General features: G+C 40.9%; 2 protein-coding genes and 1 long non-coding RNA gene across 5 annotated transcripts; 1 reads left to right on the forward strand and 2 right to left on the reverse strand.

Annotated features, from left to right (window-relative positions):
• Positions 1-6661: 6661 nt before the first annotated feature.
• Positions 6662-9149, forward strand: LOC124273902. Its single transcript, XR_006897771.1, has 3 exons — positions 6662-8169; positions 8225-8880; positions 9091-9149. It is a non-coding gene; the product is annotated as an uncharacterized LOC124273902 (long non-coding RNA).
• A 4627-nt stretch (positions 9150-13776) lies between these two features.
• LOC124273903 (platelet endothelial aggregation receptor 1-like) lies at positions 13777-39747 on the reverse strand. 3 transcript variants are annotated; one of them, XM_046709243.1, is made up of 8 exons: positions 39513-39747; positions 38981-39047; positions 28982-29284; positions 28575-28710; positions 23836-23879; positions 23236-23274; positions 14373-14423; positions 13777-13859 (listed from the first exon to the last, which is right to left on the reverse strand). In XM_046709243.1, the coding sequence occupies exons 2-8, from the start codon at positions 39012-39014 to the stop codon at positions 13783-13785; spliced, it is 684 nt and encodes a 227-aa protein (XP_046565199.1). In that variant the 5' UTR covers positions 39015-39047; positions 39513-39747; the 3' UTR covers positions 13777-13782. The 3 variants fall into 3 exon arrangements, with proteins under 3 accessions (XP_046565199.1, XP_046565201.1, XP_046565202.1); XM_046709245.1 differs by lacking the exons at positions 13777-13859; positions 14373-14423 and having other exon boundaries at positions 23264-23345; positions 39513-39743; XM_046709246.1 differs by lacking the exons at positions 13777-13859; positions 14373-14423; positions 23236-23274; positions 23836-23879 and adding an exon at positions 25496-25586 and having other exon boundaries at positions 39513-39743.
• Positions 39748-59454: 19707 nt separating this feature from the next.
• Positions 59455-60549, reverse strand: LOC124273901. The gene is made up of 2 exons (XM_046709242.1): positions 60287-60549; positions 59455-60004 (listed from the first exon to the last, which is right to left on the reverse strand). The coding sequence occupies exons 1-2, from the start codon at positions 60514-60516 to the stop codon at positions 59455-59457; spliced, it is 780 nt and encodes a 259-aa protein (XP_046565198.1). The 5' UTR covers positions 60517-60549.
• Between the last annotated feature and the right edge of the window lie 4426 nt (positions 60550-64975).

A 64975-nucleotide genomic window follows, 5' to 3' on the forward strand; every position in this document is an offset into this window, starting at 1 on the left:
GCTTGTGGAAATTGAACCCAGGGACATCGAATCTCTGGTCAAAAACTTACTCAAAGATGAACTGAACTTATGGGGATGCTTCAGATTTCAGGTCATATTGGAAGTGGCATGGATTAAGGAGGGTGTTAAGTATACTCGCCCCTTCACATGTGGGCGGGACATCACGACTCAATACCAGATAGATTGTTTTACAAGTATACAGGAATACATGTACAACTTCAAAGAATACTATATCCAACAGTGTAAGTACTGGATTGAAACGGCCCATCTAGTGATTTTATGAGCGCCTCACTATTTTTTACCTTTATGGCAGCCCAATTAGAGATTGATATTCTTAGGTGTGTGCAACTATGACTACTATTCGAGAGCTTAAGCAGATCGCGAGACAGAGAGGTGTAATTGGTTATTCTCGAATGAGGAAGCCAGCCTTGTTGAGATTACTTAACATACAAGCCCCTCCTACGGTAAAACAATTAAAAGCTCAAGCAAAACAGCTTGGATTCACGGGTTATTCAAACCTGGGGAGAGCCAGGTTAGTCGCATTGTTATCACATGCCCCGTAGCAAAACCTCCCACTGTAAAACAATTAAAAGCCGAGGTACGCAATTTGGGTTTAGGTGGGTTTTCCCGTATGAGGAAACCACAGCTTGTAGAACTATTACGGCAGAATAGAGCTATTGACCTACAGTTCATGCGCACTGAGTGCGCTGTAGGTAACTATTTAAGAGGCTGGCGCATGCATGTTGATAGGAACACAGACATCACAGATATCAAGCCTCTGATAGCTGATAAAATAAACCAGGAACTAAACAGTCTGGGAAGTATCAAATTTCAAATCACAGTGAAAATGTCACTCGATAAGCAAGTGGGAGCTGGGGTCACTGAGTACGTTCAGCCTTACTTCCGAGGTAAACAAGAAATCATGACCCATATAGAGACCATAGACGCATCAATCGATACCTGTTTTCAGCAGATACGAGAATACCTAGAACGCTACACACACTTGGGGTCCGGGTGGGTTAGATCGATAACTAACATAGCTAACTACGTGCCGTTCAGAAGCGGGTCATACGTAGACTTGCCCCCCTACTATAGGAAAAAACATACCATGGTCAACGTCAAGAATAGAGGAGACGATTGCCTGAGGTTAGCTATCAGGTCAGCCTTGTTTCCAGCTGACACTCATTCGAACAGGCCTTCTAGTTATCCCCAAGACGATGGGCTCAACTGGGATGGTATAGATGAACCAACCCCCATATCCCAGATAACTAAAACAGAAAAACAGAATAATCTAGCTATAAATGTCTTTGGGCACGAAGGTAACACAACAATAGTGCACAGAGTAAGAACAGTGTTGGGGGGAACCCCCCCTCACGTTATCAATATATTCATGATCCAGCGAGGTGACAAGTACCACTACGCGTGGATAAAACACTTTAGAAGGCTGTTGTATGACCAATCGGCACACAGAGAAAAGACCCACTTCTGCGAACGGTGCCTACACGGCTTCACACGAGCTGATTTATTAGAATCCCACCGGGAGGATTGCCAAGGTGTGGGGCAGACGGCTATACGAGTCGACATGCCTAAGGAAGGTGACAATATCCTAAAATTCGGTAACCACAAGAACCAAATGTCTGTGCCTTATATCATATACGCCGACTTTGAAGCCTTGGTCAAACCTGTTGAGGTTGCTGGGGGTATCCCCACAGGTGAGAGCTTCACACAGAAAACACAGGAGCATGAAGCCTGTGGGTTTCGATACGTTGTCGTCCGTTGTGATGGGGAAACGAAAGCTCCGGTAGTGTACAGGGGTCTCGACGCGGTTGAAACGTTTCTAAAGTGTTTGCAGGAGGAAGAAAAAATTATTAGGAATGCCCTGTATACAGTCGCCCCCATGAGTATGACCCAAGCCGACCAGCTAGCTCACGCCTGTAGCACTAATTGTCACGTGTGCGACTCACCACTTAACGGTGATTCGGTGAGAGATCACTGTCACGTCACCGGTAAGTATAGAGGCGCCGCTCACAGCACATGTAACCTCAAGCTTAGAATCATCCCCAAGACAATAAACATCCCCGTGGTCTTCAACAACTTGAGAGGGTACGACTCTCACTTGATCATGCAGGCCATCGCTAAAATCGACGGCAACCTGACGTGCATCACCAACAACATGGAGAGATACATTTCCTTCAGCTTAAACGGCCTGAGGTTCATCGACTCGGTTCAGTTCCTACTGTCGTCACTCGACAGTCTGGTCAAGGCCAACGATACCTTCCCTATCACCGATCGATACACAGACGCCGAGACTAGACCCCTGCTGATGAGGAAGGGTGTGTACCCCTATGAGTACATGGATGGTTGGGCCAAGTTCGCCGAGACCAGACTACCCCCCATCAGAGAATTTTACAGCAATCTGACAGACTCGGCAATATCCCAAGACGATTACTCACACGCTATTAATGTATGGAATAAACTGGGTTGTAAGAATCTGGGTGACTATCACGACCTGTACTTGAGGACAGATGTACTGCTGTTAGCCGACGTGTTTGAGACGCTTAGGCGGACATGTTTCAAGCAGTATAAACTCGACCCCGCATGGTATTACACCAGCCCAGGTCTGTCGTGGGATGCCTTGCTTAAAAAGACCGGAGTTAAGTTGGAATTGCTCACAGATTACGACATGCACCTATTCATTGAGAAAGGCTTGCGAGGTGGGATCTCCATGGCAACCAAACGACACACGAAAGCAAATAATCAATACATGAAGGGCTACGACCCGAGCAAGCCAACCAATCATATTCTCTACCTCGACGCCATCAACCTGTACGGTTGGGCCATGAGCCAGTATCTACCCACAGGGGGATTCGAATGGGCGTCACATGAGGTCGATGTTATGAGCATCGCACCAGATTCAAACAAAGGTTATATCCTCGAGGTTGACTTAAAGTACCCCAAGGCATTACACACATCACACAACAGCTATCCCCTGGCCCCCGAACGTATGAGGGTTAACCCAGACTGGATGTCTGAGTACCAACATAACTTGTTAGGTGGGCGGGTGGCAGACGTTGAAAAACTCGTGCCCAACTTAATGAATAAGACCAAGTACATCGTTCACTATCGCAACCTACAGCTGTACATGTCGTTGGGTATGAGGCTGACTAAAATACACAGGGTGCTCGTGTTCAACCAGAGCCCCTGGATGGAACCTTTACATCAGAATGAACACAGACCTCCGAAAGCTTGCCACCAGTGACTTTGCGAAAAATCTCTACAAGCTCATGAACAACTCGGTGTTTGGTAAGACTATGGAGAACCTGAGGAAACGCGTGACCGTGAAGCTGGTTCGGTCGAATGAGGAAGACAAGCTCAGGAGACTGATAGCCAGTCCGGCATTCAACCGTAGTAAGATATTCACCGATGACCTAGTTGCCCTACACATGAAGAAAAGCCACATAAAATTCAACCGGCCTGTTTACGTGGGGATGAGCATCCTCGATTTATCCAAACACCTGATGTACGACTTTTACTACAACGAGCTTAAGAAACAGTACGACGACAGGTGTGAAGTGCTGTACACTGACACGGATTCCCTGCTGATGGAGATTCGAACCGAGGACGTGTACGAGGACATGAAAAAACACCTCGATTTGTATGACACCAGCGACTACCCCAAGGACCATGCCATACACAGCACGGTAAATAAAAAGGTCCTAGGTAAGATGAAGGACGAATGTGCTGGCACGCCCATAGCCGAGTACATAGGTTTGAGGCCTAAGATGTACTCCATCCTGAAGGCCGACAATGGTGAGATCCGGAAGGCGAAAGGTGTTAAGAAGTATGTGGTTAAACAACACATCAAACACGCCAGATTCAAGGAAGCCCTGTTCAAGACCCGTACCTTAAGACATAAAATGAACACACTTAGAAGTGATGGGCATAGGATATACGGACTGACTATAAACAAGACGTCCCTGTTTAGATATATATAAACAGGATACCCTGTTTAGGTGACATGTCACGGAACCAGAGAAAGTTTGAGGCTATTTACTATAGCCCGCGTGGGTACTGGAAAGGAGCTAGCGCTGTAGATAAGCTGGCTAAAATGGCGCGAGTACCCCCGGAGGAGGCCAAAGCGTGGCTTGAAAAAACAAGCCCTGTGGCAGATCTATTTACCGGCACCACGCTACGTGCCTAGAAGGAAGTTGCCACTCAAACAAGTTAGAAGGGAAGTTTGTTATTAACATACCCAATAGTGTTCACCAGGCAGACCTACTGTTCCTACCCCACGACAAGAGGTACAAGTATGCCTTAACCGTCGTGGATGTGGCCAGTCGCTACAAGGAAGCCGAACCCTTGACCGCGAAAGACTCTGCCCAGGTAGCCAGAGGATTCGAACGCATATACAAACGCAGTCCGCTGACGTGGCCAACAGAGCTGCAAGTTGACCCCGGGCGGGAGTTCATGGGTGTCGTGTCACACCTGTTAGACAAACACGATACAAAGGTCAGGCGTGGCACGACAAGCCCATCGCAGCCAAGCCATTGTTGAGAGATTCAATAGGACTTTGGCTGAGCGCTTATTCGGACATCAGTATGCGAAAGAGATGACCACCCCGGGGAAGCGATTGACTGAATGGGTCGCGAGGTTACCTAAGGTGGTGTCGGCAATCAACCATGAAGCCACCCGTCTCACCGGCAAGAAACCGGCAGACGCTATCAAACTAAAATCAATAGTGGCAGAGTCGGCTGCTCCATTGCGTGGGAAGGAGAAACAGATACCAGATAGGGCCCTAATGAGGTCTCTATACCAGCTGGGGGAACACGAGGGTGATAGCCGTAAGCGAGCCACTGACCCAATATGGTCAGTCAAAACTTACAACATAGAAAAAGTGGACATGAAAGCCGATGAGCCTAACTTGTACTACTTGAGAGATGGGCCAGGGAGAGGGTTTGTTAGACAGGAATTATTGATCGTACCGTACGGCACAGTGTTACCCCCCAAGCAAAATATTTAACACTTACCAAGTGAGCCCAATATAGTATCCTGTCAACACGTCATGTCACATGATCAGTTCGCTATCCCAGGATAGACCCGTTAAACCGACATACTTGAACCATGTCCCCGGTAGCTCAGTCAGTTAAGTGGTGTGGCTGTGAGGTATAACATTGGGCGTTCGTATCTCGCTAACGTCTCAAACTTTTTATAAGGCTTTTGAGTGCCGGGGGGACTCAAAAGCAGTAGGGGTAATGATAGCTGGATCAAGGGTCCGACCAAAGCCTTATTTCCCTCTTGGTATTGTCTTTAGTTCCGCCTGGTGTGATGGCGAACTCATTGTTCTTATGTTTGCACCTAGTTTGATGCTGTCCGGAAGGATGAATAAAACCTGTAGCCTTGGTATTGTCTATATTTCCATGTGGAGAGAAAACGGGAACTCGTTTGTGATATTTAATTCTTATTTACAACATTGTCTTCAATCGAGCCTTGATTGGTGTCACGTTTGCAGAGTGACTTGTTTGGGTGGGGCACACAAGCTTTGCTCTGATGTTTTGATTGTAATGGCTAATCCGAGAGTTTCTGAGTGAGACATGGAAGCCAACCAAGTGGCGGGAATTACGACTGAAAGCGCCAATCGTTGATTGGTTGTTTAATGCACAGATCGGACCCTTTGTGGTATCAAATCTGAGCTGTTTTGGCTCCCGTCACACGCATGGGGCTTAGCTTCGGGTGGCTTTAAGGGTGGGAAAACGTGACGACACCCGCACGTGTCGCACATGACCTGAAAGCCAAGACACAGGGCTTACAATCCATAGTAACAAAAAAAACCTGTGGTCGATGTACGAAACATAACAAGCACCTGCAACGTGAAATACTGCAGTAAATCGGGCTTAAAAGCGCCCCGGCGTCGAACCCGTTAACGACAGGTCACTTCTGATGACACCACCAGTTAGCCCTGGGAATCAGCTTCACGTCGTTGTGCAACATGTCAATGGGTTGTGTGGGTCGTCCACACGACGTTTAAACAACGGCACCCACCGTTTCTGGCCCCTGATATAGACTCTTAGCCCCATGGTTCCTGAAGTTGAAATTGAAGGTAATCGGACCTGCCCAAAAAAATTGGCAGTCGTTGGACACGTTGTTTCGTAGATAATTGCTTTGGAAATTGAAATTTTGAATTAATTTGAATTATCTGCCCTTTGCTAATGGGCCTAGAGCTTTGAGATTTTTGCAGAAACAACTTCAGCACTGTCGGCACCTTGGTGATTTTTTCAAGCGATTATGCCTTGCGGCAAGGAGCCTTAAAAGTCGTATCACAGTGCTTTTATCGGTGCACGAGAAAGGGCGGAGACATTTACTGCTTTTTAACGCATAACAAAATTTCGGAAAACATATAGCAGTGTCCATTTGTCAAACCGCCGAGGTAGTGGCACTTATATTTTTACCAACGGATAGGAAATTTAACAGTCTATATTTATGTGTAATTTTATACCCGTACGGAGATCCAGGACCATGCGAGCACAATACTCGCACAACGCTCACTTTTTAAACCTTACGAAAATGTGCGCCCGAAAAACATTCGGCATCCAAGGGGTTAACAAGGCGACCTATGGGATTGTGCATTGTGGAACTATACGTAAGTTGATAAATGTGATGTCATTAGTTAAATAGTGGTCGGAAAATTGAACTGAAATTATGTGCGCATAGCAGAGATGATTTCAAATTTGCCTGTCATATTTTACCAAGATCTATCCTAAACTCACTTCATGAAAAGTATTTATTCTACACTGAAATGACATGTAAGTCAATGTAATTACGTCAAGTGTCCGAATATATAGAGTCTGTATGTTATGTAAGCCGTTCACCCTCTATACTACAACACCCCTCCCCCCATTCAGCCACGCCTCCCTATTTTATGCATTGGAGTGGAATCTACTCGACTTACAGACGCAGTCAGCGTTAACATGGATGTTTATTTTGAGTTGTTGGCCTGTTTTGTTTTTTTTGTTCGATTTTGTTTGGATTTGGCATTGTTGTTTTGGTGTGTGCGTTTTTTCAATTTATCTCTGTGGTATGTGTGTGTGTGTGTGTGAGAGAGAGAGAGTGTTTTGTTTGTTAATTTTCGACTTTTAGAAAACAACCGTACGTTTGAATAAAAATAATAAAGCATTATGTGGTGTGCATTTTATTGCCTTTTGAGGTCTACTTGTTAGGTCGGGATGAAACCAATATGTCAGAAACGCAATATGAAGAGACCCCTGGGGCTTACTGGATCTTCCGGCAAGGACGTGAAATACTGAATGGAAGCAACGCCTGGAGCTTACTGCATCTTCCGGCAAGGACGTGAAATACTTAATGAAAGCAACGCCTGGAGCTTACTGCATCTTCCGGTAAGGACGTGAAATACTGAATGGAAACAACGCCTGGAGCTAACTGCATCTTCCGGCAAGGATGTGAAATACTTAATGGAAGCAACGCCTGGAGCTTACTGCATCTTCCGGTAAGGACGTGAAATACTTAATGGAAACAACGCCTGGAGCTTACTGGATCTTCCGGCAAGGACGTGAAATACTTAATGGAAACAAAGCCTGGAGCTTACTGGATCTTCCGGCAAGGACGTGAAATACTTAATGGAAACAAAGCCTGGAGCTTACTGCATCTTCCGGCAAGGACGTGAAATACTTAATGGAAACAACGCCTGGGGCTTACTGCATCTTCCGGTATGGACGTGAAATACTTAATGGAAGCAACGCCTGGAGCTTACTGCATCTTCCGGCAAGGACGTGAAATACTTAATGGAAACAAAGCCGGGAGCTTACTGCATCTTCCGGCAAGGACGTGAAATACTTAATGGAAACAACGCCTGGGGCTTACTGCATCTTCCGGCAAGGACGTGAAATACTTAATGAAAGCAACGCCTGGGGCTTACTGCATCTTCCGGTATGGACGTGAAATACTTAATGGAAGCAACGCCTGGAGCTTACTGCATCTTCCGGCAAGGACGTGAAATACTTAATGAAAGCAACGCCTGGGGCTTACTGCATCTTCCGGTATGGACGTGAAATACTTAATGGAAGCAACGCCTGGAGCTTACTGCATCTTCCGGCAAGGACGTGAAATACTGAATGGAAACAACGCCTGGAGCTTACTGCATCTGTCGGCAAGGACGTGAAATACTTAATGGAAACAACGCCCGGAGCTAACTGCATCTGCAGGCAAGGAGGTGAAATACTTAATGGAAACAACGCCTGGAGCTCACTGCATCTGTCGGCAAGGACGTGAAATACTGAATGGAAACAACGCCTGGAGCTCACTGCATCTGTCGGCAAGGACGTGAAATAATGTACGTATTACTGAAATAATTACACCTATAATTATAATGTATGATATGTATTATAGCAGGTTTTCCAAATAGTTATGTAAGTAACTCCTACCATTTATTCATAGTGTTGTGATGCAGTGTTTTACGGTGTGCGACAGTGTATCATCCTCTTATACACTGTTCCTGCATATTCAGTAAGGGGCATTGGGGTGCTATGTTCAGACTTTACTCGATTTAGACAGAATGATTTGCAAAGTGCTACAATGATCCTATCCCCGAATCGTCTGCCAAAGAGTGGTATAAAAAGGGAGTTAACTCTTGCCTCTCATCTTATATTACATCTCAATGCAAGAGGAGACCAGCATTGTCTGTGATGTTGAAACCCTGGACACTCTCTGCTTAGCCCTTTCTTCAAAGTTAGATTACTGATGCCAAGGTGAATATTACCACCATTGGCTTTATTGCTCTCATCACTGCTCTTGTATTATGGTACCCGTGTATTCATACTGCCACACAGTTCTGTACTGCCACAGTGCGATCCCAGAGTTGATGCCGAGGTGAATATTACCACCATTGGCTTTATTGCTCTCATCACTGCTCTTGTATTATGGTATGTATTCATACTGCCACACAGTTCTGTACTGCCACAGTGCGATCCCAGAGTTGATCGAGGTGAATATTACCTGCTCATCACTGCTCTTGTATTATGGTACCCGTGTATTCATACTGCAATTCAGCCACAGTGCGATCCCAGAGTTGATGCCGAGGTGAATATTACCACCATTGGCTTTATTGCTCTCATCACTGCTCTTGTATTATGGTACCCGTGTATTCAAACTGCCACACAGTTCTGTACTGCCACAGTGCGATCCCAGAGTTGATGCCGAGGTGAATATTACCACCATTGGCTTTATTGCTCTCATCACTGCTCTTGTATTATGGTACCCGTGTATTCATACTGCCACACAGTTCTGTACTGCCACAGTGCGATCCCAGTGTTGATGCCGAGGTGAATATTACCATCATTGGCTTTATTGCTCTCATCACTGCTCTTGTATTATGGTACCCGTGTATTCGTACTGCCACACAGTTCTGTACTGCCACAGTGCGATCCCAGTGTTGATTTATGTTGATTTGAGAACATGTTAAATGTCAGAATGCTGATGTTAATTGATGCATGTTTCTTTGTGTGTTGGTTTAGCGCCTTGTTTCTTTACGGGCTCATTCCCGGCTAACATTTTAGTTTTAACTGGGATCCAGTAGCAGCTACATCTTTTCGCTACAATCTACAACTTGCGAGTACACCCGAGCACAACGGCAAGAGTCAGTTTCTTGCACTTATTATCTCTAAGTAAACCCTACTCCACCCAGGAGTCAATATAAGTTGAGGTTTGGTTAAATATATTAAGTATATAAATCGTGCTTCACGAGCTGAGGTGATATCACATTGGCTACATTTTTCCTTTTCTTTTCTTTTTTTCTTACTTTCATTTTTTTTGTGGGGTGGGGGTGGTGGGGATGAGAGAGGGGGCGACTGAATGGTAACTTACCTGACTGGATCTGACATGGATTCAGCCTTGATTATTTAAAGAACGCCCTTTTTAGCTGGACTTCAGCCCAGTACTTTATGTATTTCATATTTGTATGCCCTCCACAAGTGGATATATATCTACAGTTGCCTACTTGCGTACGTTAATATATACTGTCAATGCGGGAGAATAACCGGTTTCACTTCCATAGGTAACAGGTAAAACGTATGTAAAAGGTGAACTACAGGAATAGATCGCCAAGATCTGGCGAAAGGCGCAGGTGTGTTCTACCCGAACTGTAGATCCCGCCACACACACAATTTGAATACCAAAGTCAGTGTTTGCTGCCTGACGTCACACAACAGTAAACACCTGTATGCACAGACAATCAGGTGATCGAAGCACCAGAAAAAAGTGACACAACAATGTTGCTGAAATAAAAGCGATGTGTTGATTTGGAATAATGTTGAATTACCTACAGTACTTCTACCACACGACGGCGAACTGTACACAACTGCGTCCTGACAACACATTCTAGTGACAGCGTGTTAAGTGGTATATAAACACATTATGATTTGTCAATTTCAAATTAAGTCTGCTACAGTGTACATATGTAGAGATTTTGCTGCTAATGAAAAATGCTCTACCGTCAGTGCTTACTACTCACTCAGTATGCCGCAACATACACTTGACAGGACACACATGAAATGATTAGATATTTTTAAAAACTTTATTAATGTTACATGACAACCAGTGTTCGATATGCTATAATGTCAGTATTACCTTCGGTATCCAAAAACTTTGATGGTCTATCTGAACAGATGAAAAGTGACGATTCAGGACCTGTCTAGTGTTTTCGGAGTGTTCATGGTTTCCATTTGTCATTTCATTACAATTCTGTTCAGTGTTCTTGGGAGAGAGTGTGGTCGGAACGTGAAACTAGACATTCACACTAGTTATATTTGCTTGTAAACGCACTTGGAGTACACGAGCTCAAATAGGGAGAACAATTGTACAACGAATCACAGAAAAGATAATATTACAGTTAGAGTCACTCAGATTCGCCACTGAACGTGATCTCCCTCAAACTCCCAAATGCTATCTGTGCTTAGGGAAATATACACATTGTCGCTCAATTATCTACAACCATATTGTGTATGAACGTATATTGAATAAAGTTCTGGTCACTGACTGATTCTGTCATTAGCTCGCCTGTACCCTCATAGCGTTATTGTGTAATGCCCTTGCATTGACGTAAGTCGCCTGTACCCTCATAGCGCTATCGTGTAATACCCTTGTATTGATGTAAGTCGCCTGTACCCTCATAGCGTTATCGTGTAATACCCTTGTATTGATGTAAGTCGCCTGTACCCTCATAGCGTTATCATGTAATACCCTTGCACTGATGTAAGTCGCCTGTACCCTCATAGCGTTATCGTGTAATACCTTTGTATTGATGTAAGTCGCCTGTACCCTCATAGCGTTATCGTGTAATACCCTTGTATTGATGTAAGTCGCCTGTACCCTCATAGCGTTATCGTGTAATACCCTTGTATTGATATAAGTCGCCTGTACCCTCATAGCGTTATCGTGTAATACCCTTGTATTGATGTAAGTCGCCTGTACCCTCATAGCGTTATCGTGTAATACCCTTGTATCGATGTAAGTCGCCTGTACCCTCATAGCGTTATCGTGTAATACCCTTGTATCGATGTAAGTCGCCTGTACCCTCATAGCGTTATCGTGTAATACCCTTGTATTGATGTAAGTCGCCTGTACCCTCACAGCGCTATCGTGTAATACCCTTGTATTAATGTAAGTCGCCTGTACCCTCATAGCGTTATCGTGTAATACCCCTGTATTGATGTAAGTCGCCAGTACCCTCATAGCGTTATCGTGTAATACCCTTGTACTGATGTAAGTCGCCTGTACCCTCACAGTGTTATCGTGTAATACCCTGGTATTGATGTAAGTCGCCTGTACACTCATAGTGTTATCGTGTTATACCCTTGCATTAATGTAAGTCGCCTGTACCCTCATAGCGTTATCGTGTAATACCCTTGCATTGATGTAAGTCGTCTGTACCCTCATAGCGTTATCGTGTAATGCCGTTCCATTGATGTAAGTCGCCTGTACCCTCATGGCGTTATCGTGTAATACCCTTGCACTCAAGTAAGTCGCCTGTACCCTCATAGCTTTATCGTGTAATACCCTTTTATTGATTAAAGTCGTCTGTACCCTCATAGCGTTATCGTGTAATACCCTTGTATTGATGTAAGTCGCCTGTACCCTCATAGCGTTATCGTGTAATACCCTTGTCTCGATGTAAGTCGCCTGAACCCTCATAGCGTTATCGTGTAATACCCTTGTATTGATGTAAGTCGTCTGTACCCTCATAGCGTTATCGTGTAATACCCTGGCATTGATGTAAGTCGCACTGTACCCTCATAGCGTTATCTTGTAATACCCTTGCATTGATGTAAGTCGCCTGTACCCTCATAGCGCTGTCGTGTAATACCCTTGTATTGATGTAAGTCGCCTGTACCCTCATAGCGTTATCATGTAATACCCTTGCATTGATGTAAGTCGCCTGTACCCTCATAGCGTTATCGTGTAATACCCTTGCATTGATGTAAGTCGTCTGTACCCTCATAGCGTTATCGTGTAATACCCTGGCATTGATGTAAGTCGCCTGTACCCTCATAGCGTTATCTTGTAATGTCCTTGCATTGATGTAAGTCGCCTGTACCCTCATAGCGTTATCGTGTAATAGCCTGGCATTGATGTAAGTCGCACTGTACCCTCATAGCGTTATCGTGTAATACCCTTGCATTGATGTAAGTCGTCTGTACCCTCATAGCGTTATCGTGTAATACCCTGGCATTGATGTAAGTCGCCTGTACCCTCATAGCGTTATCGTGTAATACCCTTGCATTGATGTAAGTCGCCTGTACCCTCATAGCGTTATCGTGTAATACCCTGGCATTGATGTAAGTCGTCTGTACCCTCATAGCGTTATCGTGTAATACCCTGGCATTGATGTAAGTCGCCTGTACCCTCATAGCGTTATCTTGTAATGTCCTTGCATTGATGTAAGTCGCCTGTACCCTCATAGCGTTATCGTGTAATAGCCTGGCATTGATGTAAGTCGCACTGTACCCTCATAGCGTTATCGTGTAATACCCTGGCATTGATGTAAGTCGTCTGTACCCTCATAGCGTTATCGTGTAATACCCTGGCATTGATGTAAGTCGCCTGTACCCTCATAGCGTTATCGTGTAATGTCCTTGCATTGATGTAAGTCGTATCTTATTTCAAGCATCCCTCCTTAATTAGGAACTGACTTAAAACAACGCAGAAAAATCGGGATTGGAAGTGTCATAAGCGAGGTCAAGGTACTGTTAATATTTAACAATGAAAATCTCAGTAATTGCAAACATTTAAATGACACTATCACAGTTGGTACCACTTGATGTCAGGATTTAGATTTGTATTTCACATTACCATCAATATATTTCTGTAACATAAATGTATGAGTCGGTAGTATTTCTCAAATAACCACCAGTTAAATCTTTAACCAACCCATGGTTACATTACTTTGCCTTCCCCTATTTTGTATCTGAGATTATTAGGTGCTGGACGGCTGACCCACTGCATCAATGTATACTTGAGCTAATTTCATGTCATTAATATATATCTGCCGGACACTCGTCACAGCATGTACTGGCTACAGAGTGCACTACCTTGTGTCTGTGAGGTATACACATTGTTGTGAGCATCGCATACACATTTATATAAATATCCATGGCTAAATCAAATTCATAACTAAGAATACGGATGCGTATTATGATGAGAAGCTCCATTAACCAGTTGCAATGCTCTGTCTGAATAAAATATGACACACAAATATTATTGAACAATTGTTCCTCATCACAGCTTGTACTCACAGAATACACTGCAGTTCGAGGGTTGAGGAGCACCAGGCCTCCGCATTGACATCATCATCTCTGAAGCAAACCGAGGAACGTGGGAGAATCAATGCTCCTATATACTTTATTGAAACCTCAATGCCTACTTCTGGCAAACTACATTCAGCTTAATGGCCCAGTGGTTTATAGATTCCATCATCAGTTTCATCACGTTTCTTTGTTAACTATTACAAATTGTAGCTATATATTTTTTTCAAATGAGGTCCAGTCGGATGGCCTTTTATGGAGGCCGCTGATCACAGTGCAAGTGTTTGTGTTTTGGACCAAGTTAATAGCTTTCAACACATTTGATTCTTATTTGGACGTGTAACAAAATTTGCGGACATTTTGCAGGAGAACAGTTGACTTGCACTTTCATGTGTTTGTGAAGGGTGGGACTATACGCTGATCTTTTTGCAAACACCTGGTATCACTTTGTGATTCATAAACACGTGATATGTGAATAAATAGACTTTACTTTTGGCAGCTATTTCTCATGGACATGGATAAGGCTTTCTCGCTTTTATTCAACCTTCCAAAAATACGACGAAACTTTTATCTCTTGTATTTCTTTCATCAAATACTGACCATCTTGAGGAGAACCTAAAACGAAAAGATTAAATGATATATGCATACAATATATATACTATTGTGCACGGAAATATCAGCAGTAGAATTTGTCACGATTCACTAAATCTGTTTATCATCAAAGCAACAGCTATGGCTATGTAATAATGTATTATGTTAATATTATTCCATCATCACAGTGGATACAAACCGGAGGATCCCTACCTTTTAGTAGATAGTCATGAGTATAACTTGTATGACTAATGCGGAATTGTCACATAACGATCTCTTCAAATGACTGACAACCCAAGTAGTTATAGATGGTTTGTATAATGTAATTTTTTTTTACCAACTTGGCTGGGTATCAGAGGGCAATGTCGTAGTGGGGGTGTTTGTAATGATATTATTATACGGAGATTGCCTCAGCTGTGAAAATGGAGCTGTTATCTTGTAATCTAGAATATTGTTCTGGATCTAATGACGGGGCACAAGCAACAGCGTCACCGTTCTTGGATTCATTTGTTAATAAATAAATATATTATATTTATGTCTTATTTGATAAAATTATTGTTTATACTCTATTTTTTTAAGGTAAGCAGTGTTAGTGTTGGTCTGACCATTTGCTGAGAATACCAGTGAAGATCCGGGGTAGAATGGTCTTCAGCAACCCAGGCTGGCCACAAAAGGCGACTATGCTTGTCGTAAAAGGCGACTAACGGGATCGGGTGGTCAGACTCGCTGACTTGGTTCACACATGTCATCGGTTCCCAACTGCGCAGATCGATGCTCATGCTGTTGATCACTGGATTGTCTAGTCCAGACTCGATTATTTACAGACCGCCGCCATATAGCTGGAATATTGCTGAGTGCGGCGCAAAACTCAACTCACTCACTCACTAAGGATAAGAAAGCAGGCAATAAGGAGATATGGTTTCTAGCTCAATGTTAGCATCAGAAAGGAAAGGATTAATTCGTATTCCAAGAGGCAGAACAAGTGAAGCGTATTAATAACAGTTGTACGCATGTTTGGACTCATTAGATGATAGTTTTTTGACACAGTACGATGAGAACTTACACGGCGTTGGTTAATAGAGGGTTCGTCTGCTTCAACGTAAAGACTATCAATTGGAGAAGACAAAGACTAAGACTTTAGAGGTGGATAGAATCAGTTATTTTGAAACCAGTCAGAATGAGCGTGAAAACTGAGGTACTTTGATAAACATAATTATGCTCTCGAATGTTTAAGTGAGTGAGTGAGTGAGTGAGTTAATACTTAACGTCACATCGGCAATATCTCAGCCATATCGTGACGCAAACAATTCATACAATATAAAGTGAAAACATTTTGAAGATTAAAACCTGTCGACGATGGACAGTAAAAATACTAGAGAATCACAGATATTAAGATAAAACTAGCGGGCAAAGCTAAAACATTACAATTAAAGAAGTCAATACATTATAACTACGGGCTATAGATCGCCAACAACTGAAGGTAGATCACCATACTTGGATCCATGGGGACTTACATTACTTTTGCTACCTCCATGTTTAAATCGTTATGGCATTATATGTCAGTTTAAGAAATCATGAAACGTATGTATCGTCATGTTGAATCTACAAAGAACTTAACTAACATTCTGTTTTTTCGCTTAATTTGAATTTCTTTAATACGGATAGAGCCATCAACGGTGATTCCGGCAAGAATGCAATATCTCAGTGGGTTATTGTTTTCCTAAGTAAGTGGAGTGCTTTCTACAACATTGGAGATAATGGTATCGTTGTCTTCCTGATATTCCCCCGAAAGGAAGGTCTACCCATTTATGGTCCAATGTGTAAGTTACAGATTTGTAGGGAATAGTCTTAAGACTTTTCTACTTTGACCAGGATTCTTCGACTGACTGACTGACTGACTGAGTTTAGTTTTACGCCGCTTTTAGCAATATTCCAGCAATATCACGGCGGGGGACACCAGAAATGGGCTTAACACATTTTGCCCATGTGGGGAATCGAACCCGGGCCTTCGGCGTGACGAGCCAACGCTTTAACCACTAGGCTACCCCACCGCCCAGGATTCTTCGAACTTGCAACAGTCGTTTGAGAAGATCAAGAGAGAAAGGGGTAGTGTGCAATGTATCTGGCGGACGTATATGGAGAAAGTTCGAAGAATGTTTCTGTATAAATACAATAATTGAAGTACCGGTTATGTTTGAAACGCACCTTCAATCTGATAGCCAGAGGGATTATTGTGAAAGATCGCAGTATGTATTATCATAAACGGGCCAAGATAAAAGTAGATGTCATTCATCTCCACATTATATCCCCTATAGACACGGGACATGGTTGTTACAGGTAGGGCAAACACTTTCTTCTATAGATATCTTCCTGTTTCACGCTACATACATGTATTCAGATTACTGAGAAAAGTAGCGACGCAGGTTCTCCTCCATCACACATATAATTGTATAGATATCCAGTCATTAGGGATAGCGCTGCAGCAACTTATTGAAATTTACGACATACACTATCATCTGCAGTAGTACTGCTATACCCAGCATCGTATTTATTGCTCTCTTACATAAGGTGAAATGTCACAGGGTTGTCATGGTAACGATAATTTGGCATACTATTTATTGTCTTATTCTTTTATCTGCGATTAGAATTTAAGTCAGTTTTGGCGTGAGCATCTTTAGAGAAAAGAAGCTGTAAAACGAATATTAATGTGATCGAACCTATAGGCCTTTGTCAAAGCGCGTTTCAAGCCACCTACATAAAAAACCTTCATGATAAATATCTGCTAATCCATGGCACGATTCCAACCATATCATGAGCATGTGTTTGTGAATCATAATCAAATAGTGATGTTACGAGGCGTCCATGCCGCGTCAACAACACATGGAAACGCACGAGAATTGCAATACGGGCCCCTAAACCACTGATGCTCCGTGACCTGGAGACACAATTCTTGTGATTGAGCGTATGTAGGCAAAAGACAAAATGGATACTCGTGCTGTTATGCTTTTGAATTATTAAGTATTCGTTCTTGTCACGGGATACAAGTATACTTTCCAGTTTCAACCAAATGTACATTCGAAGGATATCGAAATCTAGGTTAAGCTATTGGAATCATATTTACAATTAAAAGACTCAAACAATGGTCTGTTGTCCAAATATTTTGTTTTCCATGTCTTGTCCCAATCTGTATCCAGAGACCATACAATAGTCTATTATATAGTCTCTGTTTTATCATAGACAGAGAACGATATTATTTCCCCTTCCGCCCAGCCCTTACTGTAATGCTTACGCCCTAAATGAAGCATATCTAGATATTCCCAGGTTCAGCGTCTGTTAAAACACACTGCAGGGTTCGGGTTACTGAGTAAACAATACCAAACACCGGCGGCTGGCGGGGACCAACATCTTCAGTAACATTTACATCTGCCAACGCTTAATTCGCAAGTGGTGAGGCAATACGCTAATGAGGCTAAGGGTCCTGTACCATGCTTGTGAAATATCTATGATGCCTTATATTTAGTCTATAATCTAAGCAAGTCTAGCTATGTATGGCGTTAAGTCACTGCTTGAAGAAAAGCTCCTTTAGAATTTGATTTGGTAAATATTAGTATTTCACTGACTCAATCACATTCGAAAACGCATAGCAGCCTATAATTCATTGTGACTATGATAAAGCCATCACTGTAAAACAAGGGTTATTTCCTTTGAGTTAACTGACAGGCTTTCGGTATCAAATATTTAGAACTCCAGCCAAAGGTGGAAATATGGCGTTTTTGTAATGCTTTTGTTGCACTTAGTGATAAGTGATTGTTAAATGTACATATGATGTTTTTGAAGGACAATCTCAGCTGACTCAGAGACTTTGCACGTGTTTTCCCCAACTCTTTCCACACCCATCCTTCAGTTGTTATGTTTGTGACATGATCTGCACACTGATAATTTAAAGCAAGTATATAAATAACAACCGTTTGCAATCTTTACCCAATGTAGTTTTCCATTTATTTAGCAATTTTCAGTTTCTATTCATTTCTGGAAAGTTTGTACGGAGGTACATTTAATTAACAGTTTCACCCAATAACAGTAAAGCATAGTTATGAAACGTTTCGGTACTTTGATAGATTAATATGTTCACATTATATTCCATGATATTGGGATGCCAAAATGATTAACATTATTATATAATGTATAACAAATCAGACAGCAAAAAGCAAAAATTAAAAACGCATAAGCAACATAAATGATGTCAGGTAGTAAGCTTTCAATAATTACAGAAGCTGCTTAGTTATCTAACTTTATGAACTAATTGCAATCACTACAGTTTTCTATAATCTACCCAAGAGATGGAATCAAAATAGGTGTACCGTATATTCCGTCGGGTAACTGAAATTTGAGAAAACGTCCGTATGGGACAACATCTGTATTCCGAATCAAAAGAGGCCATCTGACGTAGTGGTGTAACGATTCATCGATAGTATCGATGTTTGCATAGTCAACTATGCGATACGAATGCATCAATACAAAACACATTTAGGCAATACATCAGGATATTAATATCGCAAGGGCTGTGATACATCGATGTATCGCCACAAGAGACGATATATCCCGATACTACTTAAGTACTACTGAAGGTTGTAAGGAGTATTGCATTAGGAAAAGGAAGGGAGTCTCTTTGAAATTCTTCTGAAGTGAACCTTGTACTGTGAGACGAACTTAAGAATAATGCCGACCTGTTATTTGAACCCGTGCATCTGAATAGCGGTGCAGTCCATTTTACCATTAAGGTGCCGAGGGTATGTAAAGTGATAAACTGTCAGTGTTGGCATTGTCTTGGTTACTGTGTAACAGTGTTGAATGTATTGTCTTGGTTACTGTGTAACAGTGTTGAATGTACTGGCGAATTGCGCATTTATCAAAATCATCAAATTCAACTTTCCGCACTTTCCCTGGGATTGTGAACTTACTGGTACCCATCGCGGAAACGCATTTACCAGGCGCGTAGCAAGCCAATTTTTGTCGTGTAAGCCCGATAGGCTGCAAAGCTGTATATTTATTTAGTGTTGAGGCCTTGCCCAACTTTCATTTTCAAAATCATGTCTAAGCGCGGGGCTTTTTTCATGGTGATAATTTCAAAAACCCAAATCACTTTATTAGGCATTGGGCTAAAAATGGAATTTTAACAATTAAGGACCTTTGTAATGAAAATATTTTAAGTCTTTTGAAGATCTGAAACTCAAATTTGATATTGGAGGAACATATATGTTTTTGTAATGTTGATAGTGAAACTTTATGTCATGTATATTGGGAATGTGTTGTAACTCAAACCTTCTAGAAAGAACTTGAAAACTGGATAATCCAAAACAAACAAATTTGAAATAAGAAAGACTTTGGTTTGGTTTGGTTTTGGTAATAAGCCATTGCTAAATCATATAATCTTTTATGCTAAAAGTCACATATATATACTTGCACTTTAAAGAATAGAATTCCAAAAGTTAATAATGTCTTAAAAAAATTTAAAGACACTTACACGGTTGAAAAATTCATATTCACAAGAAACAATAATTTTGATAATTTTCAGAGAAATGGTTTCCTTTATCCTTAGTTTTCAATCTCTGACTTAATCTGTAATCAAACTTGAATAACTTTATTGCATTATAATTTCTTCATGCTACCAGTTGATGAACTTTGATCATGCATATGTACACTTTTTGCTTTACCTATATGCTTGTATTCAATTATGGGAACAAATGAAAAAAAAATCGCAACGAGTTTAAGGTAGCTGGTCACGTGATCATTATCGTATTATAGTTTCAGACCATCACACCGATTACAAATGAGATATTCTTCAAGATCATTAAGGTTAACAGCTGTTTTTGTTCAAACATGCCAAAAAAAGTCAAATGAGTGTATGAGTGTTTTTTTTCCAACACGTGGGCGGACATACATACATATCATTGCAACCGCTTCACAATATATTATATGCACAAATATTCTACATACACAATGAATTTTAGCAGAGTGGGTCGTTTATGTTTCCGTAGTTCCACCAGAAGACATTTTGGATAATAAATATCACACTTTTGATATAATTATACACAATTAAGTGTTTTGCCATATATTCTTACAAACTTAGCTGCAAATACTTGCAACACTGCTGACTCACCTTTAAGCAATATTTACGTATTCACTCACTAAGTCTTTTGTCACTCCAGATGTTTTGTATGCATGCGTTGGTTATGTACAGCAAAGTATACCATGTATACAGCTTAGTATTTTTAAGTAACCCACCTTCGTCACACTTTGGTGTGAAAGGTGTCTGTGGAGTTTACACAGGACCCTTTGTGTGCCCTGTTGATACTATTTACACTCATATGGTCCTGCTTGCAGGTGCAATATAGCCATTATGTCACTGCATTCACCATACATTACGGATTTCCGTATTGCATAAATACCTACACTGAGCACTTATCATCTTAACTTGACAACGACTGGTAAACATCTTTTGTCTTCAATGAATAACCTGTAAACACCATTCGACAGCTTAACTACTGCACCTGTGATAAACAAATGTACTATGTGAACACCGAGAGGAGAGAGCAAGGTTCACATTCGTCATGTGGAGGCACCTTTAGGACAATTGTGCATGTAGCAATGAGAAGAAGTACCGCAACCTTGAATATGACTTAGTTCTTTGTCCAGAAAATGTATACCAGTTCAGATATAATGAGGGGTAGTGTCTTACAACAGCACGTAGCTCTCTTGATTCCAGCAGCGAGATTCTGACTTGGTTTCTGTTAAACCCGACAAAGCCATAACATACCATTACATTGATTAACAGTTCACAGAGGTGTCATAGCTCAGCACAGTTATCATTGAGGTACACAGACCAAAATAATGTTCAACACGACCCCTATCAAACTACGTCAGTGTTAAGTACCATGTGCACACATCACACGTTGACAATGTTTTTCTCAAACTAATACATCGAAGTGTTCAAACTAATACATCGAAGTGTTCAAACTAATACATTGAAGTGTTCAAACTAATACATCGAAGTGTACAAACTAATACATCCAAGTGTTCAAACTAATACATCGAAGAGTAAAGAAAGGAAAGAAAAAGAAAGAGCGAAAGAATTTTAATTTTTTTTTCGTGTAAGCCCGGTAGGTTGCAAAGCTTTATATTTAGTTAGTGTTGAAAGCTTGCCCAACTTTTCAAAATCATGTGTGAGCCCGGGCCTTTTTTCATAATGGTAGCTACGCCCCTGTTTACCTATGTCCTTTATTTTGCGCAAGGTACTGACAGATATACCAGTAGCATCGCTGGCTTTTTGAGTGCACTGTGTGTGCTGTCGGAAATAGTACACATGTACTGAATGACATTGTAGGCAACCTCACGTGTTTGTGAATGAATGACTTGACCCCGTTTACCCAATTTAGAGTGCGACATGATAAGTTTCAAATACCTGCAGTGTTTGATACTCTTTTAACGGTCCACTTTACAAGATACTAGTATACACATGCTCGAGCAGAAACACGACATTTCCGAATCATTGCGCAGAAAGTGATCACTGCAAGGATCACAAAAATCACGTGCCCGAAGTTTTCACACCTGTTCCCCCTTCGAGTGGGTAGTGGATCAGTTCACGACACGCCCCCCCTCTCCTTTAACAAACGCGTCTTTCGCGCACCTCATTCTAATGTTGGTTGGACAGTAGGGATACTTGTTTGTATCTGTTACATGAACAAAGTAGTTGGTGTAGAAGTGATAGAGTGTGAACATTTTTCAAACTCTGTGAACTGTACAATACTTGTCTTCAAGCAATTGAAATATGTTTTAGTTGTTTGACAAATAACACCATTCATTCACAACTAGGAATGATGTCTTAGTTTTGTTAAGAAAGAGAACAAAGATAAGATACCTAGACTTCAGAGTTTTTTCAGTGATTATGGCGTGGTCGGACGTGCTAACGAACCCTATGTGATAGTTACATTACAGAACCATTGAAATACATGTTAAAGTAGTGTTAATCTTGTAACACTATATTTACCCATTACCAACCATTTACGCGTGTACTAACTATATGACAAACCTAACCCTGGTCATACGAGATTTCAAAGGTATTGAAATGCATGTCCTACAATCACAGCATTTACATACGTTACACATGCTAGAAAACACATGAAAGTAATGGCCAGATTAACACACCTGTGAAATACAAGTAAATACAGACTTGAGTGTTCATTTATTTTAACACCCCTTTAAAAGTGTGTAAATCTAACAGCCAGATGATACGTAGATTTCAAACGTTGTTCGCAGATATTGGTCACAAACCATCCTAACATGTAGTTCGCAGATATTGGTCACAAACCATCCTTACATGCAGTTCGCAGATATTGGTCACAAACCATCCTTACATGCAGTTCGCAGATATTGGTCACATACCATCCTTACATGTAGTTCGCAGATATTGGTCACAAACCATCCTTACATGCAGTTCGCAGATATTGGTCACAAACCATCCTTACATGTAGTTCGCAGATGTTTAATCGGTCCGTTAAGGAAAGGTCACAAACCATCACTACTTCATGGACAAAGAAAGCTAATTATTACATATATATGTAACTTCTAGCAGAGAGAACTGGGACTGTCCACGTTAAATGGTCAAGTATTTCCGGCTTTGGTGATGCTGATGGTGGTGTTTATTGTGCAATGCCGGATGCTGCTGCTAGACTGCATTCGATGGCGGAAGGCTCTACCCAAGAACAATGATGGATGTTGTAACCTGGGTGGAGTAGCTTTGAAAAGAGATAATTATATTTTTCAATGTTTGACATACCTGGGAGAAATCCCACCTTAACGTCGGGGTCACGTTGACCTGAAGACCAGATAGGAAGTGAGATGTATTAATTCAGGTAATCTGTTCTATGTTCATGTGCCATGACTGCTCTGAAGTATATACCAAAACAATGCAACAACAAAAGTAGGGCAATCCATATTTTTTGTCAAGGACAGGATTTCCCGCTGTGAAGTTTTGGGTCATGTACGCATCTGTTAAGGCAAATGTGTAGGTTTTTGTATAACATGTTAAGTTATATGATCACGGCAACACGTAACACACAACAGGTCGGGGATATCAGAACATACCAAACATACATAAACATACCAAACACACATAAACATACCAAACACACATAAACATACCAAGGAAGGCAACTCAGAAAGTCGCCGACCCTGATCAAATGATAATTTTTTGTGGCATCTTACGGCAATAATATGTCACCAAAATTATAATAGAAAAATCCGACAGATCTTAACTGGGCGACTTAAAGACACAATGCGATGATAGATTAACAGAGCTGTACTCTATACACTTGAACTACTTATTGGAATTAGTATTGGTATCTCTATGAAATGAGTACAGAATAGATTTACTTACTTTCCTTCTTCTTCTTCTTCTTCTTCTTCTTCTTTTTTCTGCGCCTAAAATAAAGAAATGAACAGTTACTCATACAATCAATATTATCACATGTAAACTCTTTCGGGACACTTTTCTTTGCCAACAGTATTCTAAGCCTCCTGAAGCCATTGAGCCTCCAGATAACTGAGATGAGGTTTTGTAAACCAGTTCAACAATGAACGAGAGTAACTGGGAATACTACATCATCTTCGACTGTATTATTTGTAACAAGCAGCTTGCCACCCAATTTACAGGCATGCCACTATGAATCATGTTTGGTGATTAAGACTGAATCACATAATTATTCAAATAACATATAAGTGTATCAAATAAAATACAGGTTGTGTAACTCTTTGTTCTTGTACGGTATAATTATTACAAGTAGAAACGTGTCGGACTGTCCGAGCAGCCATGTTGGTCTATTCCGAACCAACTGTGTGTCATAACAATTAGCAGTGGATGAAGTGTCATTACTTGGACGAATTGTCAGTTGTTTTCTACGTGAACAGGAAGTTAATAAACTCTCTAATCGTTCCTATTAAAACAATATGCATATTAGAGTCACATGATCGATTGTCCAGTATTTGTTGTATATGCTAACTATTCCAGGCAATATTGGGAATGAACGAATGGACTTCAATATATTGAAATTATATCACGGATGTAAACGAACACAAAGTATGGCACCAAATGTTAAATAGGGCAAGAAGGTAACATTTGTTATTTGATTGGTTGCTTACAGGCTGCTCAGGATAACCCTGTTTAATCGGGTACTGTTCAAAGCCTGTCAAAAGCTACAAACGTGATTTTACATCGTCAGTAGTTTGTGAAAAAAAAACAATATGTGTATACAAATATATATTGTTAAACATACCTTTCTTGCTAGAATATATGATAAATACTTTTCACCATTTACTTTATTACATTACGGACGATCGATCGAGGTTTTTGCAGACAATATTTGTCAAATTTTCAAAAGGTACAAACGTACTTTGGTGAACAATTACTAAATTGAAACAATTTACAAATACTTTACTGTCTCCTGCATAACCTGTTGATCTGCAGAACTTGTTACGGGATCGATCATATAACTGATGAGTAAGTGGGTTACTGAAGATCAGTTCTAACCCGGATCTTCACGGGTTATAACTGATGAAGCGTGGATGGGGATGTATTTTCTTTCATGATGCGAGGGAGTAATAACGCATGGAATTACTTATTTCAACATGAACAGTGCTGATTATAACTGCGGTCGTGCAAAATATATTATTTTCTCTGTATAATATGACCAAAAAACCACTATTATTGATGACAAACAAATGTATGGCCTTTTGTGGCCATTGGGTATTTGCTAAGATTGACTTACGTAACTGAAATTTCATAAATATTTGTTTTAATGCCTGAAACATTCAGAAGAATGCACACGGGAAGCGAATACACTCTCATCTAAGTATCAAAACCGTGGGATTAATGGTCACGGTCAAAAGTGTCAAAAGCTTATTGCGTGCCCCAACCAGCTTGTCATAGAAGTTTGCGGAACAACTTATATTTGGAGTTGTTGTCTCCACTTTGTTCCTAATTAGCTTAGGTGTACGACATAGCTGGGACCATGTGAGGTGATCCATGATGACAGTGCTTTACAGTAGGACTCGTTTCAGCGTTGACAATTCTTGCTAGGTTGTTCATTTGATACATTTTTTTCCAACCGGACATGTGCTGCATTTTCTTGGCTTAAACCTTAAGCAGACTAAGTGTATAAATCGGATGTGCAAGTAGGGCTTTGTTCTGCCATATGTTAATATTAAGGCAATTCTGCAAGACTAGTGGAAAACAGAGACACAATTATCGTGTTTTATGTTTCTTCCCATCCTGATTTTGAAGCCAGCGAGACTTGTTCGGTAAAGGACACGACATCAGGGCGAACCTGTGAGGTGCTACTGTTGTTTGTACTGTACAATCAATGCATTGCTAGCAAAGTCATGCATTAGAAGGTTTTTTTAGAAAGAGCTCAAGGTATCCCGGATTTGGACAGACTGTTGCCCATACATAAATTAGGCGTATAAGAGGCAATGTCCATTGTTTGTCTTTTGTGTTTCTTTCTTGTCTTTGCGTTGTTATTTCTAAGTTAAACAATAGTCTTGCTGAAGGAGGAAGTTTCGCAGTCAAGCCATGTTCATAGAAGACAAGTGTCACGATCAGCAGTTTGAGAAAACATTGCGGTAATATCCGACACTGCTCTAATAATGATTTATTACGCTGAAAATGCCCAAACTTTTCTGCATTTTCTGTATGAAAGAAGACACATGGAAAAGCATGTGGATTCAGATGGTGTACTTGTGGAAGAAACCACAGTACACGTTCTTTGGCAGACAAATGATACATCGTTCCGGTATTAAACATTTACAATAATGTAACCCACGTCTGACTTTGTAGACACTTGAAGGTCCGGGTAAGAACTGGTCTTCAGCAACCAATGCTTGTCGTTAGAGGCGACTAACGGGGTCGGATGGTCAGGCTCGCGGACTTGCTTGACACATGTCATCGTGTCCCAATTGCGTAGATCTATGTTCACTATGTTGATCACTGGATTGCCTGGTCCATATATTTACAGACCACCACCATACTGCTGGAATGTGGCTGCGTGCGACGTAAATTAAACCAAAACAACCGGCCAACAAACGTCTGATATTCTATTTATATTTTTGGTCAAATGCACTTATAGTCCGTTTGGCTCAAAAGCGGACCGATGAATTGCAATCTAACTCGAAAACTACTAAACATATGATACACTGATCATAATCAAAACATCAGACCAACTCTGTGATTTGTTTGCAGAATTTATGTCCAAAAATTATAAAAAGTTGTTAAACAACCCATCATTAAAAGTTTGACACAGTTCACTATTTGTTACGAGGGAGGAGTGCAGAGAAAGGGACAGCCAGGTGTTCGAGAAGCACGTGCACAAGTGCCGACAAAGTTATTGATTCATTAACCTGTGCTGTGCCGTCTCCATCCTTTCTCGCACACCTGACTGTCCCTTTCTCTGCACTCCTCCCTCGTAACAAATAGTGAACTGTGTCAATATTTTAATGATAGTTTGTTAAACAACTTTTTTATTTTTAGGACATAAATTCTGCAAAAACCTCACAGAGTTGGTCTGACGTTTTGATTATGATCAGTGTTCCATTGAGTATTTTATGTTTATTAGTTTTCGAGTTAGAATGCAATTCATCGGTCCGCTTTTGAGCCAAACGGACCATACCTATAAGAGTGGTTCCCACTTGAATATTTCTCCACTATCAATAAAGTTTAATGAAACATAATGTTTCAGGAACTTTTACTCATCAATAACTCCTCTTGGCATCAACTGTAGTATGTGTTCTTTTATTGATCTTCGAGACTACAGAACCACCAAATGATACTCCCACCAAGACTTCACTCTTCAGGGGCATGTCACAATAAACTGCACATCATTGCAAGTAATATAAATCGGTAGTATTGTTTTAGTTGAGCTGCTATGTTTCACATGTTCTTTTAATGTGACGCAGCTCGAAATAGATTTGTCATTTCAATGCGTCGCTGTCGGCGCATAATAAATACTGTCTCGTGCAGATCTCGTTAGGAATTGGTATTCAGTAACCCGTGCCAGTCAAGATGGGGATCGGGTGGTCCACCTGGCTTGGTGATGCTGTCACCACATCACAGTTGTGTGTGTCGATGATCATGACATCAATAAAGGACGAATATTTAAGGCCATTCTCATATAACTGGAGTTCTTCTGGTGTATGATGGTAAAAGACAGGCAAGCAACACCAAGCCAAGCTATTCTTTGAGATTTCACGAATTCATTAATTTTATTTCGATAAATACCGTACAGTACAAGTGGCGACCTGGGTTTCAACTTGGTTCACGCATGATGTGTTTAGTTTATTGTGGTCACGGTTTATTCACTGTCGCACATCGTGCACTCATCTATTGGAGGAACTCCACATTGTGTATTTCCTTCTTGATAAATCATGTTTAATGGAAACCTAGTGTTCTGGATATTCCCAGTTACTAATTCATATTAATATCAACTGTCACAAGTGGTGACCCTCGACCTGACGATAACAGCCAAGGATTCTCCCATCAAGGCACACAGGTCACTCTTATCCTTGACCAGAGAGGCACATCACAGTGATTGTTAAATGAAGCGGGATTTGCGGTTCAAGTCTGTATTTTGTCCCGATTAATGGGATTGGCTGGTTAATATGGCTGATGCTGTCACTCTGTGCTGTTGTGTGGATCTATGTCCATGATATGGATTGTCTGGTTGACTGTCATTTATTATTACTCGCCAGTGGAAGATAGTGTAGCGTACTATTTCTACGGCAATATTACACTAGTGTAATATCGCCAGACGTATCACATCACAGTTATGACATCACACTGCTATTACCTCTATGACAGTGGTATTGAACCTTGCTGAGAGTCATCCCACTGCGGGCAGTTTCTTTCAATTCATGTTTGAGAGTAACAGACAGAATACTAAATTCGCTTACGTGAAATACCATTATTAATTAAACTCGTATAATAAATATGGTATTACACGGAAGGGCGTTTGGTATCCTCTACCTATCTGATGGTGAATTAATTACAGGCTACTATCATAAAACTGGCATATTGCCAACTGGCGATAAACAGCAAATGAACAAAACAAAGAGTTTGTTAGAACTTACCATATGATGATAACCACTGCGCCCACAGGGATGAGGATAAGGACAAGTATTGCTACAACAACTGGAATGACGACCTGGGAACTGCTTGTCGGTGCCACACCTGTGGTAACGGTGGTATGACTGCTAGAGGTAGTACCTGCATAATGATACGTACACGCATTAATGAGAACTTATACATACAAAGTCCTCAACATTGAATAACAAACAGAAGAGACGATAGCGGTTAAGCAGTTCCTCACATCTTGGTAACATTCTACAAATGACACTCTGAACATTGTACATCTATTAAAATATAATGCAGCTTTAAGAGTATCAAGATGATATTGGAAATGGAATTTCACATTTTTCAACGTGCACATTATATGTTCAGCTTCCTCTCGTTCATTAATGTTTTAAACTTGTTTTACCTTGATGCACGGTAATAATCCCATTGTAATTCTCACAGAAGACGCCGATGTGATTTCCTATACAGCCTAGAGTACAGTGTCCGTTGTGCTGATTGCAGGTGTTTTCTAGGCAATGTTTGCTGCACGGTTCATCACACTGGTCACCGTACACACCTATTGTGCATCCTTCCAAGCATTTTCCGGTTTCTTTGTGACAGAGCACTATGCCATTTGGAAGAGGTTTACAGTTTTGAGAACAACTTTTACTACAACCATCCCCATATTTTCCAGGCTCACATTCCTCTTCACCTTGAACAGTCAGACCTGAAATATGTTGACGGTGATCCACATTTCAAGTTTTGTCAAAGCACAGATGACATACACCTTAAGACATATACTTCAATGTCGGGACAATTACGCCAGAAATGAGAACGTAAAAGAATTCAGTGTGAAACCATCAACAAACGATGAACTGTTTAACAATGAAGACATTGATATAAAGATTAACTAAATTTATTAATTAATGCAGAGGAAGTGTAATAGTAAGGCAAGCGCTATAACAGTACACACAATATCAGTATGACATAAAAACCGTGGTTATTTAAACAACCACAATGACGATAACAGTGGTCAATCTTCCCAAATCTGCCTGGGATGGGAATCCAGTTTGAAGACGCTTACAACGCATGGCTCTGTTCCATAAGGCGGTCGTATGTCTGTCAAGGTCTAGGAGTTTTTGATCGCGTCGTGGAACGGAGCCTTGATGAGATAGGGCAGAGCCAAGCACGTGTATCTATATCTGTTGTATATCTCCTAAAACATTTCGTTACATGATGGATTAATGTATGTAGTTCTAGCAAATCCTCCATTACCCTAGACTCCCTTTCTGTAGATGGTAATTAGCACACCACTGCCTTCTACTGAACGGTTTTACTATGATACTGCTTCATAACACAATATGGTTTGGGGGTGTGGGTGTGGGGTTTGTGCAATCGTCATTATAAACATGTGTCCTTAGTTAATATATCTCCATATAGTGTGTATACTAATCTCACGAATGACTTAAATGCGCGATCATATCAACGACATGCACGCACGCACACATGCACAGACTCATACATACAAACAGGCTGCAACGAAACCGCATTGAACTGGCGCGTGTGGGAAAGCAGCTCCCTGATTGGTCGATTTGTTTCAGTTTAACTCTCGTTATCGTACATACGGGACATTCCGTTTTGCACGACCAAAAAGTGCCATTTAAGATCGTATCAAAGCAATAATTGTATGATATTGTTATTTATTACTCGCCCGTGGAAGATACTGCAGTGTAATATTTTAACGACAATATTACACTAGTGTAATACCGCTACACTTATGCCGTCATAACAGTTATGAGGTCACCATGCTAATAATCTCTGTCACAAGTGTATCAGATCCTGCTTGACTGGCGGAAAGTTGTGAGTCATCACACTGTGGGCATTTTCTATCAATTTATGTTAGAGAGTAATAAACAGAATACTACCGTCGCTTAATGGGAAATAGCATTTTTATTAAACTCTTTCGTTTGATACCAAATGATTAACTCGTTTCATAAAAATGGTATTACACACGGAAGGTCGTTTAGTATCCTCTATTTATTACTCACCCGTTGAAGATATCACAGTTTAATAATTTTACAATGTCATTTATTATACATTGTGTAATAACATCACGTGGTGCCGTACGTATGGCGTAAAACTGGATTACAGTTATGACGTCACAATGCTAATACCTAAGTCACAATAGTATTAGACCTTGCTTGACTTCAGCCCCGTTCGCATGGACCCATTTGCACACCATGTAAATTTACATATGTATGCAAATAAAAGACACATGTGCAAATTGGTCCATGCGGACGCGATTTACACTCCGTGCAAATTTGCACTAGGAGTAAATTTGCATCTGATTTGACGCAGGTGTAAATATACTTTTACACATGTGCAAATTTGCATGGTAAGCAAACTGGCCCATGCGAACGCAAAATAAATTTACACGTGTGCAAAATGAACATGTCCAGAAAGCTAAATTTCACAAAACTTATTTATAGGCCAGTATTGCATAAGAGCTATATTTAATTTTGCGGGAATTGTTGCCGTCACTCTCACAGTCCTTCTCCGTGCATCATACCTCGAAAAGACAGAGAGGGGGAAAAGACGGGGCACGTCCTGGTCAGACGATGAAACACTAGCCTTGCTGAACATCTGGCAAGAGTTACATGTGGAGGAAAGCCTCGATAATCCTAAAACCAACAATACAAGTATTTACAAGACCATTTCTTCAGCCCTTGAGGACTATGGATTTCAAAAGACACCAGAACAATGTAAGGTAAAAATGCACAGTCTCAAAAGAAGCTACAGGATGTGTGAGGGAAAATTGAAGAAGAGTGGTAGAGGCCGTTCACTCTGCAAGCATTTTGAGAAACTTGATGAAATACTGGGATGTCGACCTGCCTCCTCTCCTGTGAAGATTATTGAAAGCTCTACAACAGATAAAACCCATGATGACATAGATACTGACGTCTCTAGTGATACAGATGTTGGTCCTGATGCAGAAGGGACTGGGGTTACTGGTGATACAGAGGCAGACAAAGGGGATAATCCTCTTCCTTCTAACCATGAGCATGAGCCAAGACCTGGAATCAGTGCAGATAACCTTGACAAAGATGATGCTCTTCCAAAGATTCAGCCAACACGAAAACGCTCATTGTTTTCAGCTAAAGATAGTGAGCAAAGTCAGAGTTCACAGAAATGGAACCAGAAAGCTAAGAAAAGCAAACTTGAGGTGGCCATGACAACTGTAATGTCTGGATTTACGAAAAGCAACGAGAAGTTTGAAGATAAGTATGTCAACCTTGAAAATAGAAAAATTGAGCTTGAAATGAAAAAACTAGAGATGGAAAAGTTGAAAATTGAAACGGAGAAAAGTAATAGAGAGTCAGAGGAGAAAATGCAGCGAGAGACAAATCAGCATCAATTGAACATGATGCGCATGATTCTTGGCAAGATGGGTCAAGGTCAAGGCCACTTTCCATGGAACTGTCCCAGCTCCATGCCAGGAACCTGACGTGGCGATGATCCGGGATCTGATGTGTCATATGACACTAGCGGAAGCACATATTACAACATGTGAAATGAACTTGTTCACTGTGGCTTCTGTAAATGTTTAGTGTTTGTTTGACTTTATTATATTAGTGTATAGTTACTTCCAGATACAGAGGCATCCATGCAAGTAGTTTCCAAGGCGACGTGGTCACCTTACATCACAATTCTAGAACAGATGTCGTTCGTTCTTTATGATTTTGACAGCTGGAATCATCAGAGAATAACAAGCATAATCTGACGTATGATGTGGTCAACAATGGATTCATTTATTTACCTTTCATCAGTGGACCAGAAAACATGACTTTATTTTGCTCGTTTTTTAGTGAGCTTCATAGATAATGATTACTTATTCTGTAGCAATACCTATTTGGACCAACAAAAGTTACGATAATATGTTTAGATTAAAGTTATTTTGCTATTACATCAAAGTTTACTTTTCTTTGGATGTTAATCAAATTTATTCCTACTGAATTATTTGTATTTGTCATTCAAACTGCAGGGAACGCATTTCAGCAGTTCAAAGTAGTTATGAAATTAAGGTAAATGAAGCAAATACGATTTTACAACCTTATTAAATGAACTTAATAATTTTATCTAAACTGGTTATATGAATGAGTGAAGTGAAGTTTAACGCCGCTATCAACACTTTTTCAGTTATATCGAGGATTTGTAAATAGATAAACGGTATTTTAAACATGGTAGTATAAATTTCCAACTGCGATTGTTAGTGGCTGTATCCTCGAGGGGGTTAAAGTACTGTAAAATTATTGTCCTCCTGAGAGGGTACGTAGGTCCCAAAACTTTCAAAGTTAAATTTTTGCTTACCCGATTTTTAAACGTAGTATCTTTGTTCCTTTAAATTTCGGCTAAACTTGTCCTACAATCGCCAGCGGCTGAAGAGATGGTGTAAATCCAACTAGGGTCCATGCAGGTAGCAAAGGTACTGTAAGTCCACATGGTCCCTGGTATGGTGATCTACCTTCAGTTGTTGGCGATCTATAGCCCATTTCTACATTGTATTGTCCAGAAATAATTTTCTACTTTTAAAGATATATGCTAGCTTGTTTTAACTCAATCTGTGATAATCTAGTGGTTTTACTGTCCTTCGTTGACAGGGTTTTATATATTATATGTATGAATTATGAATTTAGAACTAGTTTTATTCACGATATGGCTGAAATATTGCCGATGTTACTTTAAATCTTAATTAACTCACTCACTCACTCAGTTATATCGAGGCGGTGCCAGTTTAGTGCAGGAGGAAAGCATGTATCACCAATTTATGTGATACAGTGAAACCTGCGAGCTGTAGCTGATACTGACGAACCCAAGGTGATACTACACTATAGTCACGTGTACATAGCACTCTGCCGTCTTTGGATTTTAAGAGCATCTCTGGTAATGAAACTGTCTTCTCTACATACACTCAACTATGAACTCTTAAGGAAAGAGCAAATCCACAAACCCACAAACTATTTTATCCTCAGTCTAAAGCAAATGTGTCATATTCTGGACAAAAGAACAAAACGAAAACAGAATGTTTACAAACATATGGAGTACAACCACTGTCCTCAGTATGGCAAGTCGTTTCAGTTTGTACTGTTCTTCTATCATTCAAGGTAATCTAGCCTTAAAGTAGTCCAAGACAGAAGGCTTCTGTAAGATGTTGACTGAGGTGTGATTGTCAACATCACGGACCTCACACTCTTCACCCTGGTCATCTTCCTCTCTCCCAGACTCGTCGTATCCTTGATGATTCAGCTCACAGATGTTATATAGTATAACACATGCACCAACAACGGTACATGCAAACTCTACATCCACGTCGAAACGCTTTTGTAAACATCGCCAACGGCCTTTCAACCTGCCAAAAGCATTTTCCACAGTCATTCTAGCCCTGCTGAGCCTGTAGTTGAATACCTTTTGCTCCTCCGTCAGACTGTCTCTGTTGCTGTGTGGCTTCAGGAGCCATTTCGTCATAGGGTAGGCTCCATCTCCGAGAATAACAGTTGGGAAGTTAAAATCTCTTCCTGGGAGGTTTACCCTTTTATGAAACTGAGGAAACAGTTTTCCAGACTCGCCTTTGTGAAAGATTTCCGAATTTACAAAGATTCTTGCGTCATGAACACGGCCTGGCCAACCGATGTTTATATCACGGAATACATACTGATGATCGCATAAGGCTTGCACTACAATTGAGTAAGCGCCTTTTCTGTTCAAGCAATCGCCGTGGGCTTCTTTGGGACACTTGATTGATATATGTGTGCCATCTATGGAACCAGCACAGTTTGGAAAATTCCATCGCCTTTCATAACCTTAGATCACAAGATCCAACTCCTCATCCTTGGGTAAGATAACGTAGGTCTCCATTAAGTGATCCACTAGGATCTGGCATACTTGGTGTATAGAGTCATATACTGTTGATTTGCCCACGCCAAACAGGTTAGCCAGAGTACGGTATTCTCCAGTAGAGGCGAACCAATATGAATTTGCACTGCTACTCTGCTTAACCTCACTGTGCCTGCAGCCTATAGGTTGTTACAATTATAAAAGGCCACAGCTCGCAACATTTCTGGTTATAGACTGTTTAATTAAAGTTGGCATGTGCTGGTAAACTGTTCTCACAGAGTGAATACTGTTTAATTAATATCAGATTATGGTGGCAACCTGATGGATGAACACTTTTGAAGAATGTCATTGATTTAAATCATATGTTTATAAGTGAGTATTTCCCTGTATATAAATTGCTTGGACTGGTCACACTGGTCGTCACACTGGTCACTGCAGAACAGCAAACGTTCAAGTACATGTTTGGTTTGCTGCTTACTCCCAAGGTGGACAGAATTCTCACTAGGGCGTGTAGACGTTCATCTACACAACCACTGACAACCTGAGATACCACTCCATGACAGGCAACTACTTCAGCGACGGTACCTTTGCCATGTGCCCAGAAATCTACCAGCAACTATATATCATCCATGCTGCGGTTAATGATAAGATGCTACGTCTAGTGTATGGACTTCTTATGAGGAATTTTTCCAGATCGTTAAACAGAAAACTGCCGAGAACAACATTCCTTTGGCACCAGTGGCAATCTTCACAGACTTTGAACAAGCTGCCCAAATTGTTTAGTTTTACGCCGCTTTATCCAGCAATATCACGGCGGGGGACACCAGAAATGGGCTTAACACATTGTACCCACGTGGGGAATCGACCCCTGGTCTTTGGCGTGACGATCGAACGCTTTAACCACAAGGCTACCCCACCGCCCGCATTTCAGTGGAGCATATACAGAAGCATATACGTATATGGTTTGATGAAACAGCAGGCAATATAGACTAGCATGACATATAGACATAGACTAGCATGACATATAGGCATAAACTAGCATGTAGGGCAATATAGACTAGCATGACATATAGATATAGACTAGCACGTAGGACAATATAGACTAGCATGACATATAGACATAGACTAGCATGTAGGGCAATATTCACTAGCATGACATTTAGGCATAGACTAGCATGTAGGGCAATATAGACTAGCATGACATATAGATATAGACTAGCACGTAGGGCAATATAGACTAGCATGACATATAGACATAGACTAGCATGTAGGGCAATATAGACTAGCATGACATATAGATATAGACTAGCATGTAGGGCAATATAGACTGGCATGACATATAGATATAGACTAGCGTGTAGGGCAATATAGACTAGCATGACATATAGATATAGATTAGCATGTAGGGCAATGCAGACAAGCATGACATATAGATATAGACTAGCATATAGGGCAATATAAACTAGCATGACATATAGATATAGACTAGCATGTAGGGCAATATAGACTAGCATGACATATAGACATAGACTAGCACGTAGGGCAATATAGACTGGCATGACATATAGATATAGACTAGCATGTAGGGCAATATAGACTAGCATGACATATAGACATAGACTAGCAAGTAGGGCAATATAGACTAGCATGACTATTTTGGCATAAATATAAGCCATTTAAGTACAACCTATATCCAGATGTTGTGTTTTATATATTGTTTAAATTGAGAGAATATATGCATATCAAGACCATGGGGTTGGTTTGGCTGGTTTCCTTTAACTGGCAGTCGATCTGACGATAACAAACAGGACGATAACAGCCAAGCCGAAAGATACTCCAACCAAGACACACTTCACTCTCGAGGGGCATATGCAAACGAATGTGTCATCTTTGTAAGATAACCATTGATTAACACCACACTCAGCAATATTACAGCTTTATGGCGGTGGTCTGTAAATAATCGAGTCTGGACTAGAAAATCTAGTGATCAACAGTATGAGCATCGATCTACACAGTTGGGATATATGTTGACAAGTCAGTGAGCCTGACCACCCGATCCCGTTAGTCGCCTCTCACGACAAGAACGGGTCGCTGAAGACAAATTCCAACCCGGAACTTTACGGATTTCAAGACAAAAGGAATATGTGATATAAAAGAATATGAAATCATCTTTGAACTCTTTTGGAAATATTTAATCTACAACAAGGGGACATGTAGTGTGAGGCGAGTAATTCAACTAGCGCCGACTTAGATGTTGCACGTCATCATATTGTTAACGCGTAGATACATGCTGGTAAGTCAGTTACTCATCGACTCACTTAGGCCACGAGCCGAAATCTGTAGGGCCTCTAGAAATAGGAGAGTACTTCAACATATTTCGTGAATACAAGAACTATATATCAACATTATTCCCAGGATGTGCTTGATAAGAATCAAAACTTGTCTTGCAAAAAATAACTGCATATTAATGATTCACAGCTCCTGAAAGAAGGGTACCCCCTTACCGGATTCTGATTACACGGCCTTGGCCTTGGCCTGTTGGCAACAGCCTTTTATGGTACTTATGCAATAGTAATGTTGTAAAAACATTGGAAATGTTTTCATAGTTTCATAATTAGTCCATATTTGTTAAAATTCAAATTACTTGAATACAAATTTCACCAATTAGGATCACTACACGACCAATCATGTAAATGAAAATTTTTAAAAGAATATTGTTCAAGACATTTTAATCATTGACATAAACAATACCATACACTACATCTATGCAATGGAAGTAATTGCTCAAATGTAAGTGATATAAATGATGCAAATGCATTCCATGTATATATCACATGAAACTATCAAATTTGAATGACAATGGGCTCACATTTCTGTCAGTTTCAGCTTTCTAGAAACATATTTGATCAGACAAAAGGTATCTGACACGAAGCATTTTTTGCACTTTTGAAATATCTGCAGAATGGAACATATGAGTCATTAAGAAACATTATGCTGATGATTTGAATGTCAGGGGCAAACTGATCTTACAAACATTAAACATTAAATATATATAACACAACAGCTTTTAAACATTAAATAGATATAGCACAACAGCTCGTACAGTATCAAAGTTAGTATTTTCGAAAAGATTAACCGAAGAATATAGAGTGTAAGGCTTTTAACAAACTTTGTAATATACCTCTCTCTTAGTTGTGAAGAGAACACCGAGTAATCTAGTGTATATACCTCTCTCTTAGTTCTGAAGAGAACACCGAGTAATCTAGTGTTCCTACATTAACCTGTCTGATGAAAGGAAAAAAATGAATAAGAAGCTAACATATAGTCAACACAGTAAAGCATGTACAGTGACCACATACATCATTACCTAATCTACTATTGAAGGCATAATTCAGCAAGTTGTTAAGAGGAGAAACTATCCTACCTTATGCAAACAACCCTTGTCTTTTCATTTCAAACCTCTCTCAATGCTAGTCAGTAGGCTTATCAGTAAATGATAAGAAGCTGTATTAACTGTTACAGAATTTTCAATGCCATCCAGTTCTTTCCATATTGCAACACACTCACTCACTTTTGCCCATGTTATATACGTAAATGGACGTAAATCACCGATTTCATTGTCCGTAATGTGACATAAACATTCAACAGCCAAGGGTGCGGCCATTTTGTAGTACCGCACTAAATAGCTGCTTCCTGTACTCTGATTGGCCATTCATACCTTGCAACTATGGCGATTCACTGCTTTAGAATTTTCCATTCTAAATAATATTTTAAATTTTATTTCCTTTCCTGCTGCGCATTTGTCAATGTGAGCGCTTGAGGGGATGCACCTAGTGTTGGGGTCCTTAATTTGTTGTTTATTGACGCACATTCTGTCCCTCAAGCACTCCGTTTGTCCAATGTATTCTTCATGACACCCTTGGCATATGATAACATAAATAATATGTTTTGCGGAGCAGTCCATGTTAGAGCGTACATGAAATAATTGTTTCCTGTTTTTGAACTTTATACATGAAGTTTCAAGTATATATTCACACGTTCCACAATTTCCCCGTTTACATTTTGAGACACTGAATTCTGTAGGTTTAATACATGAGTCGAATGTGGCACCTGTCAATATGTGTTTTAAGCTACGGCTTTGGCGTTTTCTCTTTATCATTGTTACATTAGCCATAATTCGATTCATTTTCATATCAGCATTTAAAATTGAAACATTTTGTCTTGATGTCCAAAAATGGAATTTCAGAATAATTTGAGTCCATGGTAAAATGTAAATGTTTGTTCAAGTTATTTAGGATGTTATAAAACAGAGTTAATTTTTCATCTCCAAAGGGCCATAACATGAAGCAATCGTCAAGAAAACGTCGCCAATTTGTTCTAAAGTATTCAGCGACTTCAGGTCCTAACTGTTCTTTCACTTTGGTTTCCAGAGTTCGTTCCAAATACCCAAAAACTAACGTAGCATACTTGTTGCATTTAGGGTGACATGAAAGAAATACGTAATACCATTGAAACATTCAAAGTTACTTACAGCTTAAAAACACAATTGATCCATAAATCCACATGTTTCAGCGTTGTCATGTCATTTGGCAGATCACCTATAAATAAATGAAATGTATTTATTATCGGAACACACAACTGAGATATACTTAACACAATTAGCCTGGCTTGAATGAGATGGGTAAGTTTGCATTTGTCGAACTAGGGCATATCATGTCGTTGAAAAAGGGCTTGACGGGTAATCTGCTTTGTTTTTCAGGGTGGATTCTCCCTTGGCAATGAAGGACAATGTCATCATGTTTGAGGGAATCCGGTGATGCGGGTGTTGTGGCTGAATATGTAAATATACATGATGAAATAGGCGATTCAGGAACGGCTTTCTCGATACATGATTTTGTATCCAACTATCCAATATGGCGGAACACTTCCGCGTTCGTGTTCGGGCTTATCTCAAACCCCCCAACAGGCCAGTTTTATTGTAGACGTTTGAGAAGTATCATAAGTCATTAAATTGCCGGTTTCGTCGGTTTAAAAATTAAAACAGATAGTGCAAAGCTGCTTACCAATGTTTCCCTGCAACATAAACAGTTTCAGTTCAGGTCAGTAGCGTCCCCGTTGACTGTGGTATATCACGTGATTCAAGCCTGTCCTGTCCTTGTACGTTACAGTCGGCTTAGTGCAGCTAATGTATTTATAACCCGCCTTGCGACTGACGGGTAGTTCATTGTATAACATAACAATAAACACTCGCTTCACCGTAGGTTTGTTTGTCGGTGTTAGTATGCCCAGGGATACTCTACAACAGGGCCTTATATAGTCTCCCTGGTATGCCGAGGACATTTGCAAATTTCATTTGAAAATGATATGTTGAAAACCTCATAGCGGGGGATCCGATTGCAAATAGGCCGGACACTCAAAATTTAATCTCCTCTCCTGCAGCGTCACTGCAGTTTGTAGTTGTTGAAACTATGAAGTTGCTATCAAATTTCTTACAATATTCTTAATGAAATGTTTGGTATATTTTCGTTTCCCCATCCCAGGTATCTCGCCCATGAATACTACTTAAAAGCTGGTGAAAATATCTGTTATGCCACTAAATGAGGGCGCACTATCTTTTCTGAATAGAAAGGACAACAGGCGGCACCACGTAAAGTCAGTGCTTGCAGTACTATGAGTGGGGTATGCACATGCTCCTAGAGTGGCTTACTGCGCCATGAAAAAATGACAAGAAGAGACTTATTCCAAATTGTCCCCATTGCATCCTCATCAACAAACATGATCCTCTCCCCTTTTAAAACGAATAAAATTATCTTCATCCTTATGATTTACAGATTAAGATGGCAATGCAGCAGAGATGGTTCGGCTGATCCTGGCACAGTCAGGCTGGTAAGGCTCATCATCAGCTCTGGGCCCTTGCCCCCTCTACACGCAGCCCAGACAGCGAATGGGACTCGTTCGTCTACACCAAGCTTCATAGTATATGGAGAATTAGGCATATTACATATTGAAATACATATATATATCTATGTAGGAATGATAAGATACTGGCATCAGCTTGAAACTGTTAGTACTCCACTAAAGCTATCACAACAAATATATCGTTCCATGAGATATCAGTACTGCTATAATGGCACTGTTCTACCTTGGTTTAAGCATATCAAGCAAATTCTCGATACCTCAGGATTATCTTACTTATTTGAAAACCCGTTCACCTGTACAACGAAATATATTTCTCTTACTGTTGAAATGTACTTAAAGATCAGTTTTTACAAAGGTGGCAAAGTAACATCGGAACCAGTTCCAAATGATTTTATTATCGGGTCCTGTAAGATTCTCCATCAGTTGAAAAATACCTCTTCTTACCAAAAAGAAATATCTTATCCCTTACTGTTATTTAGAACAAGCAATCGTCATCTCCCAATTGAAACTGGCCGTTGGAAACGCATCCCGCAGAATAATAGAACCTGCCATCTCTGTAACTCACCTTCAACAGCTGATGAATTCCATAATCTATTTAGATGTTCTGCCTTCACTCAAACTAGATCTCATTATTTGGAACCATATTATTGTAATTCGCTAATTTGCATAATATGAAATCATTGTTCGCATCCAACAAAACTGTCTATTATTAATAAATTCTCAAAGTTTATATCTATTATCAATAACCGTGTTAAAGCTACGCAGAAACTGTAAATTATGAAGGACCTTCCAACAATGTAATTAAATATATACCCAAAGCTCTTGTACCACCGTGGGTGGTTAAAAAGAGAACAAAGACTCATTGGAACTTTTCCCAGGAAACGCTGCCTAGTCGAACCCACCAAGAACTTTCCGGAGAATATGAAGGCTCCCCAACACTGCAGCCTTCTGCATTACCCAGAGTGTCAGAAGAGCTGTACTCCCGGTGGAGAACCCGGGCACTCTCCTGATCTGCGCCAAGAGATCAGGAGGTACCAAACCAAGGGCGCTTAGAACAATGTGGAGTCCGTGTACTTGGGATGCAAGCGAGACATTTCAAAGGCAAGGTCCGCATATTTAGAATGCTTTTCTTGGAAATGTGGATGTAAATAGATTGCTCATTTAAAGTTACACGCTGTTCTTTTACTTGCCACTGCGTCCTTGTAACATACTGAGAAAACGCACTGACCTGTTGATGCATCTCACTGCTCATGTTTCCAGTCATTGTTTTCTTGTCGAGATTATTTACAGATGGTGAGATGCGGCGGAAATTGTTGAGTGCGGCGCTAAGCAAAACCCAAACACACAAACAAACAGTAGCATTCATCACTTAGAATGCGTGATTGCATAACGTGGTAGTAGATACTAATGTTTTAGCATGTATACACATTGATTAATCTTTTCAAGTACCAATATCTACTAGGCGCCATTATTAAAGGGTCAAATGACATATAGCCACATGTAAGAAACGTTTCTCATAAACAATGGAACAAAGCGTGTCACCATAATGTTTGACCGTGAAGAGATCCGGGGTAGTAGTATATACAATGATAGTCCGAGATCAAGTCCAACGAAAGCCTCTGCAAAGCCTTATTTGACAAATAAGACTTTGGTCGGACCCTTGATCCAGCTACCTATTACCCCTACTATAAAAAAGTTTGAGACGCTAGTGGGATACGAACACCACATGTATCCGCACCACTCAACCGACTGAGCTACCGGGGACATGGCTGAAGTATGTCGGTTTAACGGGTCTATCCTGAGATTGCATCATCGTGCCGCTATGTCACGTTGACCTCAATGAAACAGTTTAATGTGAATCGCCTATGATCTCTTTGGTGTTCGTAATGAAGGCTTGCTGGGCTTTTTGTATCCCCTGTTCTATGTACGTTTTTTTTCTCGTCCTCGCTGATAGCAGACTTACGAGACTTGGATCGAATCTCTTGTTTCATTTTGTTATATTTTGTGAGTTCAGTATAGTGGAAGGGTGTCCACCTTCATTGTTGTCCGTTGTACTCACCTGGTTCAGATGAATGCACAGCTCTCGGTACGGTACTAGGTCGGGTAACTTCGTGCCTGTGACGGTAGTTGTTGGTTTTATCTCGTCAGGTGACATACAGAGTGTCCTCGCCAATGGTTGACCGAGCCTCAAGGACTTTCTTCCGTTGTTGATTAACACCACTGTGCCGTTTGAGTCGTTCATCTTGAGTTCGGCTCCCAGGGGCTTGAAGACCTCGTCGCTTTGCGAGCACACGCTGTAGTTGTCGTCAGTTATCTGATTGCAGGTGCCACTGACGAACAGCTTATTGTTGTTGGTGTTGATGTTAGTCCATCGCGGTAGGTAGGTGATATCGCACAGTGCTACTTCGAGTTGGCCCGACGTGTTATCGATTGCGTGCGTCAGCTGAATGGCCTCAGCGCTCGTTATTCCTGGAAGTGTTATGTACAAGTTAGAGTATATAAACTCATTATATAATAGTTTTAAAATGTACTCCCCTGGAGTGTTTTACTGGACATAGATTTCCCCCACATGAAGATCGTGGTCGCTGATGGGTTGTATTTCGACACCCAGTTCATAGATGTGTTCGACCAGTATAAATTTTCGGTGACTAACACCAAGGCAGTCCACGCTTGGTTTAACAACCCGATGCAGTTCTGGCAGAATCAACTCAACTTCGCCGTGTGGTGCACTACAACGGGGTGTGGTGTGACATTGACCGACACGCGGCGTGGACCGCTGAGTCAGTCTGTGTTCACGTTTCACGTGTACTACCAGGTCAGGCGTATCCTCAAAGAGATCAGCGCCCCGCTCCCACAGGAAAAGGCGTGGAACGCATTAAACAACCAGTACGATAGACGGGCCTACGAACGTATTAGCAACGAATTCGAACTAAACACAAAGACGGATTGGCGTTTGCCGGGACCAAACCACGGGTTGGGTATCCCCATCGTTCACAATATGCCCCTCGTGGATGCCAGCGAGAAGTTGAAAGAATGGGGATACAAGTCGTATCATCACCTCACAACGAACGAGTGGGATGACCGTTACATGGCTTTCGACAACAGCAAGGATTACCGAGTCTGGAGGTTCGAGCAGGGGGAAGCGGATGACTGGAAAAAGTTCATGCTGAACACGTCGAAAGGGTCCACTCGTGCCGGGGTAATCAGGTTAAACGACTCGATTCGAACGTACGTGTGGGCGCTGTTGGGTGTGCAGACGCAAACGCGTTCCAACATCCTCGGTAAGGGGACTGTTTACGACGCTCAGAAACAGTTCGTTGTCAACGTTGAGGATGCTATCAATGCTCCCGAGTGCCATCAAACGCTACCAAGACGTGTTGAAATATGCCAGGTCGAAAGTCGACTACGTGTTCGACGTGGGGTTGTACATGGCTCCGAGCGATATGCAACTGAGAGTAAAAAAAGTGGTGGGCTACAACAACGAAATAGTCATAGCCACGGCGGACCAAAAGTTGGGCGTCAACCTCGATGTCAACGTCCCCCACGTCCCACCACCCACGACCGGTGAAACGGGTATAGTGGCGCCACCCCCAGAGCCTAGGGTTCAACCAACACCCCCACAGCCCCAGCCTGCACATGTTCAGGCGTCCAATCAGCAGCACATCGATCGTAAAACAGCCCTGGTGGTAGGTGGGGTAGCGGTCGGGGTTGGGACTCATTTGGTTAAAAATTCCTTAGCCGCTACGTACACCAAACCCGCCATTGTGACGATGGCTGCCCACAGGTTTTGACCAAACCACGTGGCAGTTTTAGCCAGAGCGCTCGGCAGCCACGAGACGATGCTACCAAGGATGCTAGGCAGGGTTTTGGCGGCCTTACCAGCCAGTTTAGCCAGGGCTTCCCCGAGGGATTTCAGGTGTTTTTTTATCCAGTCTTTGACGCCCCCACCACTTGGTGGTGTTGGTGTTGGTGCACTACTGCCGCCGGCAGGCGTCAGTGACACCACCAGGGTTGATATGATGAAGCCCAATGCAGTTAGAATGCTGGCGATGGTGATCCCTTGCTCCCGGAACAGGATCCGAATCCTGTCAGCTAACGTGGTGTCTTGGTAGAGGACTCGATCAACGGTTTCCCGCGCACGGCTGACCTGGGATCGAAGCTGGTCTCGGAAGGAGGATGCCGTTTCCAGCCGGGTCTTCCTTTCCTCTTCCAAATTACGTATTCGTTCCTCGATGGTGGCTTTCAGAGACTCGTCCTCCGTTTCACCGAGTTTGACCTTTTCATGGGCGATGTGGTCGTCTATCGCGTCCAGTTTGGCTATGTTGTTCACGAGATGTCCACGAATGGTTTGCATGGCCTTGTCCAGCCCCCGCAGTTCCCGAAAGGTAAATTCGAACCCGGGTAAGGGTTTGTTATCGTAGGTGGCCAACAGCTTTTCAATGTTATCAGTCATGTCTTGATCCGATGTGGCGCCCCTGACGTCTTGCAGATCTTGAACTGCCTCCTGGGGAAGGGCTTTAGGTCGTGCGCCACCGTAATCTATGAAACCTAGTTCATCGCGCATAAAGTCACCCCCATGGCGACTGCCTAGTGTTGATAAGGCAAGCGGTTCTCTCGTGCACTTATTCATGAGATCGATCTCCGGGTGAGCCCTCAATCGCAGCGTGCCCTTACCATCGACAAAAAACTTGGAACAGTCTCGCCCCCACGGCACTACGTAATTTTTATCCCCTTTTAAACCATCGTAAAACCCGTTGACGGCCTGCTTCACGAGTTCGTTGCCTTGCGTGAATGTGGTGTCATCCCCCCCGAACGCCTGGGCACTATCATCCCACATATCCTCCATAGGGATGAACTCGGCCATTATTTAGTATTAAAACTTATATATTTCATTTATATAACAATGTTTGGTAGAAAACTAGATCCTTTAAGAAGATCAAGAGAGCCCCTAGGCGTCAAAGCCGTGCGCCAGTCAGTAACCATCACCAACAATCCCAGCAAGATAGACCAGAATCAAACGCTGCTGGTTAGATTTCCAAACCTTGGCGAGAATGACCTCATTGTACCAGGCACGGTTCGACTGACGTTCAACCTCACGTTGACCTCCAACAACGACAAACGCGAGCTAGTGCGGAACGTAGGTCGAGCCATCATCGAGAAAACCACCATCAAGATCAGCGGTAACGAGGTGCTGAGTATCGATGACAGCGACGTCTTTCACTGCTACGGGGACCTCTGGAAAAGCGAGGGGGAACGCATCAATGACGTGTACCAAGGTATCAGCAAATCGACTCAGTTGCGCATGGGGTATGCCTTCACGGCAGACCAGTTAACCAAGATCTCGGACGGTGAAAAGGCCATCGCCCAAGCGTACTGGAACAGGTTCTGCGTGCCGCTCGACTTCGAGATGCTCACGGAACACGCGCCGTTTTACCAGGCTGCGCTGGGTGATAGGCTTGAATACGAGCTAACGTTTAACGACTACAGCAAAGTAGTGCGTACGCCGAACGGCGATGAGGCCAGTTACACCATAGACAACATCTCTCTGGAGTTGGACATGGTCACTAGCCCGGAGCTGGCCAGGCAGGTTCGAAGCAAGTACTCAGGGAATGTGGCCATCTTGTACGATCGCATACTGAGGCATAGATCAGTCGTGCGGGATAAGAGCGACACTGTGTGGAATATCAACCTGAACGTACCGGCGCAATCGATGAAAGACAACCTGGTCGTCCCCGTGGAGGATTACGAGCCGTTCCCGGAGGGACAGCGAGAAGTTTTTCAACCCCGAGATTGAAAAGGTGGAAGTGACCATTGAGGGCGTGCCCAACCAGCTGTTCAGTCATGGTATGAGGGCATACCAGCAGTGGGATGAGATAAAAATGCTACCAGCCATCAAACAACACACATACTCCACGGTAGTGGTCGCCGCATAGACAACGGCAGCGAGGGGATAACAATCCAGATTACCAAGAAGGCTCAACCCGCTGGCAAGTTGAAATTATATCTGTACGTGATTATGGACGCGCAACTTAATATAGACAATGGGAGATTCGTGCAAGCCATCTACTGATGGCGGCAAGCCATCTAATGGGTGCAGGCCACTGCCTGCTGATTTGCCCCGCGACCCACACTGCACCATAGTGTGCGGGCAGACTGGCTGTGGGAAGACCATTTTCGTGCTGGATATGTTGGAGGGTTACTACAGGGATGTGTTCGACAACATCGTTATCATGTGCCCTACTCTGAGCATGAATAAAACGTACACGGAAAGACCTTGGGTGATGAAGGACCCAGACGTACACAAAGTCGACCCGGGACCACGTCTGCAGGACTGGTTGAAAGCTTACCATATGAAATTTAAAGGGGAGTCGACACTGTTCATACTGGACGACTGCAGCGCTAATCGCGAGATAACAAAAAAGAGAGACATGCTATCGTACCTGGCCTTCTCTGGCCGGCACGCAAAGCACAGCGTCTGGGTACTAACGCAGAAGTTCAACTCGGTGTTGAAAGACCTCAGGGAGCAGACGCGATGGGTGGCCTTATTCCACTGCAAGGACAGGGATTCGTTCGAGGAGTGTTTGAGAGAGAACGATGTGATGAGTAAATTAGAACGGGAACGGGTGAAGAAACAGCTCGCTGAAACTAACCATACTAAGCTCGTGCTCAAGACCGACCAACCCGTGGCCTATAGGGTGTTTTAGCTTAGCAATGCTTAGCAAAGCTTAGTAAATGCTTAGCAATGCTTAACAAATGCTTAGCGTTTAGCACTTATCAGTTATAGTTATAGTTATGGTTGTTTTTTAAGTGTTCGTCGTGTGCAACTTAACCTTCATTTCTCTGTGTTTCACCTATACCGTATATTATATAGTTAAAACTAAAACTTACTTATCACATTATAAGATGGAGTGTGATGAACTACTCGAACAACTGTTGGTGCCACAATCACCACAGGTGAGTGACGACAAGCGAGAGAAACTGGTGGCGTTGGCTGTTGGTGGCAAAGCCAAACATTACTTTGGGGAGTACACTCCAGATAAAATTCACAAAATGTCAGCCGAAGAAATCGATAAGCTGTACGCTAGATACGAGGCTAGACTCGGTGCCGAGATGACGAAGACTATAGGATCGGCTATGACCCAGATATACACTGGTATTGCGTCATACTTCCTTCCCATCCCCCCGGAGCGCCGACTTTACCTGTGGGAAGACCTTGAGAAAGACCCTTTTATCGAACACGCCTTGAGCTCTATCAGCTGCGAGCTGTACCACAAATACGGTATGTTGTTAACCCCGGTGACGGCGGCGATTATCACGGCAAAGCATTGCCAATTTAAGGAGGGGAAAAATAATAATAATAGTATACAGGATGGATGCTGCACAGGAAGAGACGGGGGAAACTCCCAGGGGGGAGACCCCTTCAGAGGAGACCCCACCTCATTCAGAGGAGACCCCACCCCAACTGGAGGTGAACCCTCCCGAGGTGAACCCACCTACAGTAACCAGGCAGAAGAATCCTAAGAGAGTAGCTGCCGGTAAAAAACGGTGCTGTAACCAACATAAAATTATCACGGTGACTCACCCGACTCGACTCTTGTTGGCTGTAGGTGTAACTGCTGCCGTGGCTATCTCATGGTTATATACACGGCCAAGGGAGAAACCCCTACAATTAGAGGTTAACCCACATATCATGCAATAAAATATATATTTTTATATCATATACATAATGTCTGAGGGGAAAACGTTCGTCAACGACGCATACCACGCCACCGTGGTCGCCAGTCTAGCCATAGGATACGCTCGGTTGACCAAAATGGTGCTTAAAGGTCACATGCAAAGTAAAACACAACTTTGCAGATTCTGATACCTTTCGGTATGGACTTACCGAAACAAAGCGTCAAAAATGCAAATTCAACTTATAAAGTTGAAAAATAACGCGATGAAAAAAAACGCGCGAAATCGGAGTTCAAACGTTTCACTAATTTTCCCCAGACTTTTCTGGGGAATACGGGTTTCAACAGCTGGACAGCGCTCATAGCACGTGCGCAGTGAAATAGGTTCGCGCAACTTGGAAGCGGGCTGTCTGGTGAATACTCGGTGAAGGCTTTGATGTGAGCTATTTTCATAATGTTTTGTTGATATCTCACAGGCGCGAGCTTTTTATATGTTATGACAGTAAATTAACTGTTTATATAATTTCATTTGTCTATTTCACCACACGTTCTTCTTACCGAGTCACTTTCTCAGTTCGATACTTAAAAGTAATGTCATTATTTAGCGTTGACAGAATTTCTAACTGTGATATAGATATGTCGCTGTCACAGACAAAACTCAATGTCTTGTTTTATTGACACCTGTGTGTCTGCCTGCCTGTCTGCTAATGACAATATTCAATACACAACTGCGATCACTGACCACATGCAATTTGAACTTAACACCAATCAGGCTATACACCATAAACAAAACGCATTGATTTATGGCCCGAGTTCGGTCTCTGTCACATTATCTAATTACACAGACAGGCAGGTGTGATACTTGAACACATGACATGTTATGATGTCTGTTGATTGCAAAATGTTATACACAAAAAAATGAGCATGTATTTACAAAACCCAACATCTCTATATATACACACACAATGAGCCGTGAAGGCGGCATCTGCAAATGAACCAGCCGTTACACTTGAGTGCACACCCACCCGCTCTGACTGGGTTCGGTATCCCGGCTGCTTCGTTTCGAGGGAGGTTAACCCAAGTACAAAATATTGCACTTTTGATTTGCGATTATACGCTTATAATTTTGTTTATTTGTTTTTTCATAATCAGCAATGCATATTATATGTCATGAAGAAGTGATAATTGTGTTTTAATTATGTTTGATTTTTTGGTTGAATGTGACCTTTAAGAGTTTCTAGGACTTCTAGCATCTATGTGGTCACACCTTAGGCAAGTGAGTTTGTTAAAAAATATTCCCCCTGTGGACCCAGCAGAAAATGGGTACCCAGTGGGATAAGTCATATGAGTATTAACCTCCTAGCGACTCACAGGCAGCTTGGGTTATCTGGGATAATGATGCCCATCATGTGGTATGGCTTACATCATGACCCAGCGGCATGGAGTTCAGCACTACATAAGTGGCCAATTATTATATACATTTACACGTTCAGCAAGTCGCAAACGTCGTATAATCAATACTGTTACTTCATTAGTGGTGAAACGTGTTTAAGGTGTCACTGATCATGAACGCTTGGCTTACTGCTGGCAACCGAATAAGTGTAACAGCGGTAAACCAACAATTCTAGGCTTGCACAAGTCTCCACGGTAAAAATTAATAGTTTAAACGACAGTTTCTAAAACATGATAAATAACAGACCGAGGTCCTTAGACTACTGTCCGGTTATGTGGACTTGCCTCTTCGAGGGATATAGAATTACAATGTACTATACATCCATGAGCTCAGCATTCAGTACAGCCTTGGAGCAAGGCTACTGGCATACAGCCGTTTGCACTTACTATCCTAGTGTTGTGTTGATTTCTTTGGAAATGATCTTGTTGCATACATCATTTATTACTTACGTTTATAAAGGGGAAATTCTATCCGTGCTTGAGAATTATTGACGCTTATCTGCAAGTGTAAGATAGTCACCACTACCAAGTATGATGATCAACCTGATCAACTGCCGAGGCCCATTTCCGTCTTTCAATAGAAGCACATCGCCAGATACTTGAGGTTCGAGGAACTTTGTGGATAACTGGAAATGTCATCGTCAGATACTAGAGGTTCGAGGAACTTTGTGGATAACTGGAACTGTCATCGCCAGATACTTGAGGTTCGAGGAACTTTGTGGATAACTGGAAATGTCATCGTCAGATACTTGAGGTTCGAGGAACTTTGTGGATAACTGGAAATGTCATCGCCAGATACTTGAGGTTCGAGGAACTTTGTGGATAACTGGAAATGTCATCGTCAGAAACTAGAGGTTCGAGGAACTTTGTGGATAACTGGAAATGTCATCGCCAGATACTTGAGGTTCGAGGAACTTTGTGGATAACTGGAAATGTCATCGCCAGATACTAGAGGTTCGAGGAACTTTGTGGATAACTGGAAATGTCATCGTCAGATACTAGAGGTTCGAGGAACTTTGTGGATAACTGGAAATGTCATCGCCAGATACTAGAGGTTCGAGGAACTTTGTGGATAACTGGAAATGTCATCGCCAGATACTAGAGGTTCGAGGAACTTTGTGGATAACTGGAAATGTCATCGCCAGATACTAGAGGTTCGAGAAACCTTGTGGATAACTGGAAATGTCATCGCCAGATACTTGAGGTTCGAGGAACTTTGTGGATAACTGGAAATGCCATCGCCAGATACTTGAGGTTCGAGGAACTTTGTGGATAACTGGAAATGTCATCGCCAGATACTTGAGGTTCGAGGAACTTTGTGGATAACTGGAAATGTCATCGCCAGATACTAGAGGTTCGAGGAACTTTGTGGATAACTGGAAATGTCATCGTCAGATACTAGAGGTTCGAGGAACTTTGTGGATAACTGGAAATGTCATCGCCAGATACTAGAGGTTCGAGAAACCTTGTGGATAACTGGAAATGTCATCGCCAGATACTTGAGGTTCGAGGAACTTTGTGGATAACTGGAAATGCCATCGCCAGATACTAGAGGTTCGAGGAACTTTGTGGATAACTGGAAATGTCATCGCCAGATACTTGAGGTTCGAGGAACGTTGTGGATAACTGGAAATGTCATCGCCAGATACTAGAGGTTCGAGGAACTTTGTGGATAACTGGAAATGTCATCGTCAGATACTAGAGGTTCGAGGAACTTTGTGGATAACTGGAAATGTCATCGCCAGATACTAGAGGTTCGAGGAACTTTGTGGATAACTGGAAATGTCATCGCCAGATACTAGAGGTTCGAGAAACCTTGTGGATAACTGGAAATGTCATCGTCAGATACTTGAGGTTCGAGGAACTTTGTGGATAACTGGAAATGCCATCGCCAGATACTTGAGGTTCGAGGAACTTTGTGGATAACTGGAAATGTCATCGCCAGATACTAGAGGTTCGAGGAACTTTGTGGATAACTGGAAATGTCATCGCCAGATACTTGAGGTTCGAGGAACTTTGTGGATAACTGGAAATGTCATCGCCAGATACTAGAGGTTCGAGGAACTTTGTGGATAACTGGAAATGTCATCGCCAGATACTAGAGGTTCGAGGAACTTTGTGGATAACTGGAAATGTCATCGCCAGATACTAGAGGTTCGAGAAACCTTGTGGATAACTGGAAATGTCATCGCCAGATACTTGAGGTTCGAGGAACTTTGTGGATAACTGGAAATGCCATCGCCAGATACTTGAGGTTCGAGGAACTTTGTGGATAACTGGAAATGTCATCGCCAGATACTAGAGGTTCGAGGAACTTTGTGGATAACTGGAAATGTCATCGCCAGATACTAGAGGTTCGAGGAACTTTGTGGATAAGCTTGCTAAGAAAGCAAGGTCCAGTATTTTCTTTCGATAATATAGAAATACTAAGCAGGGAAGCCTTATACAAACCCATAAATTATTTACTTGAAAGGTTTCAGATAACAGTTTTCCTCAAGTCAGTCTTTCTTCAGTCGCAGAACAGTTTAGAAACTTAATTACCTTAAAATAGACCTCTGACACTAAGGACTGGGTTTAATGTGTGGTGATTACCCCTGCTCCTAGGTTCCCTGGTGTCAGTTTGAGGTATTCAAGCAAGTCAGTGAAGATGATCTTTGGAAATGGTTCACCTGATCAAAGTCTACTTCTTGTTTCCTTGATCCACTACCTACTAAGTTTCTACTGGAAATGCTGGGTGTTATCCTCCCAGCGCTAACCAAGATTATTAATTTTTAAACTTAACCGCAGGCATAAGTCATATACGACTGCTATTTTGAAACAGCTCCTGAAAAAAGCATCGTTGGACGCTGAAACACTACAGACCTGTATGTATCAAACTCCTGGTTGCAGTTTGCAAAAACACGACATGCTTGACAAACTTTAGTCTGCGTATATCGCAATGCTCATAGCTAGGAGACTGTCCTGGACTGTGTCCTGAATGGGATTCGTGAGTTAGATGAACAAAGGTAATATGGCTATGCTCCTCTTACTGGACTTATCCACTGCCTTTGCCACCACTGACCGGCTGCTTCCGGATCGTCTAGACTTCAATTTGGATTTATTATTGTTTGTTTTACTGCGCCCTTCTTGTTCGAAAGGTCACAGTGAGTTCAGATTGTCAAAATGACAATGAGAAATACAATTAAGAAAGTGGTCAAATGTAACATATGTTATGTTTGGGATTACGATTTCTCAGTAAAGTACACATTCTAGCAGTGTATGAAATAAGGCCCGTCCGACAAAACAATATTCAAATAACGTGTCCACTGGCACTGTCTATATAGTATTTAAGAAGGACTGGTTAAATCTCTTCTGGGCTGGTAGGTTTTTCAAGTTACCAGCCCAGATGTCTGGCTGGGTTTTTGGCTTATTTCATACACTGATTCTAGTACTTTTGTTTGGTTGAGTCCCATCCGGGATTTGAACCCAAACCCTCAGTCAGTCACCTAATCGCCAGCACACAAAGTCAGCCGCCTAACCCGCTCAGTCACTCGGCTTCCGTTAGATTTTATTGCGTTTCGGCAAAACGTTATTATCACAATTACAGTGACGTTTTGTTCCATGAATTAAATGTATTTTATTCATAGAGCATACATGTGTAAAAAGCAAAAGTCGTTGCATTTGTTTGATTCTGCGAAATAGCATTTTAATGGGGTCACGTTTTTAGCTGAAAGTTAACATCACTGTTTTAGTTACGTCTGACTTAACCTCCACACACTATTACACAGGCATGCAAAGTGGGTACATACATGTAATAGATGTTATGAATGTGCTTTATCTCTTGCATTAATACAGACACTTTACATTCATCGCCGCATATTGGTTTGTTATCCTCTAAGTAAATGAACGTCTCCAATGTTATGATTTCGAAGAAATAGGACACATGCCTTTCTATATGTTCTCAACTTAAAAAGTACAAAATAAAATGACCAATTTCTTCGAACTTGTACGTTCCAATCTGAGACTTGTTTACAAAATACTGAAGAAATGTGAATATTGTTACATCAGCTGTACTTGATTTCTGTTATATGTTTTTTGTTTCTTCTACAAAATATTCATACTCTTGGAGAACTGTTTGCAAAGTGACGGTTTATTCAAATTTTAAAGTCAGTAATAAAACTACACAGATCTAGATACTGGGGACGCCAGGGTTCAGCACGTGTTGTCCACTACGTGCGCGCCTCAGTGTGGTGTAAACATATTTGAAGTTCACACTCCTGCAAACACAGATTGCAGTTGGTAACGGTACATGTTCATGTTGAATAATGATATGTACACCATACACTGCCCACAAGAATTATTTAAACGTACGCTAGACCTAATAATCATGTCCGAGTTAAAGAGTGCAGTATCTCAGTTTCAAAATGTTATCCAAAATGTATAAATAGTATTTTATTCTTTCCCTTTTTACAATAAAAGCGTGAACTGATTTAAGAATTTCTGTGTTTATTGCATCACTGAATGAAATGTTATCGTGTAAAACTGTTAGGTCATAACCATGGGTGAAATATTTGCCATTAGATAGAATATGTAAAGTATCTTCAAAATGATCTGTCTGCGACATGTCTTTATTAATGAGCGTTTAATTCAATGACGAACTGGACCCGGTTGTTCAATACTCGGTTATCTTAACCGCCGGTTAATCCTAACAGCCGGTTAAATCCTTAACCGGCCGTTAGGTAACCGAACGTTAAATATGCGTTGTTAAAAACATGGTTAGTCATGCCGTTAGCTAACGTCGCCGTCAAAGTTTAACAGTGTGGTTAACGTCACTGGTTAGCTTCCATATATCCCACAATTCCGTTTTCTGTTTACTTCCGGATTACCAAAAATGGAATCGCGAAATGTCGCCTGCACCCCAAGGAAAAAGAGAAGTCGAAATTTCTCTGCTGACGATGAGAATGTAATCCAGTCAATGGTTGAGACCAACTCTATAGTTTATCATAGGCATGCGAATGTCGTAGCGCTACGAACGCTTGTATTGGAACACAAGGTTCCAGACGTTTGCATATATATTTCAAAGACATATGATCCCAGCTCTGTGTGGGACTTACTTCAATTCAGACAACAGGAAAGACATTTTAATGAGAAACTATAGCACAGCTATAGATAAGATATGATGAATCCATGAAAATACATGTAATATTAATAGTAGAAGCATGTTTTCAGTGGATAGAATATTTACAAATATTACACACAGGAGTTACGCTTAGACGGCTACAGTCTTAATGAATCTTTGAATTCCCACAGGACCTATCGCTCACTTTTCACTCCTTAAATTGTCATGACTGTATGGCCAAGTCATTAAGATGCTATCAATATCATTTATTAATTATTTGCCAAGTCTGTCAAAACTTGTAATGTATGAACACACATTGCCAAATCTTTTAACATCAAACAATATAGATGTTGTGACAATAATACCATTAGCCTTTTATCTGAAATATGCATTCAATGCCAATAGAAACTTAATATGTTACTAGCACCACGTGCAAGTAGATAAAACTGTAATTGTACTATTGCCCACTCTCAAAACGTGAGTTATCTGTCCTTGGCGACCGCTATTAAAAACATAATGCGCATGTGCTGGTCAACGCGTATCTACTTCCGGGAAGTGTCGCGCCAGTGCGGCAAATGTCAAGAATGCCGTCAAAACAGCGATACTGTTGTATTTGTAGTAATCATTGTAAGAAATTTGCGAATGGCCGGAAGATCACTATGCACAGATTCCCTGCAGATATACGACTGAGAAGGGTTTGGATTCAAAGATGCAAGCTTGTCCGTTCCAACTTCAAATACACAAGAAATGACAGCACCAGATTATGCTCCGAACACTTTTACGGCGGGGGAGGGACCGAGTAAGCTTCATCCTTTGCCAACTGTTTTCCCAAAGAAGACATTCAAACTTTCGGTAAGATTGTTTGTGAAAAAAATTTAGCTTAAAAGCAGATGGTATTTCGTATTATCCATCAAAGTGATAAAGCAAGGCTTAGGAGGTTAGTCGTATCGTATCATGTAGACAAGTACAGATCAAGAATTGAGATAAATTTGACTTTATTATGTGAATTCCAAATGAAATATGAAATAATTACGTGCATGTTATTAGAACAATATTGGTAAGTTGGTAACCTTATTCCTTTCAATGAATCCATCCAAACATTAGCATTGCAAAAAACGGTTTTAATTCCTTCATGTCATTATTATTTTCTAAATTCTGGAAAATTAGTTGACATTTTCCCCTGATTACTGCATACATTTCCAAAAAAATGACAGTTGATTGGTGATCATTTTATCTTCTTTTACAGAATGTGTCCCATCTTGTCCATGGAACTACATGTGAGACCGATTTGGATCATGGTCTTGGTGAGAACATGGATATTGATGATGTTAATGAGATTGCTTTGCATATGGAGGATACAAGTATGTGTGATGTGTCAGCAGAGAAATCAGATTCACCTGCAGGACTTTTATCAAGACTTGAACGTTCCCTTAGTCACCATGACTACTGTGGTTCCCAAATGTTGACCAGTCTCTCTGTGAATAAATGTACCCAAACATTTTCGGAACCTGTTACATCAGCTGGAACTCAGACATTTGACAATGAAATTATCTATTGCAATGCAAGCACTCAAACATATGATTCATTGATGCACAGTGTTGGAATTCAAGTTGACAAACCAACATTGACCTATGAGGATATCAGGTGCTCTGATGAAAGTGTTATGTTCTACACTGGAGTTCCAGATTCATCAACATTTGAGGCTTTGTTTGATGAAATGTATGATGATGAGCAGGTTTACTCTGACACATCTGATGGTGGGAGACCACATGCTTTGAGGCAGATAGATGAATTTTTCATGATTCTAATGAGATTGAGATTAGGACTGTTACTAGATGATTTGGCATACAGATTTAGAATTTCACGTGCAACATGCGGCAGACTCTGCAACAAGTGGTTTGACTATTTGTATGTTCAACTCTCGTTTTGGTGCAATGGCCAAGTAGGAGAATGTTAATGCAACAATGCCAGATTCATTTAGTACAAATTACCCAACCACTAGAGTTGTCGTAGATTGCACAGAGATATGGACAGAGACACCTAGTTCACTTCAGCTACAGTCACTTTTATACAGTGACTATAAGTCACATATGACCTACAAGGCTTTGATTGGGATAAGTCCAGCTGGTGTTGTAACATTTTCTTCAGATTTGTATTGTGGTAGTATCAGTGACAAACAGATCACCAAACTTAGTGGCCTTGTTGAATTGTGTGAGGAAGGTGATGCTATCATGGCAGACAAAGGTTTTCTCATCTCTGATTTTACTACACCTAGAGGTATTGATCTAATCATTCCCCCATTTAAAACTAAAAAGCAACAAATGACTCAACATGAGGTGAATGTAACCAAGAAAATTGCCAGTTTGAGGATTCATGTTGAGCGGCAAATGGAACGAATTAAAAACTTTCGCATCTTACAAGGTACTATTCCCATCACAATGGCTTCCCAGGTAACAAAAATATGGCATATATGTGTTTGTTTGACAAATTTGCAACCACCTCTTGTTCTTAAATGATATAAATTTGAATGAATTTGTTCGGGGTTCGGAGTACATGTAACTTCAATGATTTGCAGATTATTTCTTGAAATGTTAGAAGACTTAAAAAAAACTTAAACATAATGACTTGGTGAATTATTTTAGTTTGTTTGACATAGTCAGCCTTTTTTTAGACCTTCATTAGGCCTGCAACATATTTTTCAGACATTTTTCACTTTGGTCTCTTTGAAACGCTTAGGAATATTTTGATAACGGTCAGGTAACCCCCCTGTTATTACAAGCTACTAATTATTACCTCAAACCCTGTTCTGTTAGCTGTACTCACTCCACTGCAACTGGATTAACTACTACTATTAACTAACTTGTTAGGTCAGGTGTTGGTTGTGAGTAGGTGTCTAACAGAACTTATAGATAGGTATAGATAATAGAGCATCACTGCTCAGTGATCATTATTGATCAGTAGATGATCACTGTTGCTAATAATTGACAAAACAAATACGAAGATTCTATATTTATTTACATTCACAAATATATTAATTCCTGTCTTGACACATTGTCTGAATGCAGTGTCAGGTAAGTTGTTTTACACATTAACATCCGCATTGTCCATCATATGTACAATGACACACAGGTATATATTGTCAATAAGAACATTTACATTTTTTACAAGAAACCTATTTTTTTGCTTTATCTGTAGTATGTGAATGCCATTAGAACATTACTATAAAGCTGACAAATTTGTAGCTTTATTGGTAGAGCATGTCATTTAACAAATGAAATATTGACAAATGTGTTAAATACTGAAATAATAGTGTGCTTGAAAATGTGCCTTTCTTTATTTTTATTATACAATGCACCAGTTATGAAAGGATGTGAACTGTGAACAGTTAACCTTAAAGGGAGATAATTTAGCAAAACTACTTTGTAGTGCGTTTTCAGTTGTGGCAGGTTTTAGTGATGCTCTAGGTATCCATATGCAAATACCAAATTGTGATGTTTCATATTATTAACGTTTGTCTTTACAACATGTATACTGGTACAGAGGCCTCAATACTACAAGAAAGATTTCACTTGACTCTGTAGCACTGAATGGTTCAGGAAGTTCCATAAGTATATTATCTCTCTAGCTGTTAAACAGCTATCCATGTTGTTGAAAGTGAGTCAGTATTGATCTGCACACAGTTATCAGTTCACCAATAAAATAATTTTAGTGATCTGTTTGTGTTTTTGTTATATATACATATTTAAAACACTACTAATTGATCTTCAAAGCTGATAATTATTATAAGCCATCAAATAAGATGGCAAAAGATTTTAAGAACATTTAGCATGCAGAATAAAGCACTTAAATACAAGGGATGAAGTAATTTAGTTACAGACAAGTCTGTTTCTTGTGTCATAGTGTAAGTGATTTCATGGTACTTGCTTTCACTGTAAATGTACAATAGGAAAAAATATTTATATTTGGTTATATTCAAGCACTTGAACCTACTCAGTGGATTGGTATTCTGCACATGCTACATTTAATTCAAACACTCTTTTGAGAACTTTAGGCAAACATTCTAGAAATATGCACTTGTCATTTTTTCACCTTGTGTATTCAAACACTTTTCAAGCAAGCATGAACTCTTTTTCATTAAACATTGCCATACTGTTTCAACAATGAATGTGAACTGGTCAGCACAGGCAATCACTGATACATTTATAGGAAGACTTGAAATCTTATTTAATTATACAGTGCAATACCCCTTTTCACTCTTCTTGAGAATAATTCTGGAATTACATTAGTCAGGTAAAATTTGTTCAACTGGGGCAGCATGTCATTCCAGACTTTTTCATCAAATCTGATTCTGTCAACAGTCCACCCGTTCAAAGTCCAAATCATGAAATCACACCACAGTCTTTCAGTAATAGCCATTTGACCCTGAATTTGGTAATAATATCTATGAGACCTTTTAAGACGAACACGGTCATTCTCATCTAGGGAACAGTAGAATCTAGGATCCTTGGCACACTCCTTGGGCTCCATCCATTTCCAGTCACAGCGTGCAGGACACTTTATCTCAAGAACACCACCAGTATGTCCATCATCAGTCTGTATCAAACCATCAGGGCTAGCACCAAGGTGTGGATACTTTGGATTAACAATAAGACCACATTGTTCCACACAGACACAGTTCTTGTTTGCTGTTTGATAGACCTTGCGTGCTGCAGGTTCATGACTGGTTCCCCCATTTACAAAAAGTAACATCAGAAATGTCTCTGTAGCCACAAATATCTTTAAGAAGATTATCTGGCTTTGTGTCACTGCGCATCAACACAACATCTCCAAATTTAGAAGAAGTAGGTCTTTCACTTCTGGCAGCTAACCATAAGTCGTTTTATGCTGACCTCCTGTTAATGTCTCGATACAATGGGCATCTTCCTCTGACACATGCATACAATCAAATAATACCTGCATTTTTTGCTGACAATCAGTGGAATGAAGATCTACATGGTCACAATACGAAAAGGAAATGTTATGAAGGGGAGGCAGAGAGGGTTTCATGTTTGATGGCGTAGAAGTGTCTGCATAAAACTTTAACCAGGCAGCATTGGAATTCTTACTTTCAAGTTTCTGTTTAAATCTCTGACAGTTGACAATGGGTTTAATGTAAGCTGCTTTTTCATTACCAATCTTATCACACTTCTCTGAATTTGAACAATTTTCTATCACTGCTTTCCTTTCATGTAGAACAGAAGATGACTTTCTAAAATTAACATCTTGTGATCTTTTTGGACTAAGTTTCCTCTTGCGTGGGTTATTCCACTTGCATGGTTGGGATGTGCATGATGTAGTACCGGCTTTCCTCCTTGTTGTCACATCAACTAAACAGTGGCACAGTGCTGCAATGTGATTGCAAGCCTCACCAGCCCTGAAATATGTATATAAAAAATAAATAAATTAGGAACAAATCTCAAATTTTGTTTACATCATGATTATTTGAAATCTTTTTCTTCATACTATTTACTTAAGAAATGAATTCTCATGCTTATGAGTACAAATTATATGTTACACATATCCTGGGCACTGTTAAGGTTTGCTTGCCTTGAAATTTATATCTCCTGGTGGGGTGTGGCTGAAGAAATTCTATATGGAGGGAGTAGAAATATAAGGTATAATATTAAATAAGAAAAAGACAAGAAGGACCACTTACCCAGCTGCACAAGTGCAGTCTGCAGAGTGAATCTTGCCTGTAACCTTTGACAAACAAATCCATGCAATGTGGTCTGGGCATTCTTTCTTGTTGCTCGTAGGCAGTGATGGTATGACTTTGCATCGCACGATGGCATGGCTACATACGTCTGAGACGGGGCTAAACTCAAGTGAATGAACATGTCTGTCTTCAAAATATACGAAAGACTTATGCTGTGGCTTCACGTTCATGGTGAGAACAAAGTAGTTATAGACTTCAGTCTCTGAAAATCAGGAATGGCACTAGTGTCCCGTATCCAGACTGTGAGATTCTGCGGATCAGGAATACTCTCGCCGAGGGGTGTTATCAACTTGTTATGAAGTGGTCGAGTCGGTAGATTTGCAAGCTTTGTCGCGCTTGCATTTGTTGGATAACAAAGTCTGCTTACCCCTTTCGCCCTCTCAACAAGCTCAGACTTCTTACCAGTAACATATTGGCCATGATCGCGGAGGTACGCTTTCAGCTCTGTAACTTTCATGACCTCTATCTCTCGGTCACCAAGCAACGTATCAACAGACGCCATTGTTGCTAAGTACGTCCCGGAAGTTGGAGGTGTTTCGCGCCGGAGTAAATAGGAAGGGAGATAACTCACGTTTTGAGAGAGGCCAATAGGCCTCAGGGCCAACACTGCTGAATAAAATCAATCTATTATTCGACCTTACTGTTGACAGGAATCTCATGAATAAAACTGTGAAATATCGTCATTATCTGAACGCCTTCACAGACGCATATTCCGGAAAGATGTCTTGAAAAACATGAAGCTGCGTCAAATTTATAGATGAACATAATTTCCTCGATACTCATTAATCAGATGAACCTTCATTTAGTTCAATTCACAAGTGACTGCAGAAAATGCATAATTCTTTTTAATGACTTCAAGGTCGGAAAACATGTATCATATTTCATAAGTGTATTATAGAACGCTGTAGTAGATAAACATAATTTTCTTCGATACTCATTGATCAGATGAACCTCCATTTAGTTCAATTCACAAGTTACTATAGAAAAAGCATAGATAGTTCTTTTCAATGTATTCAAGGACGGAAAACATGTATTATATTTCATAAGTGTATTATAGAACGCTGCAACGATTCGGCAGAGAAATACTATTGTGCCATTGTATTCCTTATATGAAATACATCAGTGTATAACATTAGCATTCAGATATTGTTATAAAATAAGTTTAAACTTCCAAACATTATCGTGTAACATGACAAGAGATAGTGTTGTGTTCGCTGTGACAAAAAGGTTTCGATATTCAAATTTAATATTTAATCAAAGTGACTACGAAGTAGGCCTGCATATCACTCACAACAGAAATAGATACATAATAATGTTTTGTTTATTTTCCTACACATCAGTTGCGAGAGCAATGTTTATGCTAATAAAGTTTTCGTCAATTTATATAGCATTTTTAAAAGATGATTTGCTTCAATTAGAAAAAAAATCGAAGAATAAAAAAGAAATTAGGCCTACTGCTGAAATGATTAGTAAAAATGTAATGAAAATCAATCTACGGGAAGGGATGCCAAACGGACATATCAAACCAAAATCGGATAATTACTCGGAGTATTGACTTTCAAAAATAGCATATTAATTATCAATGATATCAGTTTTCCATAACATCACTACTAATTCTGAAACGTTGACGATAAACCTGGAATCGTGTTCAGATGTTTTCAGAAACACACTCACACCAACGCGCAAGTGCACTTTGCGCCCTATTGGATAGTGTTTACAAAATCACGTTTCGCGAAGGCCTGTATTGAGACGCCAATTACATCACTTATATTTCATATTCAGCGGCGACAAATGCATCACTGAATTCTAAGGCTGGGACGGGTACTCGAATCCGGGTCGGGTACAGCTGGAATCGAGTCCTATTTCTAGGAATTGAGTACCCGTAAAAGGAGAGAACTCTGTAATGACAAGGGCAGACAATAGCTTGTCTTTTTCGTTTTTGACGTAACACACATTTACATCATTGAGTGAGTGAGTGAGTGAGTTTAGTTTTACGCCGCACTCAGCAATATTCTAGCTATATGGCGGCGGTCTGTATATAATCGAGTCTGGACCAGACGATCCAGTGATCAACAACATGAGCATCGACATGTGTCAACCAAGTCAGCGAGTCTGACCACCCGATCCCGTTAGTCGCCTCTTACGACAAGCATGGGTTACTGAAGATCAATATTCTAACCCGGAAATTCACGGGGTTTTACATCAATGGTATTGTCCGATTAATGGAGCATAGTTTTAATGACTGTAATTTATCTGTGCATGTGCAGTGAGTAGTTAAGTTACAGTAGCAGCAGGAACGAAACGAAACGTTCGTTGTTATAGATAACGAGGAATGTAAGTGATGGTGTTACTCTCTATATTGGTTAAACAGACGTAAATTAAATAGCTTGAGGTCAGTTTTGATGTCTTAATACCACCTTTTCAAGTTTTCTATAATAGTCTCTGTCAAATCGTGATTGAATATTCAGAAAGTTGACCCGAATGAGTTTCTTACATTTCCGGGTACTCGATTCCATTTTTTCCTACTCGTCCCAGCCCTACTGAATTCCTCATACATTTTAGTACCTAATTACAACTGGTCTTTGTCACCAATACCAAGTGTCTAGATAAGCTGAAACGAAAGATATTGGGGGTAGAAACAAATGCTGTGCTCGAAAGACACCGAAAGACTTTATACTGTGTAGCATTTTCTCAAATTTTCAGACACCCATTTGCATGGAAAGAGCATAGTAGCAAGAAATAGGAAATTAAAAATAGATACAATACAGGAATGTGATATTTTTATACGAAACTGTCACGTTTCTGTGCAGCGTGACGCCATGACTGACGCAAAATCACGCAGAACGACAACAGTAATTTCTGGCCACTTCTTTTCTTTCTTAAAATGAAAACGATAAAAACATGTAACAATACACAGATAGTCAGAATCATTCTGATTACTTACATCTCATATTTATGTAAGGGTCCTCGCAAAACCAATGTCAGCCGCCATTTTTTAAGAAATCTCAACGGTAGTGATGTCATACGTCAACATTAATTGTTGTACATATTTGGCAATTTCTCTGAGGTGAAGGTCGGTAGAATAAGAGTATACACAATCACCATATCCCGCCGATTACACTTTCAGTATCATAATGTAATCATTCGTATGATAGTTTTTCATGAAACTAATTTAATTATCTACATTTAGTTTTGTTCAATATTATATCATACGTGGGTATAGGGTGTACCTGTTTGATTCTTTGAAAGTGTTTGTTTGAATACTATTTACAGAAGAAATTTACACATTTAGTGTAGTAAAACATATATAAACCTTTACACAAGTGTTACAAGATTAAACGTAGGCATCATGTTCTTGTACAACATGTATTTTAGTTCCTATGAGGTGCATAGTTACAGTTTCGTATGTAACTCTTCGTCAGAATAATTTCCAATATCGAAGTCCAGTCCACGATACACCCTATCCTTTCTTGGCCTCATGGTAGCAGTGTTACCCATCAACACCATTTGCGAGTTAACCACACTGTTAGACCGCCTCCATGGTTAGAGCGTCCGCCCGGACAGCGGAAGGTCGCTGGTTCGATCCCCGACCGCGTCATACCAAAAGACGTTAAAGTATGTTACTTGTTGGTCCCTGCCTTGCGCTCGGCATTAATAGGTACAACAAGGACTTGTCGGCTCGGAGTCAGTACAATGTGTCTGAGTGGGGTATTCATGCTTCACTGCGGCGTGGTATCTCAGTGAGCTAGCACTATAAAAGCAGCTTAAGTCTGGGCTAGTACAAGCAGCCGCACATACACATACACCCGCATGCACGTCGTCATATGAGCGAAATATTCTCTAACACGACGTTAAACCCAATTTCACCTCACCTCACCTAACCACATCCTGTTAAAAGTTAGCGGCGGTCCTTAGGTGTGTTAACTTTACGTCACGTTAACAACCTGTTTAAAGTTAACAGAGTTATGAACAACAAGATAACCCTCTGTTATTAGTTAACGGTCGGTTAAATGTACTTAACGTATTGGTTAAAGATAAACCGAGTTTTGAACAACCGGGCCCTGAAGTTTAAGTCTCAGTGAGCGAGCTTTAAGAAGTTATCTGAGAGGGCGTTCCAATATTTAATCAAAATTCAGGGAAGAAAGTGAGGTACACATATATGTCGAACCACCAAACTGTTATGAAGGCCTAACGGGATCGTGGCTTGTTTCTTTCTTTTTACATTCCTCCAGGCAATATACCTTTAATAATCCTGTCTCACCAGTATTATGAAGCATTTGCCACTATAATGCAGGTATTGAAACGTCGGCTACATGGATCTTTGGATCGCCCTTCACTCACTGCAGATCATTTATTGATACAACATATTTGTTAAGGCCTTAGGGTTACTAGAAGTTGCCATTTTGTCACGTTATCCTTAGGGTGTCAATATCAAATCAAAGCCTTCCGAAATCTAGTTTGTAACCGTGCATTCTCATCCTACAACACGACAAGTAGATGTCTCCTCTATGCAGTCTTCTTCAAGACTGAACAAATTACGTCTTTATCTCTGTTGTCACTGCTGGGTTGTTAAGTGATAAACAAACAAGAAAGCAATAATGTAACTGGAAACTAAAGCACACCGAGCAA

Source organism: Haliotis rubra, unplaced genomic scaffold (assembly GCF_003918875.1).
Source record: "Haliotis rubra isolate DU_JTF1 unplaced genomic scaffold, ASM391887v1 Scf1855, whole genome shotgun sequence".
Classification (NCBI taxonomy): Eukaryota; Metazoa; Mollusca; class Gastropoda; order Lepetellida; family Haliotidae; genus Haliotis; species Haliotis rubra.

Bases quoted from the DNA above. Each gene is read 5' to 3' on its own strand.
- LOC124273903 (XM_046709243.1), bottom strand. From the start codon at position 39,014: ATGTGGATTTATGGATCAATTGTGTTTTTAAGCT. The intron at 23,880-28,574 runs GTAAGTTCTAAC...TCTTTATTTTAG, and splicing joins GCAGTGGTTATCATCATATG to GCGCAGAAAAAAGAAGAAGA. The intron at 14,424-23,235 runs GTATGTCAAACA...TTTTCGTTTTAG, and splicing joins TAAGGTGGGATTTCTCCCAG to GTTCTCCTCAAGATGGTCAG.
- LOC124273901 (XM_046709242.1), bottom strand. From the start codon at position 60,516: ATGAACGTGAAGCCACAGCATAAGTCTTTCGTATATTTTGAAGACAGA. The intron at 60,005-60,286 runs GTAAGTGGTCCT...TACATATTTCAG, and splicing joins GACTGCACTTGTGCAGCTGG to GGCTGGTGAGGCTTGCAATC.